At 36.2% G+C, this 72,089-nt stretch overlaps 3 protein-coding genes across 4 annotated transcripts in view; all 3 read right to left on the minus strand.

The window, feature by feature from the left end:
• Positions 1-1,005: 1,005 nt before the first annotated feature.
• On the minus strand, positions 1,006-2,380 carry LOC115422950 (comitin-like). The gene is made up of 3 exons (XM_030139596.1): positions 2,308-2,380; positions 1,648-1,741; positions 1,006-1,314 (listed from the first exon to the last, which is right to left on the minus strand). Exons 2-3 carry the CDS (start codon positions 1,735-1,737, stop codon positions 1,009-1,011), a joined length of 396 nt encoding a protein of 131 aa, XP_029995456.1. The 5' UTR covers positions 1,738-1,741; positions 2,308-2,380; the 3' UTR covers positions 1,006-1,008.
• Positions 2,381-17,462: 15,082 nt separating this feature from the next.
• Positions 17,463-58,069, minus strand: LOC115422199 (acetyl-coenzyme A synthetase, cytoplasmic). The gene is given in 29 exon segments (XM_075353485.1): positions 17,463-19,601; positions 21,732-21,806; positions 21,887-21,984; positions 21,986-22,061; positions 22,143-22,181; positions 22,184-22,210; positions 23,171-23,279; positions 23,352-23,389; positions 23,392-23,415; positions 23,418-23,430; positions 25,560-25,616; positions 28,332-28,421; positions 28,423-28,465; positions 29,103-29,148; positions 29,151-29,219; positions 29,222-29,234; positions 29,367-29,420; positions 29,423-29,490; positions 29,493-29,538; positions 29,690-29,797; positions 29,800-29,828; positions 33,892-33,946; positions 36,238-36,340; positions 37,106-37,181; positions 39,565-39,637; positions 42,321-42,424; positions 42,521-42,612; positions 51,929-52,124; positions 57,324-58,069. Coding segments are annotated over 29 exon segments (2,076 nt in total). The 5' UTR covers positions 57,451-58,069; the 3' UTR covers positions 17,463-19,473.
• Positions 58,070-62,122: 4,053 nt separating this feature from the next.
• The window catches only part of LOC115422198 (E3 ubiquitin-protein ligase TRIM39-like), an 18,182-nt gene continuing 8,215 nt past the window's right edge, over positions 62,123-72,089 (minus strand). Inside the window, exons 1-2 of one of the 2 annotated variants that reach the window (XM_030138335.1) lie at positions 67,005-67,040; positions 62,123-64,033 (exon numbers count right to left, since the gene is read on the minus strand). In XM_030138335.1, the coding sequence (XP_029994195.1) occupies positions 62,382-64,031 (1,650 nt within the window). In that variant the 5' untranslated portion in view covers positions 64,032-64,033; positions 67,005-67,040 and the 3' untranslated portion in view covers positions 62,123-62,381. Of the gene's footprint in view, positions 64,034-67,004; positions 67,041-72,089 lie in introns of those variants that run through there. The other variant, XM_030138334.1, reaches the window with a different exon arrangement.

A 72,089-nucleotide genomic window follows, 5' to 3' on the forward strand; every position in this document is an offset into this window, starting at 1 on the left:
GCACCACCGTGTCGCCCCTTCTCCAATTCAGTTAGTTTTAATTAGTTTTTAGAGCAGGTTTGCTAGTTTTTATTAGTTTTCTTTATTTTCTAAATGCTTAGTTTTAGTTTTTTTTAAAAATATCTTTTATCTTCTTTGCTGTCAAATTCAAATAAATCCCATACAGGACTCTGCTGCTTTCTCCCACCTTTGGTCTTCATGTTTCCAGGTAGAGTGTGGACCAGAAGACGACTGGAAACCACAAGTGACGAGAAGTGACGGACCGTTAAATATGTAGTGCCACCAGCTAAAACTGCTTGAGGGAAATAAATTGCTTTCATATCAATCCGACATTGACAAAGACAAAAACTAAGGGAATTTTATCCATAATTTTGATACGTTTTAGTTTTGTAAGCACACAATACAGTTTCAGTTAGTTATCGTTTTTTTCTTTTAATTACAGTTTTTATTTATGTCAGTTAACGAAAATGTTTTTACAATTCTAGTTTTTGTCATTTCGTTAGTTTTCGTTAACGGTAATAACCTTGGCCCACAGGTGTGAATGTCATATTGTTTGTCTGTGTGTGTTAGCCCTGCGATGAACTGGTCACATGTCCAGGGTGAACGCCGCCTTCACCCGTAAGTAGCTGGGATAGGCTCCGCCCCCGTGGCCCGAATGAGGATAAAACAGGTTCAGAAGATGAATGAATTAATTATTTTTGATGTATACTATATTTGTAAGTTATTGCATGTTGTATTTAATGCATCTGTGGGGAATTTATTACACTTTGTGCATTGTCCACTGTTTCTTAAATCCACTGTACAGACCAAAGACCCCAATGACTGTTGCTGAATCAACACACTTTGTATTCACAGGGTTAAAAGGAATGGGACACGAGTCAGACACAATAATACACACAAATGGACAGAGGTGGAGTTCAGATTCTTTATTTGAACGGCAGAGAAAAGTACATGGTTCTTACCACATCATGGATTTCTTTAAAGTACAGTTAACTTCAACTGTCAACTTTATTTAGTACGTGAAGTAGCTTTTGACTTTTCTTCAACTGGACCCACACCTGCGTCGAAAAGAGGAGACGACCAGATTTCCACTCCATCCCTGTCCAGAACCAGATGACCATCATCTGTCATGGTCAGACGCATCCTGTTTGACGTCTCGTTGGAGTAGGAACTTGAAGCCCAAACTGCCCTGTAGGCTTTGTTGTACATCACCAGGTTGTTGTCCTCCTGTAGAACAATGCGGAACCCGCCTTTATCGCAGGTTCCTGTGGACCACATTGGAGCCCAGGTGTAGATGACAAAGTTGCCATCCTCCTGTGGAAACAAAAAAACAAACAAAAACTTACACTACAGAAATAAAATCCTGTGAGGCACTAAAACCACCAACAAATGAGATTTTTTTTTTTTTTTTCTGGGAGAAATTTTCGACCTTAAATCAGATAATCTCTGAATTTGTTTCTTACAAATACGACTTTATCTCAGATTTTTTTTTTTTTTTTTTTAAATAACGCACCTTAATCTCAGACTATTTCATTTATTTCTAAATAAGTTCATGACAAACCTCTGTCAGATCACCTTCAGTCACTGCACACTTAACACAACACCAAACCAAACAGATCATACAGGAATTAGATGGATGTTTCTCACCTGGAACACAGCTTTGTAGTTCCCATTTGTGCTGAGGAGGTAATCTCCTTTACGCATCTCCTGGTTGGTGCTGATAGAGGTCTTACTCATGATTCTGGAAACAAATAGGTTGAAATTAAATATATATGAACATGTCAACCAACAACAACAGAAAAGAACAATCACTCACATACAAAAAGGGGATCATTAGGGTCCAACAAACTGACCTCTAGTTTAACTGAGGGCATTTTAAATATCAAATATGTCACAACAAATTATTTTAATCACTTCACGTTATTTTATCAATTAAAAAAAAACTGCTACTTGGTCATTCACATCTAATAAGAGTCCAGTGTAGCACAGTGAAAAATCACTGCAACTACTGACATAAAAATGAGCAAAATAGTTTAACCTTTCAATTTTCAACAGCAAAGTCAACTCAATATAAAACACTGAACTTTTTCCAACAGAAAATGGTTAAAATTTAGGCAGAAAACAATGCATTATTAATATTAGGTCAAAAGATTAGACGTTACAATAAAAGGACACAAAAAAGTGTATACATTTAGCAGTTCATTTCTTTGTTCATCATTAGTACTGAAGCTAACGTCCTGCAGTTGGATGGAATCTGTCTGTGCATTAGTTCAGCGTTCATATTAAACATATGGGATGTTTTCTCACCCAGTCGTGCAGGTCAGATTCAGAAGCTCTTCCACAAACAGATGCTCATGAAGCGGCTGCTGCTGAAGTCTAAAGGAGCCCAGGTTATAAAGCTGATGAGACGCTGAGGGGGCGGAGTCAATGCACAGAAGAGGTGTGATTTACATAAACACCAGGAACAAGGAAAGTATACAGCTTACGCAATGATACAACTAAAAAAAAAACCTGTTTGTCATGGTGAGATCAGATTTACACTTTGTTTCATATTACTTTTAGTTTTTATCCATTTTGAATGAGCCACAAGAGGTCAAATCCATCTCAAATTATTATTTATAAGATGTCGGAGAAATGGTCTCAAATGGATTTTTTTTTTTTTCATACCAACAGAAAATAATGCCATTAGGACAGTGGTTCCCAACCTTTTTTGGCTCATGACCCCATGTTAATGTCACAAATTTACAGTGACCCCAGACATTCGAAACAGAGACGTTTTTTTTTTTAAACTAAAATTAATGTTTTTGATCATGTAATAGTTTCCTTCACTATGTTGCAAATAAACGATAATTTCAGATGATATTCAATCTATATAATGTATATTATTGTGGACAGAGGCAGTAAATCCAGGTGTAGATTACTGCACAAAGGGAGAATTTGATTTTCCTTGGTCAGGATCTGTACAGTCAGTCCAGCTTGGATTTACAAGGCTGACAGTTAACACTGAACAAACAAGAACTCAAACTATGAACTCTGAAAGAGCTGCAGCATCTGAAACTGACCACAATGAACATTTGACAGATAAACAGAACCACAGTGCTGCAGTTTCAACTTCACAGTTTGTCATGTCTGTTATGGATTGTGATTGTCTCTCTAAACTCAACATATATTTTTTATTAGCAAGTTTTTTTTGTTTTTTTTTTTTTTTATCAGTTACTAGAAATTTCAGGCGACCCCATGTGGGGTCCTGACCCCAAGGTTGAAAAACACTGCATTAGGAATTATCCTAGAAATCAGTCCTGCCTTATATCTTCAGTTTTTGAGCTATCGACACCAATTTTACTGTAAAAATTAGTGGTCCAATCAAAACTTTTGATCTATTCATAAGAAATAAATGAGAGTCAGGATTTGTGGCAACTTCAAAAGTAATTTAACCTTTCCTGAGCAATTTATCTCCATTTCTTATAGTATCATCCACAACTGAAAATCAGTGGACTATGCTTTGAGTATACGTTCATAGAAAAGCGCTACATAAATCTAATCCATTATTATTATTATAGATGTTTTCCTTTATTTAATTGACATTTGCTGCTTGTGTTAAACTGACAAGTAGGCTAATGGCTTATTAAGAGTCTGGTTTAGACCAGTTCTAAATGTAAAGTGTCATGAGATAACTTTGGTTGTTATCTGGCGATACATAAATATAAATATAATTAGATTTCATTCATTCATTCATTCATTTTCTGAACTCACTGTATCCTCATGAGGGTCACGGGGGTCGCTTGGAGCTTATCGCAGCTACACAGGGGCGAAGGCGGGGTTCACCCTGGACATTTCGCCAGTTCATCACAGACTGAACATATAGAGACAAACAATCACTGTCACATTCACACCTATGGGTGATTTAGATTAACCCATTAACCTATCAGTGCATGTGTTTGGATGGTGGGAGGAGCTGGAGTACCCAGAGAGAACCCACGCAGACGCGGGGAGAACATGCAAACTCCACACAGGAAGGTCCCACCCCCCCGCCGACTGGTGTTGGAATCGAACCCAGGACCTTCTGTCTGTGAGGCACGAGTGCTAACCACTGCACCACCGTGTAATTAGATTTCATTTACTTTTAATTTGTTGATATTAGTGCTGCTGCAATTAGTCAACGTAATCAACCATGAAAATTAGTCGATGGCAGTTTTTTGAGTTGACGTGTCGTTTTACTCTTGAAGGCCTATTTATTTTTGGTCTGAAACGCAGTAGGAATCTCCCTACGACCGCTGCCAGAGACAAGCCATGGGTATGTCATGATGGCACGGGTATGCCACCCCCACCCCACCCCAATTCTAAATAAATAAATAAAAAAAAGCTTTATTTATATAGCACCTTAAAAATGAAGTTTACAAAGTGCTTTGACAGACAAAGCAGAAGGGAACAGCAGGATACAAGATGCAAGTAAAGACACTAAAACAGAAGCAACACAATAAGACAGATGTGTACAGAAAATGCAAAAACATGACACTTCGAATAAATTAAGTGAATCGGAGTAAAGAGGGCAGAGATAACGTAACATGATGCTGTCCAATCAATCTAAAAATGAAGGAATGAGATAAAACATCATGTATGAGAATATAAATTAATAACCAAACAGGATAAAATTCAAATTTAAAACATTAAAATTAAAAAGGGACAGACATCACATAAAGGCAAGTCTATAAAAACGTGTTTTAAGAAGTGATTTAAAAGACGTCACTGATTCTGCAAGCCTTATGTCCTCCTAAATAACAAACACTTGATTTTCTATTTTTTAAATTAGTCGTTTAGATTAGTCGACTAATCGAACAATTAGTCAAAAGATTAGTCGTTAGAAAATTAATCATTAGTGGCAGCACTAGTGGACTTTCCTTTTTTTTTTTTTGAAGTTAAGAATCAGTCCTTGTGCTTTAACCACTGTGTGTTTTAAACAAGAAGTGGCACAGGTTCAGCTTTTTGCTCCTGTAGAAAATGTTGAATATTTTCTTTGACTTTTTGAAAAAGAAAAACAAAAAAAGGAGTGTAAGATGTGTAAGATGACAGAGCATCTTTAGTCATCACCTTGAGTTTGACAGAAAGGGCTGATGAAGACATGTGTCAGGGCTGTCATACAAAAATATGTACAGTATGTGTTTTTCATTAGTATGAGTTTCCGTGTTCACGGAACGAGGAAAGACCACGAAAATACCTCTCAGTTTGTTTTGCACATAAACATCCAGGAAGCCTACAAACCAAACTCCAAAAAGGCTAGAATGCTGCGTAACATGAGTAAAACAAGTGAAAAAGTAATCACAGTTCATGAATACCCCCGCCCAGTTTCACAACACTTTGCCCCTCCTGCTCACTGATGCCAAAATTAAAGATAATTGTAAATTAAACTAAATTACTGTCCAGTTCTGCCCAAGTCTTAACTTTCAATCATTTCGAAAACTTTTCAAAAATTTGTAGAAAAATTCCACACTTGAAATGGGCTCTGTGCACAGCCCCACTACTTCCTGAACTTAAAGTAGTTTCTTTATTTCCTGTCTTTCATTATTGGACACTCATTAACAGGGCTGGGTGTCATGGATGATTTCCTTAATGGATTTGATATCAATTCATAAGGTTCTAAATCAATTAATCACGATTCGATTCAGTATTAACTGAGTCAGAATCATTTAATGATACTATCAAACATTAATGTAGATGAAACGCACAACAATGCCATCGAACCTGCTCAACTGAAGTCCTTTTTAATCTAACCTTCTTGTATCTGAAAGAATTCCGGATAACTGATGTCGCTTTTCGTTTTTGCACCAAGTCTTGCTGAACTGCATTCCTTTCTAATTCTAATCATGTGTTCATTAAAATAATAATCAGGGTATTTTTCAGTGTTTATTCACTAAAGGCTCATTTATGGGCTTTAGAAAATACACTTTTATTGTTTGAAAAGTAAGTTAAGACACATTATCTGACAGAAGGACAGTCGAGCTGCAGCACAAATACTAACTATTCTGTGCAGGATATCTGTCTGATATCGTTCACTGAGTATTCATTTTCCTAACTTCCTTGTTTTACTTCCTACATTTTGACAAATGTTAAATACTTTCTACTCTGGACATTTATGTACAGGTTTTAGTTTTAATGCACAAAAAGAAGTGTTGCACAGACTCACCTATTTACTGCTGAAATGTCATATTTATTTCCTTTCTAATAGAGCCGCACAATATATTGTTTGAGCATCGTCATCACAATGTACATGTGTGCAATAGTCACATCGCAGGTCCTGCAGTGTAAGAGGCAAATGAACTCAATGTGTTCTCACCAAGGTTATAATAGTTTTGGATTTTTCATTATAGTTTAGTTTTATTTAGTTGTGACTGTTTTTTTTCCCCTAATTCAGTTAGTTTAAATTAGGTTTTTAGAGCAGGATTGCTAGTTTTAATTACTTTTCATTTTTTTCTAAACGTTTAGTTTTAGTTTAGTTCTAGTGTTAGTTTTAGTTTTTTTATAACTTTACTCTTCCTCACCGTCGTATTCAAATAAATCCCAGACAGGACTCTGCTGCTTTCTCCCAACTTCAGTCTCCATGTTTCCAGGTAGAGTGGGGACCAGAAGACGACTGGAAACCACAAGTGACGGACCATGACAAATCGTGTGGTGCCACCAGCTAAAATTGCTCAAGTGAAATAAATCGATTTCATATCAATCCGACATTGACAAAGACAAAAACGAAGGGAATTTTATCTATAATTGTTACATATTTTACTTAGTTTAATAAGCACACAATGCAGTTTCAGTTAGTTATTGTTTTTTTCTTTTAACTGTAGTTTTTATTTATTTCAGTTAACGAAAATGTTTTTTCAATTCTAGTTTTCGTTAACGATAATAACCTTGGTTCTCATCTAATTTCAAGGGTATGTGACACACCTTGCATGCAGCGATCCACCAATCACAATCGTTCTAAATCGGTTTGGAGTGAGTCGCTGGTTATAATAGTTATAACAGTTTTGGATTTTTCATTCTAGTATGGTTTTATTTAGTTTTGACTTTTTTTTTTCTCTAGTTCAGTTAGTTTTAATAGGTTTTTAGAGCAGGTTTGCTACTTTTTATTAGTTTTTGTTTTTTTTCTAAATGCTTAGTTTTAGTTTAGTTTTTTCATATCTTTTCTCTTCTCCACCGTCTTATTCACATAAATCCCGTACAGGACTCTGCCGCTTTAGTCTCCATGTTTCCAGGTACAGTGGGGACCAGAAGACGACTGTAAACCAAGTGACGGACCGTAAAGTGTCGTACGGTGCCAACAGCTAAAATTGCTGGAGTGAAATAAATCGATTTCATATCAATCTGACATTGACAAAAACAAAAACGAAGGGAATTTTATCCATGATTTTTATACGTTTTGTTTAGTTTTGTAAGGACACAATACAGTTTCAGTTAGTTACCGTTTTTTTCTTTTAATTATAGTTTTTATTTATTTCAGTTAACAAAAATGTTTTTTCAATTCTAGTTTTTGTCATTTCGTTAGTTTTCATTAACGATAATAACCTTGCTGGTAACAACATTGAAAAATGAGCAACAAACAAGAGAAAAAAAACCATAAATGAAAACTTGGTGCAAAAAAGAAAAGCAACGTCACTTATCTGGAATTCTTTCAGCTACAAGAAGGTTAGACTAGAAAGGAATTCAGGTGAGCAGGTTCGATGGCGTTGTTTTGCGTTTCATCTACATTAATGCTGGATGGAGCTGATGTTGATTTAAGAGGGTTATATGTCAAATGTTCAGTATGTTTGTCATGACAAGGGGTCTCCCCACTTCACAGAACAAGGAAACAAAGCATAATTAAAAAAAAAAAAAAAACAAGAAATAAAGAAACAAGGAAGAAGAATACATCAAAATACATCACATCCTTATATCTAACCTCCCCTGCTTTTGTTGTTGATACTGCTTTTGTTACCTCATACATCTTAACGTCTAGATCAGGGGTGTCAAACTCATTTTAGTTCAGTTCCACATACAGCCTAATATGATTTAAAGTGGGGGGAATCAATGTTTGCTGAGTTTCCGACTGTGTGTCCAGGACTGCAGAGTTATGGTCAAGTAGAAGAACCTGTAAAGGTCACAGGTAACAGGGTGCAGGTAGTGTTGTGTGGCCATCGCAGACCGTTACAGTGCATTTCCACAAACATTTAATGTGCATTTCGAATCTCGTATCATTGTTTATAAAGTTCTCCCGAGATCTGTTAGAAATGAACCCGCCCACCCACTGTGGAATCTGACAGAACACTTTTAAGTCTATATTTTGCGAAATTCCCTATCTTGTTTTGTCTCCGTCCCAGCATTTTAGACTGTGTTGAAAGCATCAGAGTCCAAATTTGTTCATTCTTTACTAGACAGAATCAAAATGACTCAAAGAAATTAGATCTTTTTCTTTGTTCACATAATTTTACTGTATTGGTGAAAAATGTGTAAATCTGAAACAAAGAAGCTGATGAAAAGGAAGTGAATCTGCAATGACTTTATAATGATCAACTGACTTCAAGTGTTCAAGTACTGAACCAAATATTTCACAGGTTTATTGTTTTGATTCCACACTTTTCTTTTAAATTTCTAATCACAAAAGTAGAATAAAACACCTTGGACAACAGATATTTTGGGGGTATTTTTGGATTTTAATGCAACACTTGTCAAAAAAGCCAATTCTACCTGAATAAATTATCTGTATCCTTGGACCCCACTCTGAAAAACTACAAATATTATTTAAACGAAATAAAAATCTATTGTGCAACATAAACTGTGTTGTTTCCTTGTTCCTGGTCTCGATGCAAATATGGAAATCATGCATCTTCACTAAAACGCCTGAGCACACTGGCTCCGCCTCCTCGGCATCTCAGCAGCTTTATATAACCTGGACTCCTTTAGACGTCAACAGCAGCCGCTTAACAAGCATCTGTTTCTGTGAAAGAAGAATCTGACCTGCACGACTGGGTGAGAAAACATCCGACCTTTTATACTAACACTGAATGATGCAGAACCAAACAGAATACACAGAACTGCAGATTCAGCGGTTCCTTTGATATTCTGTTTGATTGTTGGCTTGTTTTAATTTGCTGTAGATTCACAGGATGATACTGTATGTCAGTATTTTTCAACCTTGGGGTCGGGACCCCACGTGGGGTCACCTGGAATTCAAATGGGGTCGCCTGAAATTTCTCGTAATTGATTAAATAAATAAATAAATAAATAAAACTTACTAATAAAAATATTATGTGAATTGAGAGAGAGAGAGACAATCACAATACATAAAAGACATGACAAACTCTGAAACTGCAGCACTGTGGTTCTGTTTATCTGTCAAATGTTCATTGTGGTCGGTTTCAGATGCTGCAGCTCTTTCATAATTTATAGCTTGAGTTCTTGTTTGTTCAGTATTAATTGTCAGCCTTGTAAATCACAGCTGGACTGACTGTACATATCCTGACCAATGAAAATAAAAATCTAACTTTGTGCAGTAATCTCAACCTGGCTTTTCTTCCTCTGTCCATAATGATATACATTATATAGCCTAAAATTAATGTTTATTTGCAACTTGGTATAGCAAACTATTACATGATCAAAATCAAATAATTTTAGCCAAAAAAAAACAACTCTCCATTTTGAATGTCTGGGGTTGCCAGAAATTTGAGATGTTAAAATGGGGTCACGAACAAAAAAAGGTTGGGAACCACTGCTGTATGTGTTCTGTTGTCATCTGAGTGTTCTTGACTTTTTGATCCTATTTGTTTCCAGAATCATGAGTAAGACCTCCATCAGCACTAATGAGGAGCTGCGTAAAGGGGAATATCTCCTCAGTACAAACGGCAAATTCAAAGCTGAATTCACGGTGAGAAAAAGATTATTAAGAATTATCAGGTGATTCAGTATGATTACCTATTGTGTTAAAAATATAGTGGTTGAGGGAGATCTGAGTGAAATTCTGAGATTTTCCTTGGGTTTATAAGATACTGTTTGAGATTTAAGTGGTAAATTCACCAAAAATAATCTGATGTGTTGTGAGAAACTTATTTGTAGCTCAACTTATACAGGAAAAACCCATTTGTTGCTCTTGTTGCAAAACTGAACCGAGTAACTGAAGTAATGCATCCTCCCGCAGGGTGACGGCAACTTGGCCATCTTCACCTGGAATCCTATATGGTCGACAAACACAGCTGGTTCAAAAGCAGATCGCATCGTTCTGGAAAAGAACAGCAACCTGGCGATGTACACCTCAGACAACCAAATAATCTGGCTTTCAGACACCCACTCCAACACAACCTCTGACAGGATGCATCTGGCCATAACCAATGATGGCAAACTGGTTCTGGACAGGGATGGAGTCACGCTTTGGTCCAAACCAGAGCCATTTCCATTTCTTCCACCTCTGGGACCAGGTCCAGTGATTCCACAGAAAGATTCCAATGGTAAAAAAGATACCTAATTCTGGTTTCAAACAGAATCCATGATGTAGTAAGAACCATGTGCTGTTCTCTGCCATTCAAATAAAGAATCTCAAGTCAACCCATATTCATGAATGTGCATTATTGTCTCAAACTCATGTACAATGACTTCTCATCAATAAAATCTAAATGAAATACATCCAACAGCGGGTCAAAATAATCTACTCTTACAGTAACTTTTTTGATTCTGAAAGTAGATTACCCTAAATCTATTTAAAACACCAATGTTACAGACTAGTTATGTCGGTAAAGCAGAGGGAAAACATATTCAGGTCCTGGTGAAATCCAAAGTTTATCAGAATTATGACTAGTAAAGCAGTCAGGGTTATTGTATTTGTATTTAAGTTACACATATTACATCTTCATACATGTATTTAGAGCCAGATTTTGGCTTTTTTTGTTGTGTAGGAATTAGGATTGGGACTCTTAGTTGTAAGGCTGATATGATACGCATCTCGAAACAGCATCTCTGATCCGATATATTAAAGATACGTGAATGGCATCTCACGATGCGATGCGATATGATTCACACCCAATTCAAAATACAGAGCAATTAAGCGCATTCTGATTGAACACATTCATTCAGGTTAAAAAAAAAAAAAGTATAAAATATATATATCTATATATATATATGCAGTGCAATTCAATGAGCTTGATTATTTATTTATCAAATAAGAACATGACTTTTCACAAAGTGGCTTTAGTTCAGTTTCAGAATACGTGCTTCACATTCAGTCAGGTGAAAAAGTTAGGACTTAGTTTCCAAAGTCGTTTCTCTGTATGTTTCTAACTCAACTTCTTGCTCCCTCACCGATTCAATTTGTCATGTAATGTATTTGTAATGTACATAAAACAGAAAAAGGTTCTGTCACTTTAACAGACACCTGTGCAAGGTATTCTGGGATGCGCTGTTGGATATGTATGACACTGTTTAAGGAAGTATCTCCGGTATGTTTTTTTTTTTTTAATATCTCAGGTATGTTTGGCAGTATTCAGTACAGTTGATCTAGTAAGAAGTAGACGTTCATAAACCTCATGTGTTCACCTCCTTCTATGTCTGTCACATTCACATACACACATTACAGTATTCATTCGCAGCGCTTGTGCCACAGTCCATCCCTGGAGCTCAGACTGTTAGTGTACAGTGTACACATCCGCGAATCCACGGTGCACAGTAATGTGGGTCTGAAGGAAAGAAAACCTTTACCCAAATAAAGAGTAACACTTTTAAATGCAAGTAAATATGTATTCTATTGAACGGATTGAATTTTATTGATACAAACATTCAATAACCAATGCATCGCGATATCATTCCAAACTTGATCACCTTCGGTACCTCCGCCAAGGAGGTTATGTTTTCATCAGGGTTTGTCTGTTAGCAAGATAACTCACGAAGTTATAGATGGATTTTGATGAAATTTTCCAGAAATGTTGATACTGGGACAAGGAACAACTGCTAAAATTTTGGTGGTGATGGGGGTGGGTGGGTACACTGATCCGCCTTGGTGGAATTCTGCGCTCTCTGAGTGCTTTTCTAGTTTATTAATGTATTTGCTCTGCCACTAGTTCCTTGTACACAAAAGACGTTTGAATTTTTTTCTTCTGCTCAAAACAAATAAATGAATGAATGAAATTAAATGAACGACTTGCTCCTTGATTACAACAAATAAACACTGCACTATCCATGGGCTTACGTTTACCAGCACCACAGTGTTTTCAGTCATCAGGCTTGTAGATCACCAGACCTTGAACCCAGCCACAGCAGAACTGTCCATAGCTGTCAGGGGACTGGAGGCTTTTGACGTCTTCCACTGTGTAATAACTTATGCCGAAAACCACACAGTTAACTAACTGCATGTAGGTACAGGGTGGCAGAGTCCACATCCCTGCACCAGTCAGACACCTGTGAACACTGGTAGCTCAGATGGGTCTATACTCTTCATATCTCAGATGGGTCTACACTCTTCATATCTCAGATGGGTCTACACTCTTCATATCTCAGATGGGTCTACACTCTTCATATCTCAGATGGGTCTACACTCTTCATATCTCAGATGGGTCTATACTCTTCATATCTCAGATGGGTCTACACTCTTCATATCTCAGATGGGTCTATACTCTTCATATCTCAGATGGGTCTACACTCTTCATATCTCAGATGGGTCTACACTCTTCATATCTCAGATGGGTCTACACTCTTCATATCTCAGATGGGTCTATACTCTTCATATCTCAGATGGGTCTACACTCTTCATATCTCAGATGGGTCTATACTCTTCATATCTCAGATGGGTCTACACTCTTCATATCTCAGATGGGTCTATACTCTTCATATCTTAGATGGGTCTACACTCTTCATATCTCAGATGGGTCTATACTCTTCATATCTCAGATGGGTCTATACTCTTCATATCTCAGATGGGTCTATACTCTTCATATCTCAGATGGGTCTACACTCTTCATATCTCAGATGGGTCTACACTCTTCATATCTCAGATGGGTCTATACTCTTCATATCTCAGATGGGTCTACACTCTTCATTTCTCAGATGGGTCTACACTCTTCATATCTCAGATGGGTCTATACTCTTCATATCTCAGATGGGTCTACACTCTTCATATCTCAGATGGGTCTACACTCTTCATATCTCAGATGGGTCTACACTCTTCATATCTCAGATGGGTCTACACTCTTCATTTCTCAGATGGGTCTACACTCTTCATATCTCAGATGGGTCTATACTCTTCATTTCTCAGATGGGTCTACACTCTTCATATCTCAGATGGGTCTACACTCTTCATTTCTCAGATGGGTCTACACTCTTCATATCTCAGATGGGTCTATACTCTTCATATCTCAGATGGGTCTACACTCTTCATATCTCAGATGGGTCTACACTCTTCATATCTCAGATGGGTCTACACTCTTCATATCTCAGATGGGTCTACACTCTTCATATCTCAGATGGGTCTATATTCCTCATATCTCTGATCTTCTCCAAATACCTTTGCTCAGCTGTTGCGTTGAGCTTCTCTCCATACAGACCCATTGGTTTCACCGCTGCCTTATCCATTTTTTTTTTTTTTTTTCCTAAAATCTTGATTTATATGGTTTAGGGATGTAACGATATGAAAATTTCGAATCACGGTTATTGTGACCAAAATTATCACGGTTATGATTATTATCGTGATATTGTTGAAACTGTGCTCAAAATGTTCAAAAAGTACTTTTACACACACTGAAATAATTTAACCAAGTTGTATTTTGAAAAATACATAAATAAATAAAATTAAATAATAGCCACAATGTACTTTGTGTTGGCAGAAACATTAAAATATTAACATGTAAACTATCAAATATACAAATGTGCATTAAAGATGGCACCATTTTCCATATCAAGTTTGAGTTGTTTTAGTTTCTTTTTCATAGATAGATAGAGCCTAGAGTGCTGCTGCTTCTCCAGGAAATGAGCAGCACCATGAGTTTTCACAGTGCGGTAATCAAACAAGATTATCATGATAATTAGAATTTGAACGGTAATACTAACTGTCGGGAATTTTACCGCAGTTTATCGTTACACCGGTAATCGTTACATCCCTAACAGGGTTCTTTCCTGCATGTCTGTACTATGCTGTTGCCCATAGCAACCGATAGCTTGAAAGTTCAAAACTCCAGATATTCCTCCATATGTCAGGTGATCTCCTCATTCCTAATACTCACAGCTCACTGGGTTCCAGTGTTCTACCTGGGAGTGGGGGCTGGTGGGGGTCCGCAGTCCGACAGGAGCCTCTCCAAGTCACTATGCTTCCAGTTCCCGGGTCCGTCACACAGAGCTAAGCTAGTTAGCATTAGCTAGATAGGCTAGCTCGGCTAACGCAGAACACCGGCACCATAAACATAACCGTCTGCAACAAATACAGAAGTCCGCAGTGTCTTTGCTCGAATGTCGTACTGCGTTAAACTCACAAACACCGCAAACTCGCATTTAATTCCGTTTTTATCCTGTTTACTTTTCTGTTTGTCCTACACACACTGCAGTACCATTTAACTGTTCTAATCCCGAACCTTCCCTCCCACTTTTTTTTTTTATTTTTTTAACTCCCGCCCACCAGCCAATCACATTACAGGATAAATGACATGGCTTGATCACAGCCAATAGCATGCAACGTCAAAACATTAAGGTTGTATTGCAGGGCTGTCAAACTTGTTATAGATCAGTTCCACATTCAGTCCAGTATTACCTCCAGTGGGCCAGACCTGTAAAATAAGTGAAAAAAGTAAATGTATATTATGAAAATGTTTATATCTACAAAGTTACTTAAAAATCTGTATATCATGAACAACCTGAAATGTCTTTTAACAATATTATGGCTCAGTTGATCATTTACACACATACATTATAACTTGCATTATAATTACAAATACACAAAACATTTAATAACAGATAATATTAGTAGAATTGCACTTACTCTTCTTAAAAAATGTCATGTTGTTTATATTTGTTCAGGCTGTTCACATTTTTTTGTAAAAAGATAGCTTGTAAATGTAAACATTTTCATGTAATTTTACTTTTTTACACTAAAACATGAAGAAAATTTGCAGTTTTCATTATTTATAGGTTATTATGATAGTATTTTACTGGTCTGACCCACTTGAGACCTAATTAATCTGTCTGTCTGTGGAACCTGGATATAAATGATTTTGACTCCACTGATTATCAACATGTTCAGTGTAATTTTTGCATTTCACAGATTCATCCAGATTGGAGCCACTGGTGGGCCAGTTTTGGCCCATGGGCCACAAGTTTGACACTTGTGTTGTACCTCATCATTTACACCTCAGTTTTATATTAAAAATAGATTTAAGAAAGATATTGATATAAAGTGTAGCTTTTGTAATGAATGTCCTGAAACGGTTGTTCATTTATTTTGGCACTGCCCTACTGTTAAAACTTTTTGGCAAAAACTCTGTGATTTTATTCATAATAACTTTGAAAGATATTTTCTGTTGTTTTGGAGGAATGTATTGTTTGGCCTATTTGAAAGTAGCTCAAAAGTGACTCACTATACCTGATAAACCTTTTAATTTTAATGTCAAAATTTCACATTCATTGCTGTAAATACTCAGCAAAAAAGCCGTCCTTCACTGCAGGGGTGTCAAACTCATTTTAGGTCACGGGCCAGATTCAGCTAAATTTGATCTGCAGTGGGCCGAACCAGTAAAATAATAACATAATAATATATAAATAATGTCAACTCCAAACTTTTCTCAATGTTTTAGGGAGAAAAAAGTTCATTTATATTATGAAAAGGTTTACATCTGCAAACTATCCTTTCAAAAGATGTGAATAACATGAACAGACTGAAAAAATAATTATAATTTTAACAATATTCAGCCTCAGTTTATCATTTACACATGTACATTATAACTTTCAGATCACAGTGGATCTACAAACAAAACATTTAATAACAGGCAGAATCTTGATAGAATTGTACTTACTTCTCTTAAGACATTTCAGGTTGTTCACATTTTTTGCAAAATTATATTTTTAGTGTAAATACATGAAAATAGTTACATTTACAAAGAGAAACATTTGAAGTTGTCATTATTTCTACGTTACTATGATCGTATTTTACTGAATCCTGCCCACTTTAGATTGAATTGGTCTGAATGTGGAATCTGAACTAAAAGGATTGTTTTATATCTTCAGTGTAATTTTTGCATTTCACAAACTCATCCCAGGGCCGGACTGGACCCTTTGGCGGGCCGAATTTGGCCCCCGGGCCGCATGTTTGACACCTGTGCTTTACTGCATTCTATAATAATTTCAAATAATACCTTCTCTCAATTAAGTACTCTGAAAAGTGAAAGGCAATCCAAATTGTTGAAATCTGTATTTCCCTTAATATATTCATCTGAACTTCGACACCCCTAGTGTAAGTTGGCATACTTCTTTCTTTTACTTTTCTCCTTTCTTTCTATACATGATTATAATTAAGCATTTATATAATGTCTTCAATTGCAAATGTTTTTTTTTATATTTGATATAAAAAAAGCTATATTTGTATTGTAAACTGTGCTGTTCTAAATTAGAAAAAAAAAAAAAAATCATTTACACCTCAGTTTCAGGTGCAGAGCACGCAACCTATGCAGACCTGTACAATGTCTGGATAACAAACAAAACTTTATGGAGTGAAAACTGAACATATACGTGTATTAAAACAAATCTAAATGTAATGGTACCAATGTGAAAAGGTTATGCTAAAATATCGTACAGGCTACAGACATGAACGCCTCCAACTCCCAAAAGGCTGGGTAAGTAAGACAGGTTTTGAATGAAGTTTATTTTTACTCCTGTCTCATAATTCTTTTTATTTAGTATTTATTTTTATTGATTGTTTTAATGATAATTGTGTTTTTAACTGCTCTTTTCCATTTTTGTAAAGCACTGTGAATTGCCCTGTGTATGAATTGTGCTATACAAAGAAATCTGCCCTATTTTTTAAATTTATAAAGTCATTTAAAATTGATTGTGTCACAACTAATATCACAAAAGCAGTGATATTGGTCAAAAGAGAGGTAAAAACATACCTGCAAAACAATGTTTGGAATTAATGTTTTGCGCATAAAGTTTATTCTGTGAGTGGATCACATGATCAGGCGTGGTAATACTCTGGGACACTGTTCATGTGTATTTTTTCTGTGAAGTACTTTGAGCTACACTGATGTGAAACATTACATTAATAACATGAAACTTAAGGATTTTTTCTACCAGGGTTTTCTGATTTTTATTTGATAATGTACATTGTTATAATTCCTGTTCTGAGAAGAAAAAAAAAAAACATAATTAGCCCATAAAACTGTCAAAAAACTGAGATTTCACAATTTTCATGCCACCCAACCCTACTTAAAAAATGACTTTTTCTAACAAATATGAATGAAATATGGACTGTAGACACATCACTGCTTCATCTGTTTAATCAGCATGTTTCTGTCCTTTTTCTGCAGCTTAATAGCGTTTTTTTTTTTTTTTTTTTTTATCCCAGACTGTTGTGTCTGAGCTACATGAAGCTGAACATTTTCCCAGTTTCCACTCAATAATGACAAAATAAAAGAAAGGCGACAAACATACATGCAACAAACAAATCCTACATAAAAAATACCAACGAAAACATGATATTAATCTACTTATTTACTAAAAAAAAAAAAAAAAAAAAATTACAATAGAAATTAAAACTAATCCAAAGTTTTGGGATGAGCTAACGTTCAGTGTACGCGTCAGTACTATGGCATCGAGGAGGGCGTTTATTAACTACAGGTCACACATTGCATTTATTCCAGCCTATTCATGAACCGCACTAGAACTGTACATCTGCATTTATCAGTGAATTACAGGTGGAAAATAAAGGCTAAAACACTGGAATAAAATCTAATGAAGTGTTCTCCTGTTTCCCCACTGGAAGGCGACGTTCACCACAAACAACCGCAGTCGAAAACCTCGCATTTAAAGGAGTCATTCGTAATAAATCTGCTTTAAAATGATCAAAAAGTGTCTGCAAGTGTGAAAACGTTGATTCATTCCCTGTTTTATCATTGAAATATGAGATAGTAAAGGCTTTTACCTTCTGCAGGTCGTTCTAATGTCTAGAGTTGGTGTTGAATTAGTGAGAAAACTGAAATAATCGAGATGCATCAATGTGTTCGAACCCATAACAATGATTCCAGTCACATGAAACAGTATCTGGTTCCATTTGTTGCATATTATTATTATTATTATTATTATTAATATTATTATATAGATCAACTATGTGTCAGAGTCGTCTTTACATATATTTAAGTTGCGTCTGTACATGTTTCTGATTTTAAGAACGGTTGTTTTTGTTTTCACTTCTACAGAATTTTATCTTTGGTCTGTGTTTGAATATCGTCACCTTCCTAAAATAACTGCCGTTCTGTAATTTTTTCAGATTTGTCAGGAAACACAAAAAAATTAACCAGAAATTGACAATTTGATGATTTAGGCAAAAAAGTCATTTTTGTCAAAAAAAAAAAAAAAAAAGAAAGAAAAAAAGACAAACAAGAAAAAACAACAACTTCGGCCATTATTTTAGGAGTGATGACATGAAATGTTGTGCTGTAGTTGTTTGTAATGTGGGAACATGTGACTGTGTAATTTTGTAAAATATTTCTATATCGTTAGCCTCATAGCATAAGTTGCTCTAGTCATTTTTGGCCAAACTGTAATATCTGTGTAACTTTGTGTGTAACACTTCTGATTCATTTTAAATATCACAATTTGGCTAAAATACGACTTGGACATCGGATGCTCTACTATGACTTAAGCTACAAAGCTAACGATATGCAGTCTTACTCTTCTGTTTTGTGGATTTTCTGTTCAAAAACAGACTGCGATCCTTAAAGTCAGTCTGGGTTCAGTAAAAATGAGCAAAACAAGCACTAAGACACTGGTGAGTTTTAATCTTGTTGCAGCTTTTATGTAGTTTTTCATCCTTATATGAATAATTTAACCGTCTGGTTTCTTCAGATCAGAAAAAAAACCTTTAATGTGGAAAACTTTAATGATGTTTGATGTTTAATTGTGATACCGACCAGTATTAACATCCTAACTGTTACCATATTTTCAGTCATATCTGTTACTCCATCACTGTCCTGCAGGTAAAATGCCGCCACAACTGTTGAATAAGAGTTAATTTTTTCAGAATAATTGGGTCTATTAGTGTGAAAACAGCTGCCGTTTGTGGTTGAATCGTCGTCTAAACAAACGTTCAGATGCTGGTGAATCTGTTCAGTGGGTTGAAACTCTTTAAATACATGTGTATCTGCATAGAGACCGTCCTCATCAGGAGATAAAGGTTGTTTCAGGAATAAACCCAGTCCCTGGCTCCTCCCCCCTCCTCTCTGACTCCTCCTCCCTGCTTGGTTGTTGGCGGCGTCGGTCCGAGCCTCGTCGTCACACGGCGGTGCAGCATCTGTTCTGGAAAAGCTGCTCGACCACCGACGAGTCAGCGAGCGTGGAGATGTCGCCGAGGTCGTGCTCGTCGCAGGCGATTTTACGAAGAACCCGGCGCATGATTTTACCTGGAAGAGGACGAGAGAGTCACGTTAAAATCAGAGGAGAATCAGAGGAACTGTAGGACACGTGGAAGAAACTGTTGGGATGTTTAATCGCAAAAGAAAAAAAGCCTTTTCCACCAAAAAAAAAGGAGGGGGCGGGGCTTATGAGTCATGCTGCAGCTGGCCACCAGGGGGCGACAGAGGTGTTTTAGGTGTTCACACAGCAGGTTGAATTTTTTTTGGTGAAATTGGATTTTTTGTGTGCTCATTCATATTTCACATTAAATGCAACTTCTATCAGTTTTGAGTCTGAATGCGACCCTGAAGTGACCCACATGCACTACAGAGGTCCAGATGGAATACATGACCACGCAGACACACACTGTGTTCACAGAAGGAAATGTGTTTTTCCTCCACTCCTCCTCCTAGGACACAGAACTGCAATGTTTGTCGCATTTCAGTGACGTCAAGGTCGGATAAATGCGACCTGGCTGTTCAGACTGAAGTTGCATTAGAAAACATCAGATATGTACTGGATTTAGGACCACATATGAAAGTGGTCTGGGTCAGATTTGAAAAAAAAAAAAAAAAAAAAAATCAGATTTGTGCTGTTCAAACTGTCTTTAACAGATTGGATACAGGTCACATATGGGGGGGGGGGGTGAATTTTGGCCACATTTGTCTCCAGTTAAATAACTACTACTACTAATAATAATAATGGTATAAAGAGGTATATTATATTTTTATCTTCCTTTGTTCAGCTTTAATGTTAATTTTTTTAATTAGAAATTCTTCTTAATTCTTTAAATCAGTGCATTTTATATTATTTTGGCTTCATAAACTCAGTCTCCTATTTTATATAATATTTTTATACCAGCTAAAATTTCCTTAGGGGGTCAAATGAGTGGCCATTTTTGTCAAAAAAAAAAGTTGTAAGAAATGTATAGAACTGTGTGTAAATAATACTAATCCATTTGTGCACAGACTACTGATATTATTTGACAGTGGAAGCTATATTTTCAGAAATATTGGATTTGGAATAGCACGTGTATGTGAAACTTTTGCTGGTGGACGGACGTGACATTACCCATGATGCTCTGGTCAGTACCAGTACTTTATTAGTAATAAACTTATAGACTTACTATTGCTAATTCTCTCTTCTTCACAAATGTTAGTATTGTGGATCTAAAACAATAACAGCTGACACAAAAACACTAAATGTGTCAGTGGACGGATGTGACATGGTTGTTCCAGATCCCATCATACTGATGCTTCTGCAGCCATGTCAGCGTTTACACTAATGATCCCAGTGCAAAAACTAGGATCACTATATTTATTGGATAGTTTTATCATCAGACTAAAGAGTAACTAACAATATAGAATTGTTATTTCTTTATAAACATGCTTATTATTAGAAAAACTGTGATTTAAAAAGTGCCGTGTGACATTCTTCATGTATGTTTTGGCGTAACATAAGCAGGATGGATCAGCACCATACTCCAGACTGAACCTGTAAAATAAAATGTGATATGTAGGAGAGAATCTGGTTAAGAAAAACTGGGGAATCTAAAGAATAGAAGATTTGTTTTTCAGGTAAATTCAGTTCAAATATAACTTGGCCATTTGTGACATGAAAATATAGCATTAATTGTGATGAAATTGGACATTTTTGAGCTGAAAACATAGTTCATATGAGCATCAACATGTTGAACAGAAACTGAAATCCTGTACATTTTGCAGAACATGCATTTACCAACACAAAGTTCCTTTGGGGATTCACTTAGATTGATTTCTTATGCACAAAGACAGAAATAAAACCTCTAAGCAAATTTTAGCCAATACAAAAAACCACATGTTTTTTGTCAATATTTTCCATATTATTTGACAATAAAAAGATAATTAGTCTTCCCTTTGCTCATAATTAAACAGAGCCTGATCTTTTAATTCCTGTAAATTAATAATAAAGAACAGAAGAAACTAAAACATCCTCTGACACTTAAAGGATAAAAATAATAAAGAGGTAAATAGTAAAAACTACACTGAAAATCATCTAAATATTTTGAAATACTGAGCTCTAATTGGATGAAGGCTGAACCGGAGGTGGGGTCTGCTGTGTGTGATTGACAGGCAGGGGGGCGGGGCTGGTCTCAGTACCGGATCGGGTCTTGGGGAGTCCCGGAGCATTCTGGATGTAGTCCGGCGTGGCGATGGCGCCGATCTTCTCTCTCACTGTTGGACATGAAAACATGGGGTTAGTGTTCAGACCAATGAACGGAAACTCAGAACTGTGTCACTTCCTGTGTCCTGACCTTGTTTCCTAAGCTCCGCCTCCAACGTGCGGTTGTAGGCCACACCCTCGTTCAGGGTGACGAAGCAGTACAGACTCTCTCCTTTGACGGGATGGGCCGTCCACCACCGCCGCCTCCGCCACGGCTTCGTGTTCGACCAGCGCCGACTCCACCTCCGCCGTGCTCAACAGATGGCCTGATGGGAAACAGGAAGTAGAACCTACAGTCAACGCCATCTGACGCTTCAACAATTAGCAATAAGTGAATGACGCGTTACCGGAGACGTTCAGCATGTCGTCTATCCTCCCTGTATACAATAGTATCCGTCCTTGTCTCTACGGCAACCTGAGGGATTCAAACGCAAACAGGACGTATTGTCAATGACATGTCCTGACCACCAGGGGGCGCAGAGGAGGAGGTCAACAATAAACAACACGTAAAAGGAGGGGAAAAAATCACATTTAACAACCAACAAAAAACACATCAATCTGTAATTTAAGACACAATGCATGAAAAAGTTTTACATCAAGAAAAAAAAAAACAACCTGGAGGAAAGAAAATGAACTGAAATCTGTCGAATGTTTCATCAACCTGTTAATTAGGGATTTGGATTTTAACAAATACCAGAAAATGGTGAAAAAAAGATGATCAAGATTACAAATTGTTGACTAAGAAGCACAATTAATGATGAAAATAACGACTGAATCTAAGAATGAACAAAAATTAACAAGAGGCCATCACACCAAAAAAAAAAAATTGTCAATTAAACAAAATTAGCAAATTATTAAAATGAAAATTAAGAAAATTAAATGACAAAAAACTAATAAATAAAAACTGTAAAAAAAAATTAATAAAAAAATGAACAAAATGAAGAAAATAAATTAAAGAAAAAAGAAACAAAATTAAAATAATGACAAAAAGAGCAAAATATTAAAAGAAACTAATCAGTTAAAGGGAAAAAATTAAATACACAAAAACTGAACAAAACATAAACTAAATTTTAAAAATTTAAAAAAGAAATGAACAAAACTGACAAAAAAAAACTGAACAAAATAAAAATGAGCACAAAAAAAAAAGAGCAAAATATTAAAAGGAAATGAACCAGACAATGGGAAAAAAAACATAAAACAACAAAAATTAACTAAATACATCAGCAAGAAAATTAACAATACTGACAAAAACCTGAACAAAATTTAAATAATCAACAAAAGAATAAAAATGAAAGAAAAACTGGAGAGAAAATGATGAAGAACTAGAGTGATGAAGACGAGCAGATGAACGGTCCGCTGTGACCTTTGACCTCACCGTCTCCGGTGACGTAGTACCGCGGGAACTTCCTGAAGTAGGTGGTCTCGAACCTCTGGTGGTTCCTGTAAACGTCCGTCATGACGCCGGGCCACGGCTGCTTGAACACCTGCGCCAGGGAAACAACAAATCAGAGCACGCAACACGGATGGGATGAAGAGGTGGCGGAGTCAACACTGACCAGGTATCCTTCGCTCGGACCCTCCAGCTCCTCCCCGACTCGTTCAAGATGGCGGGAACCACGCGAAGAACGGGAACGTCTGAAGAAGAGACAACGACAGAGACGTTACGATTAAAAACCATGACAGCGGTCGACGACGAAGAATTAACAATAAAACATAAACGGTTTAAAAGGCGGGGCCACGTTCAAGAATTCAGACAAAACAAGAAAACAAATTCAGGCTATTTCTTCATTTGTCACTCAAAAAAAAAACAAACAGGATTTTATTTTTAAATTTTTATTTATTTGATTTAACTTAAAAAATGATGTATAAATTTTTATCGCACTAACTCTAACCCTTCATTTGTCACTTTGTCAAACTTTTTAATCCTTCTGTTTTTGTTTTCGTCTTATATTCATTTTGTTGAATCTTATTTGTAATTTTTTCACTTCTTTTTTGTCATTTTGTTTTGTCATATCTTTTTCTCATTTTTCACTTTGCCACGTCTTTTTGTCATTTTTTAAAAAATTTCAGCCTCGTTTTGCCTTTTTTGCCTTTTTTTTTTTTTTTACATATTTTTCACTGCAATCTTTTTTCTCATTTGTCACATATTTTGTTCTTGCCATGTTATTTTTGTCTTTTTTATAAGTTTCTTCTTGGCACATCTTTTCATTTTCATGTCTTTTTCTTTCATTTTTCACTTTCACATCTTTTACATCATTTTTTTTTGCATCTTTTTAGCATCATTTTGCAGCATGTTTTTTTTTGTCAATTTTTCGCCATTTTATTTTATTTTTTTACATATTTTTCGTTGCATCTTTTTCTTATTTACGCAGTATTTTGTTCTTGCATGCTATTTTTGTCTTTTCTATAAGTTTCTTCTTGTTGCATCTTTTTCATTTTCACTTCTTTTTCTTCATTTTCACTTTTTTTGCATCTTTTTCACCCGTTTTGCTGCAGCATCTTTTTTGTCATTCTTCACATCCTTTTTTTTTTTTTTTTTTTTTTTACATATTTTTCATTTTTTTTTCTTCATTTGCCACTTTTAGTCTTTTTTTTTCTGTTGACTTTGTCTGCGTCTTCCGTATCTTTGTCACAATCTTTTTTTTCGTCTTGTCGCATTATTTTGTTCTTGCACTGTTATTTTTGTAATTTTTTGTCTTTTTATAATTTTCTTCCTGTTGCATCTTTTCATTTTCCACTCTTTTTTCTTCTTTTTTTGTCGTTTTTCAGATCCTTTCTTTTTTCCAATATTTTTCGTTGCACCTTTTTCTTCATTTGTTGCTTTGAGCCATTTTTTTCTGTTTTCTTTTTTGTAACATCTTTTTTCATTGTTGCATTATTTTGTTCTCACCCATGTTATTTTGTAATTTTGTCTTTTTCATAAGTATTTCTTCTTATCAAATGTTTTTCATTTTCACATCTTTTTCTTCATTTTTCACTGTCATGTTACTTCTGTCATTTTTGTCATTTTTTTTTTAGATCATTTTTGGTTCTCACCTGTTTTTCTTGTTGCATCTTCATCATTTGTCACGTCTTCCACATGATTATTCTTCCTTGTTTTGTCGTTTTCTCTTTGGTGTCTTTTATTTTTTGCCTTTTTCGACATTTTTATCTCGTCACATCTTTCACCTTATTTTCCTTGTTGCATCTTATGTTGTTTTTCTTAATGTGTCTTTTTTGCATTTTCTTCTTGTGTCTTTTTATTCATTTTTTGAACAATTTAAAACTAAAAATAACCTCGACTCTGGACCAAAACTCATTATTTTCCATTTATCATCATAATTATCGATATTATCTGATGTTAACATTTGACATGAAATCTGTGGTTTGAAATTATTCATAAAAGTCAAATTAGACAAAAACAATAATCAATAACATAAAAATGAATTAAAATAAGAAAAAAAAAATCATGTAAAAGCAGCAACATGATGAAAATGACAGAAAAGAGGACGATCACAAGCAAAATCCACTATAAAAGGAATGAAATATTCAAGTATTTTTTGTGTTTTAATGAAAATAAAATAAAGTTTAAATAGAAAAGACAGAAATAGATCTCAATAATGATATTTATATTTATCTAGTGAATAAGCAGAACATGTCCATGTCACTGATGCTAAAATATTAAACTCACAGCTGTTAAACAGAATAATAAATCATGTGGATGAAATGAACTGAAGACTTGAGTGAAAAACAGATTCAATGTGTGGCTTTGATTCTTTACTCACAGCTGATCCTGGTTTCATCGGCGTCGCCGCAGGAAGTGGCGTCAATACGTGTCCGCCCTGAAACAACCGAAACGCATTAAACCGACTCACAAACAAAGAAAACACATTCACCACTTATTCAACCACTGTTCAACTCCACAGCCTCATTCTGGGCTCTGATTGGTCAATCGTTGCGGCGTCCACAACCTGATAAAATCGTCTGAAAAAAATGCACCTTTTAAGGAAATGTGAAATAACTGAAAAATTGTTTTCTTGCAGATGTTTGTAAAAAATAGAATCCAAAAATAATATGAAAATAGTCCAATAAACACTGGATTATTTATTGGATTATTAATTGTCTTATTTATTGGACTATTAAATATATTTTTTATTAGATTATTTATTGGACTATTAATTGTATTATTGATTGTATATTGGGTTATTTATTGGACAACTAAATATATTTTTTTATTAGATAATTTATTGGATTATTAATTGTTTTATCATTGGATTATTTATTGGACTTTTAATCATTCTATGCATTGGATTATTTATTGGATTATTATTTTGCTGTTTATTGGATTTTTTAATCATTTTTTGTATTGGATTATTAATTGGATTAATAATTTCGTATTTATTGGGTTATTATTGAATTATTTATTTTCCTACTTATGGACTTTTAATTGTTTTATGTATTGGGTTATTATGGATTTTCAATCATTTAATGTATTGGATTATTTTCTTATTTATTGGATTATTTATTAGGTTATTTATTGGATTATTAATTGGACTTTTAATTGTTTTATATATTGGAATATTTTTCTTATTTATTGTATTATTTATTGGATTATTAATTTTCTTATTTATTGGGTTATTTATTGGATTCTTTATTGGACTTTTAATCATTTTATGTAATGGATTATTTATTTTCTTATGTATTGGATTATTTATTGGACTATTAATGGTCTTATTTATTGATATATTTTACGTTTTCTACACAAAAAACATTTTTCAAAAACAAGGTTTTGTTTTTTGAGATTCACTTTGTCCATCCATCCATCCATTCTCTTCCGCTTATCCGGGGCCGGGTCGCGGGGGTAACAGTCTAAGCAGGGATGGCCCAGACTTCCCTCTCCCCAGACACCTCCTCCAGCTCTTCCGGGGGGATCCCGAGGCGTTCCCAGGCCAGCCGAGAGACATAGTCTCTCCACGTGTCCTGGGTCTTCCCCGAGTCTCCTCCCGGTGGGACATGCCCGGAACACCTCCCCAGGGAGGCGTCCAGGAGGCATCCGAAACAGATGCCCGAGCCACCTCAGCTGGCCCCCTCTCGACGCGGAGGAGCAGCGGCTCTACTTCCGAGCTCCTCCCTGGTGACTGAGCTCCTCACCCTATCCCTAAGGGTGCGCCCAGCCACCCGACGGAGGAAACTCATTTCGACCGCTTGTATCCGGGATCTTGTCCTTTCGGTCATGACCCAAAGCTCATGACCATAGGTGAGGGTAGGAACGTAGATTGACCGGTAAATCGAGAGCTTGCCTCTCGGCTCAGCTCCTTCTTTACCACAAACCGACCGGTACAGCGACTGCATCACTGCAGACGCTGCACCAATCCGTCTGTCAATCTCACGCTCCATCCTTCCCTCACTCGTGAACAAGACCCCGAGATACTTAAACTCCTCCACTTGGGGCAAAGACTCCCCACCGACCCGGAGAGGGCAAACCACCTTTTTCCGGTCGAGAACCATGGCCTCGGATTGGAGGTGCTGATCCTCATCCCGCTCGCTTCACACTCGGCTGCAAACCGCCCCAGTGCACGCTGAAGGTCCAGGTTCGATGAGGCCACAGGACAACATCATCTGCAAAAAGCAGAGATGAAATCCTGTGGTCCCCAAACCGGACCCCCTCCGGCCCTTGGCTGCGCCTAGAAATTCTGTCCATAAAAATTATGAACAGAACCGGTGACAAAGGGCAGCCCTGCCGGAGTCCAACATGCACCTGGAACATTCACTTTGTGTTTCAGCAAATGAGTCGTTTGTTGTAAAACTACGACAGTCAAATACTTGACGGCAAAAGTAGTCGACATGTCGTTAGTGACATCATGCACTTTTATTTAAGGAAAAATGTTTATTTTATTGCCGATTCCATCTCTTATATATTTTGTTGTTGGATAAACTTTGTTAGACACTAGAATAATTTTGGCCAAAATTAACTTTTGTTTAAGGGGGAAAAAATATTTTATTGCTGCTGCAATATTCATTGAATATTAAACTGAATATTTGTTTAATAAACTTCATTGTTCATTCTTATTGTGAACATAATGTTCTCTTGAAAGGAAGAAAATATATTTTATTGGTGAAATAAATATAAATAAGAGCCTATTTTGCATAATCTAGCTGACTATTCATGACAGTAATTGATGAATGAATGTCTGTTTTTGACGTTTATTCCACATCATTAGTTTATTTGTTCTTTTGGGCAGACGAATGTATGGTGAGTTCAAGGAAATTAAATACAAATTTGACAATTAACAAACAAAACATTTAGAGAGATAAAGTTAATTAGTACTGATGGTCCTTATGGGAATGAGGTAGACGGTGTGTTCAGGTGTCGTTGGACTAAATCAAACTGGGTCTCAGTTACAGACTGCATTAAGAGGAACGCTGTAAAAAACCATGTTACATTGAACACATCATCCAGGCTCTACAGCGTTCTGTGGACATTACAGGGTTAATGACCGTCAAATGGGCCGTTCTGTCCAAGTCCCGGAGTCGTGTCCTCCTGAAGCTGAACTCACCGTCTCCGTCTGCAGAACGTGTCCACGATGGGGACACCTCTTCTGTCCAACCACGGTGTAGTACCACTGCCAGGCCTCAGGGTTGATGGGTTTCACCGACCGTCCCCAAAACCTTCAGAGACTCACGCTTATACCTGAAGACGAGGGGACCAAACAGAGGACAGACCATAGAGGACAAACCATCAAAGACCAGAGGACGGACTTGTGAAAAATAAATGATACAACAAAATCAAAAAAAAGTTGTGACTTAAAAGAAAACGAGACAAAGCAAAATAATAATAATAATAATAATAATAATAATAAATGATGAACAAGATGCAAAAACAATGAAAAACATGACTAAAACAAAGAAAAAATACAACCTGAAGAAAAAGATGCACAATGCAGAAACAGCGAAAAAAAACACAAAAAAGACAAAAATAACGAAAACACCAAATGTAAAATCTGAGGCAGACTGAAGCTGAACCACAGTTGGGTTAAAGGTTTATGTTGAAAAATTAAAACAAGAAAAGCACTCAGGAGAGCGCAGTCCTCCGCCAAGACAGATCCCCACCCCACCCCCCCACCCCATTTCTTCCTTGTGCCAGTATCAACATTCTCTGAAAATTTCATGAAAATCCATCCAATACTTTTTGGAGTTATCTTGCTAAATAAACAAACTCACACCACGCACACAAACCACACAAAGCAAAGTGATCACAATACCTCCTGGCGAAGTGTAAAAAAGGTCAAGACCATCTTTTTCAGAACCAACTACACAAACAGACTCACTTCTGGCCCGGGTCAGTGCCGTACTTCCTCAACAGCCTGATGGCGGCGGCGCCGTGTAAAACTTGGTCACATGGTATTTGTCCACGATCCTCCACATCCGGCTGACGTCGGGGTACGTGGCAGACCCTCAAACTGAAAAAAAACCCCCAAAAAAACAAAACAGAAAAGACTAAAACATCACATCAAGTCTCCTGTACACGTTTCTCCTCGCACGAGATGTTTAAAGGAAATAAGTTAAAACAGCGTTGGGTGGGCGGGGCTTACCAGGACGCTGGTGGCGCCGTTGGCCAATGGGCCGTAGGTGATGTAGGAGTTGTCCGGGTGATCCAACCAATGTCCGCCGTGCACCAGTGACACATCTCAGGCTGGTGGTCGAACACCAGCTTAAGGTGGTGGCGGTATAGAGCATGTACCCGCTGACTGTGTGGGAGACGCCCTGTTACCATGACTACGGGGCGAGGAGAGGAAGAAGAGGTTATGTTCCTTTGTATTATGTATGTGTTGTGTTCATTTTCCTTTGTATTTGTTTTATCATGTGTCTGTTGTGTGTTGCGTGTCCGTTGCGTGTCGTTGCGTGTCCGTCCTACCTTGGGCTTCCCGGTGGATCCACTCGTGTACAGGATGAACAGCGGGTCTTCGGACTCGCACCACTCGGGTTCGCAGTCGTCCGATGCCCCTCGCATCAGGACGTGGCCTAACAGCGGTCCACGTCCGGGTTCCACGGACCTGATGGAGAACGGGACATGAGGACGGAGACGGAACAGGGAGAACACCACCCAACACGTCAGTACACTCATCAGACCCCCATCCATCGACCCCTATCCTGCCCCATCTACCACCACCACCCCATCCCATCCACCTACCCCCGACATCCCCCATCCCACCTGCATCTACCCCCATCCATCTACCCACATCTACCACCATCCCAAACCCACATCTAACCCCATTCCCATCCATCTACCACCAACCACCCCCGCCCACCTGCATCTACCCCCATCCCATCCATGTACCCCATCTACCCATCCCATTCATCTACCCCAACAAACCTCTATCCATCTGCATCTACCACGATCTACCCAATCTACCCCATCCCATCCACGTGTACCCACTATCTACCCCCATCCCAACCCACATCTACCCCATTCCTATCCATCTACCACCATCCACCCCACCTACCTGCATCTACCCCCATCCCATCCACCCCCATCCCATCTATACCATCCACCCCCATCCCATCCCATCTACCACTATCTACCCCCACCACCCACATCTACCCCCCAGGTCATAGAGGACTACCCACTGCAGTGAAAGGAGGTTAGTGACACTAAGTAGAAGAACAGGATGAAAACGACGCATTAGAGAAAAAATACAACATTCACTTTCTGTTAATAAGAGCTGAAAACATCATCATCATCATCAGATGGATTTCATCTAATCTTTTTGTTTTAAATCATGATCTGCATCTATTTTCTCATTCATTTCAGTTTTTCCAAAACACACAGAAAAAGTCTGTTTTAATAAAAATCGGATTCAAATGAAAACCAGCGTCTCAATTTTAACGTCATATGTCACTGTTTCATGTTTTTTTTTTATCATTTTAGCTTTTGCTTTGTCACTTTACCTAATTTCGTCTTCTACATTATTTTCTTCTTTTTCATCTTCTTTTTTCATGTTGTTTTCATGTTGTTTTGTCTTAAAACCACTTTCATGGACTTACACCATAAAAGAAATAATAATCAGACATTTATCCTGATATTTATCAAAACTAACAGATGAGAAAATATTTATGACATTTTCACCTCCAATTACACTAATTTTAATCTAATTTTAATAATTTTAAGAAGGGAAAATGCTGAACCTGGGCTTCAATTTTTGCAAAGTCAGAGACAAAACCAGCCGTAAAATAAATCACAGCTTCATTAAACTAATTCAATTACATTAAGTGGCTTTTTGGATGCGTCTCATTCGCTTCCACTTGACCAAATTAAATCAATAAATCTGAAAAAACGACACTGAATCAACCTTGGTCTGATCTCCCAGAATGCATTTCACTGTCCCAGAATGAAAACACGTTCGATGTTAATGTACATTTAACAGATATCTGCTCTGTTTTAGATCAGTAAGAAACTCCAGTAAAAACATCTTTTTTGTTCATTTTATTGGTCATTTCATTAGATTTTTGTTAATTTTCTTTATTACTTTATTCATTTTTGACCACTTTCTTGATGATTTGATTTGTTTTTCTTCTCTTCTTTATTCATTTTTGTTTAGTTTTGATCATTTTGTTCATTTTCTTGTTCATTTCATTAATTTTTGTTCATTTCCTTGATCACTTAATTCATTTTCTTAATTTCTTTATTCATTTTTCTTCGTTTTCTTCACCACTTTATTAATTTTTGTTCATTATTTTATTCATTTTCCTTCAGCAATTAGTTTTTGTTCATTGATTTATTCATTTTTGTCCACTTTCTTAATGACTTGATTCAGTTTTCTTTTCTTTATTCATTTTTGTTCAGCTTTGATAATTTTATTCATTTTTTTCATTTTTTTGATCATTTCATTCATTTTTGTCCAATTTCCCTAATTACTTTATTCATTTTCTTAATTTCTTCATTAATTTATCTTCATTTTCTTCACTACTTTATTAATTTTTGTTCATTATTTTATTAATTTTCCTTCATTAATTTGTTTGTTTTGTCATTAATTTTTGTCCATTTTCTTCAAAAACCAGCTGCTATTTTAATCCATTATTGATCTTTTTTGTCAGTGTTTGATGCTGATGTGAAGATTTGATTCTTCAGGTTTAGTTTAACATCAGTTTTTACTGCATCCACTGTGAACAAAACAACCCATCGTCTAAACAGACACATTAATATATGAGTCAAGTACTGGTTTAGATGCAGCTACAGGACGTTATGTTAAAGGATCAGAACAGTGATTCTATAAACAAGTCCTAAAGAAAGACTAAGGTTCAGGAGTTTTAGTACAAAAATACAAAAACTGAGGATAATAAAGCAGGTTACCCTTTAACCTTTAACATTTTAAGTGACCCAGATACTACGGAAGAGGATTAGGACCATTGGGAAAAAAAAAAAATTAAGGTCCACTATATATATATATATATATATATATATATATATATATATATAGAGAGAGAGAGAGAGAGAGAGAGAGAGAGAGAGAGAGAGAGAGAGAGAGAGAGAGAGAGAGGAGAGAGAGAGAGAGGGAGAGAGAGAGATATATATATATAATTTTTTTTTTTTAATTATTATGAGAAAAAAGTCAGAGTTCTAAGAAAAAAATTCAGAATTCGGAGAAGTAAGAATTCAGAAAAAGCCAGAATTTTGAGATTAAAGTCACAATTCTGAGAAAAAAAAAGTCGTAATTCTAAGAAAAAGTCAGAATTTTGAGACTAAAGTCAGAATTCTGAGAAAAAAGTCAGAACTCTGAGTTTAAACTCAGAATTTTGAGATTAAAGCCAGAATTCTGAGGGAAAAAAATCTGAATTCTGAGGGGTAAAGAGTCAGAATTCTGAGTTTAAAGTCAGAATTCTGACCTTCTTCCACAGAATTCTGACTTTTCTGTCAGAATAACAATAAAAAATATATATTTGACTTTTTTTAAATTTTCCCAGTGGCCCTAATCCTCTCCCGTAAGATACAGATACACAGATAAAACTGTTGTTGTTGGATTTAATACCTTCAGGTTATAAAACCAGTGTAATGATCCTTTAAGCAAACGAAGAATCAAAACCTCAAACAGAAAAGGACCCTGGATCCGTCCTGATGATCAGGGTTAAAGAAAGGAGAGAAGTGTCGTTGCATTAGTCAGAAAAACACAGTGAAACGTCAGCATCATTTTGAGCCGTTCACGAAAACACAAACACAACAAAACAGTTCACGAAAAGAGAAACTGTTAAAACGACAAAACACAGAATTTACACTTTATTCTGGTGATTCCAGACAGAGCGACAGGATCATAACGATGAATCTAAACCACTCATGTTAGTCCAGGTTCCACAGTCAGCCATATTTGATCTAAAGCGGATCAGACCAGTAAAATAATAACATAACAAGAAAAGCACTTAGAGAGCGCAGACCTCCGCCAAGACAGATCCGACAGAAAAATAAGTGCAATTTTAACAATATTATGCCCGAACTTATCATTTAAACATGTGCATTACATACAAGGTTATGTAAACAGGTAGAATATGGTTAAAATGTTGGAATTTGGAACTAAAATAAGAACAATTTCTTCAATATTACATCTCAGCTTATTATTAACACAACTTACAGATCACAGTGGATCCACAAATACACAAAACATTTATTAACAGATAAAATATTGTTAAAATTCCACTTAATTTTCAAGATTTTTTTCACATTAAACCAAGTTGTCATTATTTATAGGTTATTATGTTATTTTCCTTTAGATCATATTGGTCTGAATGTGGAACCTGAACTAAAACCAGTTCAACACCATTAACTGTTAATATCTTCATATAGTCTTTTTATTTGTGAAGTTACATCTGATTTTAGTGTCAAAATGTAAAGAAAACAGAACAGATTTGCCTGCTTCGACTGTCACAATCACAGGAATAAAGCTGCTGTTTCCGGTAAAAAGAACAACTTTACTACGTGTTAAAAGTGAATCAAACTGAACTACTTCTGTTGATTCTTTTTAACCTTCAGCAGCGTTGTGTAAATTCTGGTGGTGGGTGGAAAATGCCGGTTAAAAAGCCAAAAAAACAGAGCTGAGGTGGGGGTTGAACGGGGGAGGGGGGAAGGGCATGAAAATACCTGAGGAACAGGACGAGTTTTCTTTACCCTCAATGTCTGATTCTCCTGTTGGACGATGACGAAGAAGGAGGAGGAGGAAGGACACGTTAATGAGGGACAGCGTTACTTCAACAAAAAAAAAACAAACTGAAGAACATAAAGTCTGAACCGAGGGAACACAACGTCATCGGACTGAATGACATGAGGAGGATTTTAGGACTGATTATGTAACACACGCTTCAGGGTCAGTTTCACCAAAAAAACGACCCAGAAAAACCGAAAAAAAAAACCACTGTTATTTTAACGTTAAAGGCTGGTGTTTTTATACGAGTTTAATCCACTGAAAAACAAACCAAAACCAGTGACGCTGATGGACATTTAGACGTAAAACTCAACTGTTTAAACGGAGGAGAAAAAAAACAAAATTTAGTCAAGTTTAGGTTTGAAAAAGGTTCAGTAAAAAAGATGAAAAGGACGTAAAGAGCGAAAAAATGTGAAGAAAAAATGCATCAAGGAGGAAAAAGACGCAACGAGATGAAAATGTCACTAACAAGACAAAAACGACATAAGAGACAACAAAACTACAAAGCGACAAGAAAAACAAAAAAAAAAAGTAAAAAAGATGCCACAAAAATAAAGAGGCAGCAAAACAAAAAGACGCAACAAGACAAAAACATCGTAAACTAGAAAAGCACTCAGAGAGCGCAGACCTCCGCCAAGGCTGATCAGTGGCCCCCCCATGGGCCCCCCCACGCCAAGGAGGTTATGTTTTTGCCAGGGTTTGTTTGTTTGTCTGTCTGTTTGTCTGTCCGTTAGTGTGCAACATAACTCAAAAAGTTATGGACAGATTTTGATGAAATTTTCAGGGTTTGTTGGAAATGGGCCCCCCCGTGGGCCCCCCCACCCCCGATCACCACCAAAATTTAATCATTTCTTCCTTATCCCATTTCCAACAAACCCTGAAAATTTCATCAAAATCTGTCCATAACTTTTTGAGTTATGTTGCACACTAACAGACAGACAAACAGACAAACAAACAAACAAACCCTGGCAAAAACATAACCTCCTTGGCGGAGGTAAATATGGCCCAAGTCGTAAATATCATAAACAACAATGGGAAAGAAAGACGCAACAAGACAAAAACAACACAAGACGTGACAAAATGAAAACAGAGTAAAAAAAACACGACGAAACATAAAAAAAGACGCAACAAGGCAAAATAGGCATGAGGCATGACAAAATGAAAACAGCGTAAGAAAAGATGCAACAAAACAAAAAAGACACAACAAGGCAAAACATGAGACACGACAAAATGAAAATAGCATAAAAAAATATGCAACAAAACAAAACAAGACGCGACAGGACAAAAACAACATGAAATGCGACAAAACGAAAAATGCGCAAAAAATACACGGCAAAACAAAAAAATGACGCAACTAGACAAAAACGACATGAGATATGTCAAAATGAAAACAGTGTAAAAAAGACCTGATAAAACAAAAAGACACAAAGACAAAAATGTTGTGACGCGACAAAATGAAAATCACGTAAAAAAAATATGCAACAAGACACAAACAACAAAACAAAAACAGTGTAAAAAAGACAAGACAAAAATGACATGAGACCTGACAAAAAAACAGCGTAAGAAAAGACGCAACAAAACAAAAAAGACGCAACAGGACAAAAACGACAAAATGCAACAAAATAAAATCAGTGTAAAAAAGACGCAACATGACAAAAACAACATGACACGACAAGATGAAAATGCCATAAACAAGACGCCAAAAGACAAAAAGAACATAAACACAAGATGAAAAAGTCAGACTCAAAAAAGACACGACAAAATAAAGACAAAAAAGATGTGAAAGGATGAAAACAAAGGCATAAAGACGGAAAAATCGTTAAAAAAAAATTTGAAAAAATATAAAGACATGAAAATATTGGAAAAGACAAAAAAAAAACTGCTGTTTTGTTTTTTTCTGTGTAATTTAAAACCAAAAGAAATCATCTGTTTTTTTTTCAACTTTGACTCAAAAACAAAACTGCGAATAAATAACGATTCTTTGTTAATCTGATAATTGTCAATGTTTCTGACTATCGTTTTTTCATTAAACTTCAGATGATACTTGTACTGGTTCTGGTTTGTTTTATTGGACTTAAGGACATTGTGTTGCCATGGAAACATCACCAGCTGTTTGTGATCCATCATCATCATCATGAAACTGACCCTTTGTTTGTTTGTTTTTTTAATACGATGGAACGAAGCGAAGCCATGACATGAAAATGAACATAAATAAAAGGTCAAAGTGTGAGTTTCAGGGCGCAGTGCATCCATGTGGACAGTAGGGGGCGTTTACCTGCAGGTCAGGACAGGATCTTTTAGCGGGCGGAGACTGAGACCCCTCCTCTTCCTCTTTGGACAGGTGTTTGAGCATGATGCACCTGTGGACGGGGTGTCCCCTAGTGGACGGAGGAGGACATGAACCAGCTGTAAGCCATTCAATCTGTGTGTGTGTGTGTGTGTGTGTGTGTGTGTGTGTGTGTGTCTGTGTGTGTGTGTGTCTGTGTGCATGTAAGTGGGTGTGTGTGTGTGTCTGTATGTGTATCTGTGTGCATGTGAGTGGGTGTGTGTGTGTGTGTGTCTATGTACGTGTGTGTGTGCATGTGTGTGTCTGTGTGTGTGTGTGTGTGTGTGCGCATGTGTGTGTCTGTGTGTGTGAGTGTCTGTGTACATGTGTGTGTGTCTATGTACGTGTGTGTGTGTCTGAGTGTGTGTGTGTGCGTGTGTCTATGTACGTGTGTGTGTTTGTGTGCATGTGTGTCTGAGTGTGTGTGTGTCTGTGTGCATGTGTGTGTCTGAGTGTGTGTGTGTCTGTGTGCATGTGTGTGTCTGAGTGTGTGCGTGTGTGTATGTGTGTGTGTGAACGTGTGTATATGTGTGTGTGCATGTGTGTATGCATGTGTATGTGTGTGTGCATGTGTGTGCGCATCTGTGTGTGTGTGTGTCTGTGTGCATGTGTGTGTCTGTGTGTGTGTCTGTGTGCTTGTGTGTGTGTCTGTCTGTGTGCGTGTGTGTATGTGTGTGTGTGTGCGTGTGTGTCTGTCTGTGTGCGTGTGTGTGTGTGTGTGTGTGCGTGTGTGTCTGTCTGTGTGCGTGTGTGTATGTGTGTGTGTCTGTGTGTGTGTGTTTTCAGTGTAAATACATGGGTGTGAATGGACTCATACTTGTCTTTGCATTTCTGCAGAGCGTCGTCGGCCAAAAGCTTCAGGTTGATGAGTTTATCTCCTCGGTAGAACCCGTCTGAAGGACACAACAGAACGGAACAGAAGAACCGTAAATAAACAGTGTCCTTGTCTGACGCCACAAACTAATGTTCTACCAGAATATTCACCTACATCTGCGGAGCATCGCTATAAGAAATAATACAAAATAATTATTTACTTATTTTGTCATGATTTATTTTTTCCCTCATTGTTTCTTTTTTTCTAATTTTTTTGGTGTGTTTTCCTTTCATTCCCTCTTTTCATCACATTCTATATTTTCCTCTTAGTTGCGTTTTGGCTTTTTTTTTCCCTCCTTATTTTCACTGCATTCTCATTCTCAGTTGTTTCCCTCTTTCATTGCCTTCTTGTCATTTATTTTTATCTGTGCTGTAGGTTTTTTTTTTTTTTTTTTTAACCTTTTTTCACTCCGTTCTTGTTTTAATCATTATTTTTGTTGCAGTCTCATTTTTTCCTTCTCATTGTGTTCATTTTTTTAAAACTTTTTCCTGATTTTTTTTTTTTTTTGGCTTTTTTAAAATCATACTCTTGTTTTCTGGGGGTTTTTCCCCCATTTTGAGATGCGTTTTTTTATTGTTTTTTTTTTTTTCTTTTCCTGCATTTTTATATTTTTTCTTAAGTTCTTTCCCATATATTGGTATCTTTTCCGTTTATTCCTTATTATCATCACATTCTGTATTGTCCTTCTTTAGTTGCGTTTGTCTTTTTTGCCTTATTTCATCATATTTGAGTTGTTTCCTTTTATTGTGTGTCGTTTATTTTTATCTAGGTTGTATTTTTTGCCTTTTCTCACTGTGTTTTTGTTTTGAATCATTATTTCGTTGCATTCTTATTTTTCGTCATTTCATTCATTCATCATCTGAAGCCGCTTTATCCTCACTAGGGTCATGGGGGTCGCTTGGAGCCTATCCCAGCTACATAGGGGCGAAGGCGGGGTACACCCTGGACAAGTCGCCAGTTCATCGCAGGGCCTCATTTCTTCACATTGTAATTTTTTTCCTTCTTTCACGTTTTATTTTCTCTACATGTAAATTTTTTCTATTATTTGTCTCATGTTTTCATTTTTTTCCTTTTCATCCCCTATTATTATGATTTTTGTCCTTTTCCTATAGAATTAAAGAACAGTAAAAAAGAACTGAATTTATACTGGAACCAAATGCTTCAAACATACAAACATTCACTTTATTTCTGTTTTTTTAGATATATTTGATTGTAAATACACATTCCTTTTCTCCGTACGGTGACTAAATAAATAAATAAGTGTTTGTGTTTACAGTTTTAGATTTGAGCCCAGTGTTTGTTTCCGTTTCAGTTTCAGTGTCGTGGCCTTATTAGCTTCATTACAACATAATAAAACTCCTCCTGTCAGTCAGGATGAGACACTGCTCACCGTCCAATCAGATTACAGCATTCAATGAGTGGGTATGACGATAAACGGCGGATTAACGGGTTTATATCCACAGACTCTAATCCAGTTAATGGCTCCGATGAACGACCAACGAACTGACGGTTAATGATTAAAACTGTCAGAAACATTAAAACCTGAATTTATGTCGGAATAAATGGAATAAATCTGAAACTTTAAAAGATAAAAAATAAAAATAAACTCTGTGCTCCTGCTTATTCATGATGATAAAACTCATCCTTTAAACTACATCCTGATATTATAAGAACTGTGTCATAACATAAAGACCTTATTTATCCTGTTTTAATTCTAATCATTATATCATTATTGTGATGCTTTTTTTTGTCTTTATGGTTTAGTTCATTTACGCTGTTACACTGTTTCTTCAGTTTTCATCTTATTGAATAAAATCACAGACTGAGCTCATTTTCAGGTTACATGACATGTCTCCAGAAATAACTGTAAAATAAATGTGACCAATATTCTGCCTGTTACTAAATGTTTTGTGTATTTGTATTTGATCCACTGTGATCTGTAAGTTATAATGTACATGTGTAAATGATAATAAAAATAATGAAAAAAAAAAGAACAAAACCAAACAAAGATTAAGCAAAATATTGAAAAAAAATTGAGAAAACCCAAAAAAAATTCAGCAAAATAATAAAAGAAAAGAACAAAAACGAACAAAAATCGAGTAAAATAATGACATGAATGAACAAAACCGATATGTGCAAATGTCGTAAGGAGTTATAAAATGTAACTAATTCAGAAGGAACTCAAACAGGTTGTAGAAATCCACTGGAGTTTTGTCCAAATGAATATAAAGAGTTTTTCAGCAGCTGGAGGGTTCAAATTCAAACTGTCTGAACTATTAGGGTCCAGACACACAAATAAATGAACCACAGACTGATAAAAGTGGGTTTAGACAAATATGAGCCTTTAAATCTTCTGGTGTTTCAGCGCTGTGGTCGTGTCTGCTGTGACTGAATGTTTTCACCTGCTGTGATGAGCAGCGAACACTGGGAGTCCATGATCCGTTCACACAGAGACTCAGCAGAAAAACCTGCAAACTGACCACAGATCACATCCACGGTTACAGGAAGCCACAGAAAATCCACACATCTGCATAACACTTCCTCACATTTACTGAACTACAGCTGAACACAGGTGATAATTACAGCATCTCTGCTCTAAAAAAACAAAACCCACATTCCTATTTTTTTTTTTACCTTTTTTTTTTTAACCTGAAAAAATGACTCCTTGAGATTAAAATGGTCTTTTCCAGAGTGTCCTGGCCATGACAGAATTAGACATAGGGCGCTCCACACTGCATACTCGAGTCTGTACCGTACTTGGACACTGTCACATCTTTCCCGCAGATGTTGCGTTCACAAGCACGTACAGAGATGAAACAGTAGGTGGCGGTGTGGAAGGAATTCTGTCGCAATCCTACAAACGCAGTAGTCAAAAGAAGACAAACCTTTACCTATCTGTTCGCCTGTTTGAGGAAAAGAGAAGCAGAGCGACCTTCGTTGTTGCTCGTATATCACCCAGTGGTTCGGTTGATAAGATGAGCCCATGCCACGCAAGGTTATTATCATTACTGAAAACTAACAAAATGACAAAAACTAGAATTGAAAAAAACATTTTCGTTAACTGAAATAAACAAAAACTATAATTCAAAGAAAAAACGATAACTAACTCAAACTGTATTGTGTGCTTACGAAACTAACTAAAATATATAAATATTATGGATAAAATTTCCTTCGTTTTCGTCTTTGTCAATGTCGGATTGATATGAAATCAATTTATTTCGCTCGGGCAATTTTAGCTAGCAGCACTTCACTCGTCTTCTGGTCCCCACTCTACCTGGAAACATGGAGACTAAAGTTGGGAGAAAGCAGCAGAGTCCTGTCTGGGATTTATTTGAATATGACAGCGAGAAGATAAAAGACATGAAAAAACTAAAACTAAACTAAAACTAAGCATTTAGAAAAAAACAAAAACCAATAAAAATTAGCAAACCTGCTCTAAAAACTCATTAAAACTAACTGAATTAGAGAAAAAAAAAGTCAAAACTAAATAAAACTAAACTATAATGAAAAATCCAAAACTATTATAACGTTGGTGCCGTGTGGATCCAAGGTTTTTTTCAGGAGACAACAGGAGCGCCATCTGTGGTCTCATGGTGATTAGGTCACTTCCGGACTCGGGCACGGATCGCATTCACACGGCATTGTACCAGACTGGAGTCCAGGCAGTCCGGACCCAGAACTACCTTCTCAACTGGACTCGGGTACGGTACTCGAGCACCGAACGGCTGCATTCACATGGATAAAATTAAGTGGACTCTGATATGGACTCGAGTACACTGTGTGAAAACGCCTGACTTTAACTTTTAATTACTTTTAATTAACTGACTTTAATACATTAGTTTTTGTGTAGAATCAGATTTCATATTTACGTCCCACTTCCACAAACTACTGCATAATTACTGAACACTTATCAGGAATTTAACCCTTTAAATGTCAGGATATTAACATTTTTTTAAAGACAATAACACACACACACAAAAAAAAAAATTATTTTTCATATACCAAATATTAGGTGGTTTAAACATGTTACAGATTAACCAAAATATAGAGTTTGGTGCTTCATTAGTTTTGTTTAATGTCAGATTTAACATTTCCTTCCCTCTTGAGTCATTCAGGATATGACATAAAACTATATTCTGACATTAGTCATTATTGTTTAGTATCCCAGACCCTTGTTAGAAAACAAACACCTGGATTCAACGTGTCCACAGACTTTTGTCCACATACTTAAGATCCAACATGGTTCATTAACTCCTTGAATGGTTTTTTCTTTTTGTTCAGACTGAGACTTTCATCTGCTGTTGATAATTAACTCTGTAAACGCAGACAGATTACAGTCGACCGGAGCCATAAATATGAGTCTGGAAGAACCTGTTCCACCATCGGTGTCTTCCTGCAGGAAAAACCGGTCGGATCAGAGTGTTACTGCACCGTCACATTCTTTGAACAGAGTCTAAATTTCACCAGGAAATAATCTGAGCCCATCTCCCACCACTGATACAGATTTCCTCGAAGAGACCATAAATGATGTCGGCACACCAATAAATATCAACCATTATCACATCATTATTTATTCAATATAACGGCTGATTTTTGTTTTTTAGACAAAACTGAAGGAACAAGAGGCTTATCTGTGATTTTCAAATAAATGTAAAAGGAATTTTTTAGACAAAAAAAGGAAATACAGATGAAATTCTTGTTTTTGTAATTTAGTCCATAATTTGTTCATTTCTTCATGTTGTTAAAGCATGTGTATGATGTTAATTACATACATTATATATAAACACTATTAACACACATGTAGCACAAGCAACGTGTACAAATATTATCCACAATAAAGAATATCTGTGTATTATGATAAAGAAATAGAAAGTTAAATAAATTAACTGGATATATTTTTTACCAAAAATAAATAACACTAGTTTACTTTATTTTACTGATTATTATTTATGTTTTATTGATTACGTTTTAATTGTAATTGTGTTTTTAACTTGTCTCTTTTGCATTTTTGTAAAGCACTGTGAATTGCCCTGTGTACAAACTGTTCTATACAAATACATTTGACGTGCCCAGTTTAGTAACAGTTCATCCATGAAAGGGTTAATCTGTGAAGTTTTTATGTCAGTTTTTTTGGACATTTTTGGACCGTCTAACTCACCACTATGGAGTGAACGGCGCCGATGCGAACGCACGCTAACATGGCGACGACCAGCTCGACCACCATGGGCATGTAGATGGACACCCGGTCGCCCTTCTTCACTCCTGTGGACACAAACAGATGGAGCTGGACGTTAGTCTGACGGTGGAACCTGGTGACTGTTTCCTTCTGGGTTTAGTTTTCGGTCGGACGTGTCGTACCCTGAGACTTGAGGACGTTGGCGAACTGACAGACCCTCTGCAGCAGCTCCCGGTAGGTGACGGTCGACTCATCACCGGGCTCGTTTCCCTCCCTGAAACCGACAGGCGCAAAAAAAAAATAAGAATGAAGACACGGCGTCCAATCACAGAACTGAACGGAACCTGTGTAAATGTACAAGAACAGACAGAAGAAAGTCAAAAACACCGCCATGTTTACAGACATTTTAGATTCAAGTTCAGCAAAACTGACGGAATCAGCTCAGTTTAATCACATTTTAAAACACGACGGTCGGTTTTAAATCAGACAAGCTTGGTTCAATGTTAGATATGAATAAATGAAACAGGCTGATGGAGACGTTCTGATTGGTCAGTTTCATCGGAGGCGTCGCCAGATGCTCCGTCTCCAACATCATTTTCATCAGAGCATTGTGTTCAAAGACTACAGGTGAGTTCATGAGGCAGAAACCACAGTTTGTGTTACGTTTTCTGGGTAAAACCATCATCTAGACCTCATATTATCACAGAATTCACCAAAATAAAGCAGAATATTTATGATCAAATCACATTTTAGTGACAGTCTGAGGCTCGACTCTGAACAGCAGATAAAAGACGTCATTCTTTATCACATCGCAAACCTGGAGATCTGTCTTTAACCTGGGTTTAACCTGGGTTTAATCCAGTTTTATTCATAAAAACTACTGGATCTGGAGTCTTCAGTGTAGCAGAAATGGAGGGTTGTTCTTTCCTTTGTGGTTTGGATGTTTGATCAGTTAAAAACAGACTCAAACTGGTAGAATTTCAGCGGGTTGTGAAATTCATCTCAGTCCTTTCCCCATTTTCACAACAGTCTCGTCGTTTGAGGAACCTGAAGGTCACGTTTATGTTCAAGTTCTGCAGATGAATGTATGAACAGGCATGAAAAGACAGAGGGGAAAAAAAACACAAAATGAAAAAAGAAAAAAAAAAAACACAAAATGAAAAAAACATCCCAGAAAAACACGTCCAACAAAGTCAGTGTTTAAGGGAAGACAGGATGTTAAGATGTAGAATGAAGTACTTTTACTCATATTGCAGTACTTTTCCATGACATGCATGAGTGCTTTTTCTCACTGTGCAGTATTTCCATAACATGTATTAGTACTTCTATTAGAACTTTTATAGTTTTATTTCACCAGTGCATGTATTAGTACTTCTACCTGTAGTGCAATATTTCCAGTGCACATATTAATACTTTTACTCATATTGCAGTTACTTCCACAGTGATTATATGTACTTTTAGTTGCAATAAAGTATTTCCAGTATAAATTAATACTTTTAATCATAGAGCAGCACTTCCACAGTGTTTATGAGTACTGTTACTGATAATACAGTACTCTCACAGTGATGAGTACTTTTAGTAGTGCAGTATTTTCAGTGTGTATTAGTACTTTTCTGCTTATTGCAGCCAGTGTTTGAATACTTCTAATAGTAGTAGTTGTAATGCAGTATGTCCATGGTGTTTATGAGTACTTTTAGTAGTAGTAATAGTGGTAGCAGTAGTAGTGCAGTATTTTCAGAGTGTATTACTACTTTTCCACATACTGCAACCAGTGTTTGAGTATTTTATTAGTTGTAATGCAGTATATCCACGGTGCTTATGAGTACCTTTAGTAGTAGTAATAGTAGTAGTAGTGTTAGTAGTAGTGCAGTATTTTCAGTGTGTATTAGTACTTTTCTGCTTATTGCAGACAGTGATTGAGTACTTTTATTAGTTGTAGTTATAATGCAGTATATCCATGGTGTTTATTAGTACTTTTAGTAGTAGTAGTAGTAACAGTAGTGCAGTATTTTCAGTGTGTATAAGTAGTTTTAGTAGTAGTCATAGTAGTAGTGCAGTATTTTCAGTGTGTATTAGTACTTTTAGTAGTAGTAGCAGTAGTAATAGTGGTGCAGTATTTTCAGTATGTATTAGTACTTTTCTGCTTATTGCAGCCAGTGTTTGAGTACTTTTATCAGTTGTAGTTGTAATGCAGTATGTCCATGGTGTTTATGAGTACTTTTAGTAGTCGTAGTATTTCCTCTGCTGGTCGTAGTACTGTTACTGCAGGTTGTGAATTCTTTATAAACAGCTGAATAAACTGTTTGAATCCATAGTTCAATATAATCCATCAGATCCTGGTTCAGTCCTCTGGTGGATTGTCACATTGTGTGTATTTCTGGTTACGTTTTGTAGTACATGTGTGTATTTGTACATGTTTTTTTTTTCCTTTATTGCTCAACCTTTTGGCTCCACTCATCGTTCTGCAAACACACGTTAGCTCCTCCTTCTACAACCCAAATTAAAAAACGAATGAAACTGCAGTAAAAACAGGGATTACACAACGTCAGAGCAGATCGGTGTTGAATCACAGTCATTTGTCAACGGTGTGTGTTGTCAGTGTGGGTTTTCCAGTACAGTGTGTGTCTGTGTGCGCTGTGGGCGGAGCTGCATATCTGGAAGGTCTCTGTGACCCGTTTGGAAACTGGGGGCTGATGGGAGTTACATTCACTGAATAACTGACGGCTGATAATGGTTTAAACACGGAGACATGAGCTGAACCAAGTCAGTTCACGACATTAGTGACACAAAAACACCACCAACACGACAAACACCACAAAACCACCACCAACACGACACAAATACCACAAAACCACCACCAACACGACACAAACACCACAAAACCACCACCAACACGACACAAATACCACAAAACCACCACCAACACGACACAAATACCACAAAACCACCACCAACACGACACAAACACCACAAAACCACCACCAACACGACACAAATACCACAAAACCACCACCAACACGACACAAACATCACAAAACACCACCAACACGACACAAACATCACAAAAACACCACCAACGCGACACAAACATCACAAAACCACCACCAACACGACACAAACATCACAAAAACACCACCAACGCGACACAAACATCACAAAACCACCACCAACACGACACAAATACCACAAAACCACCACCAACGCGACACAAACACCACAAAACCACCACCAACACGACACAAATACCACAAAACCACCACCAACACGACACAAACACCACAAAACCACCACCAACACGACACAAATACCACAAAACCACCACCAACGCGACACAAACACCACAAAACCACCACCAACACGACACAAACACCACAAAACCACCACCAACACGACACAAACATCACAAAACCACCACCAACACGACACAAACGTCCTTCACTACCTCGTATATGTCCTTTACTACCTCATGTATATCATTTACTACCTCGTATATATAATTTACTACTTCGTATATATCCTTTACTACCTCGTATATATAATTTACTACTTCGTATATATCCTTCACTACCTCATATATATCCTTCACTACCTCATATATATCCTTCACTACCTCGTATATATATCCTTCACTACCTCATGTATATCATTTACTACCTCATATATATAATTTACTACTTTGTATATATCCTTTACTACCTCATATATATCCTTCACTACCTCGTATATATCCTTCACTACCTCGTATATATCCTTTACTACCTCACGTATATCCTTTACTACCTTGCGTATATCCTTCAGTACCTCGTGTATATCCTTTACTGCCTCATATATATCCTTTACTACCTCGCATATATCCTTTACTACATCACTACCTCGTATATATCATTTACTACCTCGTATATATCATTTACTACCTCGTATATATCATTTACTACTTCGTGTATGTCCTTTACTACCTTGTATATATTATTTACTACCTCATATATATCCTGTACTACCTCGTCTATATCTTATTACCTCGTATACATCCTGTTGCATATATATTCTTCTATCTGTGGTACAGAGTTGATCTTTTGTATATTCTCGTATTTCTTTGTACTTTTGTATATTGTCAATAGTTTCCAGTATAATTTTTGTGTAATAGTTTTATATACAGTCTTTTTGCACATTAAGAATCTGCAGTTGAACTAAAAAAAAAAAAAAAAACACTACTCCAATACCGACAAGTCATTTTTCTGCTGCCGCTGCTTTTCCTTTTTATTTCGTGGTGATAATCGCGTCAATAATGATGTCAAATTATATCTTTAACTGAAAAGCAGAATATTTATTTGCGGTAGGATGATCACAAATGTAAAATCATCTATAAACGCTGGAAAATAGAGCCTTCATTATGTATAGACGCATTTATCAGACACGTGTATGAAAATGAAAACCATGAGTGAACTGAGTGATCAGTGACTTGTCCTCAGTCTAACATCAGCCGATAATGCCGACATTAAGGTGGCGCAACAGCGTCGTTTCCCGTTTGCTGATCTGATGATTAAATAGGTTTGTGTCCACACCCAAAGTCTACAGAGTCTGTTGATAATGTGACTTTGGACTGACACGAGTACAGGTAAATATGAGGCTTAAAAATGAATCCACAGACAGAAACAGACTGTAAATAAACCACAGAACTGGTACAAATCTATAATGTAAACCTCACATGTTCAGTATGGACCATAAGGTGGAGGTTTGATTAGAATCCAACACATTAAAGGTCTCAGGTTTGGGATATTTTGCAGAATAAGATCAAACCTGACAGAAACAAATGCATTTTCTCCTAATGTAATATTTTAATCCACAAATAAGATGCTGTGTGTCAGTTCTGAGACGTCGACTCTGTAGAAAAACAGCTGGTGTTGGAGATATTCTTATAAAAGTTTAAAAAACATGATTTGAGCCCTTTTCTCACATATTGTAGACCAAACTAATTTATCAATAATGAAAATAGTCAGATAAATTGAGGATTAAAGCCTCTAAAAATCCAAAAGTTGCACATTTTTAACTCTCAAACACCCAAACATCCACCATCGACTTCAACCATCTACTGATGCAAACAGTTTAATACTCGTTGATCCACTAATCCTATAAATACATGTAAATAATTGGAGTTAAATACAGTTAAATTCATCTTTTCTTGGTCATCAGATGTGACCCATTTGGACATTCAGAGGACACAACATGATCTTCCAGGGCTTTATAAACATACAGATGATCGGGAAATTAAAAATAGGAAAAATACATGATTTAGACTGAAAAATGCTAAACACAGATGATAATATTGTAATAAATAGTGATAAATTATGCATAAAGTAGTGTATTATCTGCATGTTACAACATTTGACGAGTATAACACGTCCAAATTAAATATTAAAAGGACCTACAGTTGACCCCTGGGGAACTCCATTTAAATTATATTAGAGTAATAAATGACATTTTATTCAGTAATGACCATTTGTAGATTTCTAGTTTTTTTTCATTCCTGCCTCAGGTGGTTCATCTCCTTGGTTCACACTGAAAAATGCAATTGGAAAATATAATAAATGGTGATAAGTCACTTAGAGAACATTAAAAGTGGAGAAAAAAGTAATTTGGAAGTTGCCACTAGGGTTAATGTACGGAAGAGGATTAGGGCCACTGGGGGAAAAAGAAGGGAAAAAAAAAATTAAGGTCCAATATTTTGATAATTATTATTATTCTAAAAAAAAAGTCAGAATTCTCAGATTAAAGTCAGAATTCTGACTTTTTTTCTCAAAATTCTGACTTTTTTTTCCTCAGAATTCTGATTTTAATCTCAGAATTCTGACTTTGTTTTCTGAGAATAATAATTTAAAAATATATAATGGACCTTTTTCATTTTTTTTTCCAATGGCCCTAATCTTCCTCCGAAATTAATGTGAGTTAGACCACATTTACATTTTATACAATGCTCTTTATTAAATACTAGATTTACACCGAGTTCAAGAAAGGTAAAAATTATTGGAGTAGGAAAGTTTGTAAGAAGAGCTGAATAAACAGTTAATGTTAAACATTTATATTTGACTGATATTCTGATAACTCATGAAATAGTTTATTTTCTGTTCTGTTGTGAAATTACAAAATATAAAACGAGTTATTTTTTATCTGCTTTAAAGAAACTTTCCCTTTTTGTTGCATTTCCTCAGTGTCAGAACAAGTTTCTTTCAGGCATCGCTGTCGAAGCCGTTCAGTCGTTCCCAAACATTCCTTAACGAACATCCCCGGCCCCGCCCCCCTCACCGCCTCATCCCCAGATAACCTTGGTTTAACGGCGCTGTCGGGCGGCGTTCAACTCATCTCCGTTCATCTCCGACTTTCACATCCAAACACATCAACAACCGGAGGCGAGCGGCATAGTACGAGACGAGACGAAGCGAAAGAGGCAGAAAAGCCACCGAGAGACGAAATAAAAGGGTGAAAGGGAGTCAAATGCCTCCGAGGACCAACAGGGACGAGCGGAAAGTGAAAGAGGACAATAGAAGAAGACGAGAAGCAGCAGTAAAAGTCCAGGAGACAAAGGAGAGAGGACGAGTGAAGCTCCATTCATCCATTCATTCATTCATCCATTCAAACAGAAACACAAAGAACTCTTCCATGAATCTACTCCAAATGAAAAACTGAATAAAAACAACCACATGGAAACAACTAATGACTCAGAATCATTAGTTATCGTCCATGAAAACAAGATACTGAAAACAAGACATAGAAAAAAACCATCTAGATTCAATTAGAGCTCAGTGACAAGGCAAAAAGTAACATTTTTATTTATTTTTTCCCCTCAAAGTTATGATTATTTTCTGGCATCATGAACTGAAAAGAAATCGTGACTTGAAAATATTCTCTTTACATCAAATATATTCCACATACGACTGGGGGTGTAAGAAAATATCGGTTCCGCAATATATTGTGATATTTCATTTCATGATACTGAATCGATATTAAAAAGTACAATATCGATATTTTTAGGTATTTATTTAAATGGGTATTTTGCTCTCTTTGTATACCAAAATGGTAGTATTGTGATATTGCAGGTCATGCATGCAGTTATTTTTTTTTTTTTTTTTTAATGGATAACACTATTTTGTTAAATAATGTTTATTTCAATCATCCTAAAAGCACATTTTACTGTCTGAAAGAGACAGATGTTAGTTCCTTTGTTGGGAATCACACAGAAATAATGCTATGATGTTGGATGATTCAGTGACTGAACACTATACATTCATTTCACAACTAATAAAAGATAAACATTTGAGCAGGATCTTAAACTGTAATGTCTATGAACATCATTTTATGTATGTATTTATTTATTATTATCATTTATCGCAAAATTTCATTTTTACAGAAGAAAGTTTTGTGATATAGTATTAAATCCTGTTCTGATCAAATAAAAGTGTGTTTAGTATTTGTGCATATTTCTGGTATTATTAAATTTTTCCAGGAAATAATATCATAGAAGAAGAAACAAAACAAACAAAAAACATTGCCTTGTTAGCAGTGTTGTGATAAATCGCGACATATCGTATCGTGGTCCTAATATTGTGATTTGTATTGCATCGCCAGATTCTTGCCAATACACACCCCTACATACGACTGGAGAAACACCTTTACAATTAATATATTATAAGAAATAAACAGGTTGCATTTTTGATTTTTGTTGAGCATGAAAAGTCTCCGAGGAATAATCTAGATTTGGTAATTTTTCCTGATTTTTAGAAGATAAAACCTTGATTCATCAAATCAATTAAATGTGTCAACAGGTTCAATATTCAACCCTACATAGAACTAAGAGCTCATAAAGAAATAAATACAGCAACTAAAACTAAACAGCGCATGTACAAGCTAGGACTAAAATTATACTCTTGTCTTCCATTATCCTCTGTATTTTGCATTTTTCAGAGTAAATCGTGTATTTTCCTATATTTAATTCATGTAGATGTTTATTAAAGATCAGAGTAAATTCACTGTTATTATATTAGAAACAGAAAAAAATGAAGAGGAAAAAAGAAGAAAAACAGACTTTTTCAGCAAAGATATCAATACCTGAACATAAAAACAACTGTGTCCATCCACTGTCTTTGATTAAAACTCCATGGGTTTTCCTGGTGAATCAATGTTGTAGAAGATGACTGTGTTTCCATGGTAACTACGGAGCCTCTGAACGTCCAAATTATTGACATGGATTGATTGGATTAGTGCAGAGGAGTCAAACTCATTTTAGTTCAGGGTCCATATTTGGGCACAATTTGATCTCAAGTGGGTTGGACCAGTAAAATAATAGTCTAATAACCTATAAATAATGACAACTCCATGTTTTTCTCTTTGTTTTAGTACAATAAAAAACATTAAATTATGAAAATATTTATATTTACAAACTATCCTTTCACAAAAAAGATGTGAATAACCAGAAAAAAATGAAATTACTTAAGAAAAAGTGCAATTTGAACAATATTACGCCTCAACTTATTTATACATATATATTACACAAACATTTGATAACAGGCAGAATATTGTTGAAATTTTGGAACTGGAACTAAAATAAGAATCATTTCTACAATAATATGTATCTGCTTATTATTAACAACTTAAAGATCAGATCTACACATTTTTTTAAAGGGTTATTATGTTATTATTTTACTTTAGATTATATTGGTCTGTATGTGGAATAGGGGTGCGCATTGGCAAGAATTTGGCAGTGCGATACAGATCACAATACTAGGATCACGATACCATATATCATGATACTGTTAAAGAGGCAATTTTTTGTTTGTTTCTTTTTTTTTTTTTTTTATTATTTCCTTGAAGAATTGAATTACACCAGAAATATGCACAAATACTAAACACATTTTTATTTGATCAGAACAGGATCTAATGCTATAGCACAAAGTATTCCTCTATTAAAACTTAAATTATATTTTATAGACATTACAATTTAAGATCCAGTTCAAATGTTCAGATTCTATTCGTTCAGAACTAAGATCAGAACATTATTTCTGTGCAATCCAACAAAGGAACTACCATCTGCCTCTCAGACAGTAAAAAGTACTTTTAGGATGCTTCAAATAACTATTACTTAATAAAAGAGTGTTAAATAATAATAAATAAGATATAAACAATAAAGAAAAACAAAAATCAACCTCCGCTATATCTGAATTTGAATAAATAACTTAGAATATTGATACTGTACTTTTTAATATCAATACAGTATTTTGAAATGAAATATCGTGATATATTGCAGAACCCATATTTTCTAACACCCCTAATGTGGAACCTGAACTAAAACCAGTTCAACACCTTTGAATGTTAATAGCTTCAGTGTAATTTCTGCATTTGGTAAAATCATGCTGCAGGCTGAACTGGAACTTTTGGAAGGCCGGTTTTGGCCCACGGGCCGCATGTTGGGCACCTGTGGGTTAGTGGTTCAACAGCTGTTACACAGTTACATCAGTAGGTGGTGCTGGCTGGTGGCGGATGTTCGGGTCTTTAAGGGTTAATCTGAAAACTCCCATCAGCCTCGTCCGCCACAGACTCACCAGTAAAAGGCCACCTTGTTGCCCAGTTTCCTCTCGTGGACGTTGCGGTCGAGGAGGTTGTAGCAGATGTTGGTCGACGCTCCGTCCATACATTTGATGAAGATTTCTCCTTTCGTGACGTCGAAGTTGTAGCTGAGGAACTCGCCCGTGTGTTTGGTTTTCCAGTAGAAGTCTTTAGCGACGTCGGCCCAGAACTCTGAGGAATTAATCACACAGCAGGTGGGTTTACTGGTACCATTTAACAAACGATTAAACCAACAGGACGGAGGTCTGCTGCACATACAGACATGGGATAAGAATCATTTTTAGGTTTTTCTATAAAAACGATAAAAATACCCACTTCCAAAAACTAGTATAGATAATAATAGTAATAACAATAGTATAGATTAGGGCTGAACGATACGGATAAAATTTCATATCTTGATATTCATGCCAGATATCTCGATATTGATACGATACAATATGACTACGGGTTCAGTGAAAACCTAGCATTTTTCAGAAAAATACAAACATCATAACACAAAAGAATGTGGAAAGTGCAGTTTTATTTATAAGAACTCACTGCCAGTCATCAACATTAACATAAAGTACAAATAAAAAAATTAAAAATCAAACATTTCAGCACTTCCAGAGCTGTACATGCAGGGCGAGCGCAGGAGAAATCTATATCGTTTATATCGTTGCTTTTTCGATATTAATATCTTGAATGTTCATATCTAGATATAGATACGATGATAATATATCTTTCAGCCCTAGTATAGATAAAGACTTTCTCTGCTTTTCTGGGTCAGATATTTTTGATCAACTTCAGTCATGACCAAACCTGTGAAATACTGAATAATTATCAGGTTTTTAACCCTTTAAAAGTCAGTTTGATTACATGATATTAACATTTTTCTATGAAAAAACAAACAATGACTTATTTTCCATTTAACAAATGTTGGGTGCCTTTAACAAAAATATTGACTTTGGTGCTTTATTAATTTTAATTTAATGTCAGGTTTAACATTTACTTCCCTCTTGAGTCATTCAGGATATGATATAAAACTATATTCTGACATTAGTCATTGTTTTATATCCCAGACCCCTGTTAGAAAACAAACACCTGGATTCAACGTGTCCACATACTTTTGCCCACATATTCAGGATCCAACATGGTTCATTAACTCCTTGAATGGTTTTCCTTTTTGTTCAGACTAAGACTTTCATCTGCTGTTGATAATTAACTCAGTAAACGCAGATAGATTACAGTCGACCGGAGCCATAAATATGAGTCTGGAAGAACCTGTTCCACCATCGGTGTCTTCCTGCAGGAAAAACCGGTCGGCTCAGAGTGTTACTGCACCATCACATTCTTTGAACAGAGTCTAAACTTCACCAGGAAATAATCTGAGCCCATCTCCTACCACTGATACAGGATTTCCTCGAAGAGACCATAAATGATGTCGGCACACCAATAAATATCAACCATTATCACATCATTATTTATTCAGTTTACCGGCTGATTTTGGTTTTTAGACAAAACTGGAGGAGCAAGGCGCTTATTTGTGGTTTTCAATGGTTTTAAATATAAAAGAAATTTTAAGCCAAAAAAAGTTAATACAGATTTAGATTTAATTTATTGGTCCCCGTGGGGAAATTCGTCTTCATTGACTGAAAACATTACAGGAAAAAAAAAAAAAATAATAACGATGTAATTCTTGATTTTACGATGGTGTATTAGGGCCTCAAAAGAAAATAAAAACATATGTCACTACGAGAATAAAGTCGTAAAATACTGAGAAAAAACCCGTAATTTTATGAGACTAAAGTCGAATACAAAAAGAGTCATAATTTTACTAGAATAAAGTCAGAATATTATGAGAATAAAGTTGTAGTTTAAAAAAAAAATCAAAATTTAACAAAAATAATGTCGTACTTTTATCAGATTTAAGTCATAATGTGTTGGAAATAAATTCGCAATAGTGCGATAAAAAGTCTGAATTTCTAACTTGAAAACCTTAAGCCTTGTTGATGACAGTTTCCAGTTACAGCAAACGCAACAAGCAAAGCAGCAACTTTCACTTCTGTTGGAACGGACGACTAATGCTAATGTGTTGATGGTGGGTGGGGCTAATAGGCTCAGTATTTGGCCTTTGTGCGTAAACCCCAAATGAAAGTAGAACTTCACAAAATGTTCCAAGTTCTACATTACGCGACAAGTGGGTACGACTTTATTCTCGTAATTATGATATTTTTCCTGCGTGTTTTTAAATTATGTTATCCTTGTAATATTATCTCTGTATTCTCAAAATATGACGACTTTAATCTCATTAAAGTAAGACATTATTGTCATTAAATTATGAGCTTTTTTAAAACTATGACTTTATTCTCAAAATATTGTGGGTTTTACTGGTGAATCTACAGTATGTTGTAGAAGATGACGGTGTTTCCATGGTAACTACGGAGCCTCTGAACGTCCAAATGGGTCATATCTGATGACCATGAAAAGATGAAGAACTGTATTTTACATTAATTATTGACATGTATTGATAGAATTAATGGATCAACAGATATTAAACCATTTACACTCATAGATGGTTTTGATAGGTGATGGATGTTTGGGTCTTTAAGGGTTAAGGTACACGATCAGTAAAATAAATAATGGGAAATACCTGATTTTCACTGAAAAAAATGGAGAAGATAATATCATAAATGGTGATAAATCACTGAAGAAAGGTTAAATATAGAGAAAAAAATAATTTGGGAACTGACACAAAAGTATTTTTATGGGTTAATGATAGAAAAATACAAAACATGAACTTTAGTTTATGAGTAAAAGCAGCAGATTATTGAATGAACACAGGACAGATCTGTCTGTAAAAACTGATCCTGTTCTGGATCCGGTCTGAGTTCTGCTGTAAATCCACCTCAGAGTAAAAACTAGACAACACTAAACACAATAAAACACAACCTCAGATCCACTCTCATATCCTGGTTTTACCTCCGTTATAAAAACCTGTGAATGAACATCAACGGTCACAGTGTTTACGACACATTAAGTATTGTTCAGTGTTTTAGTGTTGATAAAGTGATTGCATTTAACCAGACAGAACTGTACAAACAGGTTTAAGATGCAGACGGAGATTCTTATCAACATTAGAAGTCAACATTACTTTCACTTCAGAAGAAAAGCTGTAACTGAACCTGTTATAAACATTATTCAACCAATGAGAAATGCCTTCATTTTCATCTTTTATGAATAATTTACGTATATTTTCTTTAACTTTAAATCAGCCTTTAAACCTTAAAACATAATACTTCATCGTTTAATATGTTCATATTAAACCTGCCACATGTGCCATAAAATTAAGTGGTTTTATTTGATAAGAAGTTGACCTCAAACACTAAAGCCAGCTTATGTTTGTTTTGTTTTATTAAACCTTTATTTAACCTGATGAAGTCCCGCTCAGATCGACGTCTCTTTTCTAAAGGAGACCTGGTTATTTATGAACGTGTGATTTACATTAAAAACATCTGAATAAAAGCCTGGATGTTAAATCTACAACATAAGGAAACAGGCAACTTATTCTATTTTTATCTCCTCTATTTTTATGTGTATTTGGGTCAAACACGCAACACCTCCATTTTCTGTCCGACCGCGTTTATCAGTTAAAAAACACGCCTCTTTTACAGTGTTTCTTGTGATAACATTTTGGCTGAATCGTCCAGCAGGAGTAGCAGGTGTTTTCTGTGCCAATGCATGTGTCATGACCTTTTACTGAATGAACACGATACTTTAACACAGTGTGCATCTGTAGTTTTACCTACGGAAAGCATCTCAACATGTCGTCCACAACAATGACGTCTTTATTTGTCGGTAAATGACAAAAATGTGGATCAGTTTCTTCTTAAATGTCATAAATATGTTCAGTTACAGTCAGAGAAGGAAAGAAACCGGAAAAGATTCACTTTTAACAGGCTGTAATTAGAGAATTGACATTTTCTTTTGCACAAAATGAGTCAAATTAAAGAATCGATGGTTAAAAATAGTGTTTGACTCCTCTATTTGCACTTAAATGTCACTTTTCACATTCCCGGTTGGAATAGTTCAGCCTGTTTTTCAACTTGTTTTGCACCGTACAGTTCTATTTCAACACATTACAGTTATGATCCAGATTGTACCTGATCTTTTTATACTTCTAATTTATAGTGTACAGTGTATAGAGCTTGCTTTTATGTTATATTTCTCTTTACTCATGTTTGCTGTAGTTTTATATTGTTACTGAATGTGTGTCATGCTGCTGCTACACTGTAATTTCCCAGTTTGGGTTAAATAAAGTCTATCTATCTATCTAGAGTTCACTAATAATCACTGAATTCTTGCAGATCTTTATGTTTCATGCATTAATGTTATGAGCAGTGGCAGAAGTTTACAGATGCTTTACTGCAATAAAATACTAATACACTGTGACAAGACTTACAACATGTACAAGTACGACAACATGCAGTGAAAATACACTCATTTTGTCAACTATAAAAACCAAACAACAACTACTTAGTCATTTGAAGAAACAAAAGTCGTAATTTCTAGTTTCTTTCTTCCTTAACCCTTTCATGCAGTGGTCACTACAGTGGAAAGCTGTTTAAAGGTGTTCTCTTGTATATTCATGGGTTTTGTCATTTTACTTGCATATCAACCAACACAGTGGACGCTTATGATCATCCCATACACTGCAATTTATACCATTACTGTAACTTTGCTGTTATTGATAAACCTGATCTGCAGTTACATGTTTGAGCGTAAAAAATTGCTAGTTGTTATTAGACTGTAATTAACAGGGCTTTTTTGTTGGTTTTTTTTAAACAAAAAGTTATCTTTTTTTGCATATTATCTCCATGAAGTGAGTAATACCTAGTATTACAGTATATTAAAATGTGAGAAAACATCACACTAGCAGCATTAAAAATGTTTTAATTTCTTAGTTTTCACACAGTATATCAGTAAATGCATGTTTCTTTGCTTCTAAAATTAAACACATAGTGTCCAGCTGAGTGGACAGTTTTGTAACTAAGGTTTATAAGGGTAAAGTTCATTTAAAAAAAATTAAATTACATTGGGGGTTTTTTATGCCTAAAGAGGAATAAAAACACTCAGGAAAAAAAAATCTTGATTAAGGTTCTCATAATTCATACATGAAAGGGTTAATATCAGTTTGTGACTATCTTTGCATCAGACAAGTAATTTCATCCACATTTTTCAGCATTTTCTAACATTTTCTAAACAAAAACAACCAGATTCACTGAAAACAGTATTAGTTTTCAGCTCCAGAGCAGCAGGTGTTCATTGTGCTGATGGACTATTAATCCTCTTTTCTTGTCTGAATAACTCTTTGACACTTTAACCAGCACTTACCATCGGGGTTTTCTATGGACTTCATGTAGAGCTCTTTGTATTTCTCGAAGCTGGGGATGTGAGCCTCTTTCCTCAGGTCTCCAGACCCGTGGTAAACGTCCTCTTTGGGCGCTTTGTCGGGGATCATGGCTTCAGTTAACGGGTCAAGCCCAGACTGGAGGCGTTAAGATGCAGATCGGAGTTTAAAGCGGGCGATGCTTCCTCAGATGATCGATAAAAGCTCTGCAGGAGGACGACAAGAAGCTGCACGAACTGAAACCAGCAGCAGCAGCAGCACAATGAATCAATGCAGCTACAACAGGGCTAAGCTAGCAGCACAGCACACTTCCTTGTTTTTCTAAGGTATCTTCTTGGTGCGTTTCTGTTGAAAATATCCGTGCAAACTCCGTGTTGGGGCTCGGATAGTGCAGCCGTGTGGCTCCGGAGCAGCTACAGTGGGTTTCCGTGTTGCTCTGATAAAATCCGTCCGCTCCGTGGCTCTGCTCCTGCAGGAGGCTAAGCTAACAGGCTAATGCTAGCTAAGTCCGACAAGGAGGAAACAGGAGGACGCACTGCCCCGTTTGAGCCGTTTTCGGCCTAAATTCGTGCGTTCGGTCCGATTAAAGTGTGTGTTCCAGTCAGCGGAGTCGTGTTCATGCTGGTCCGGACCTTTAAATGGCCTGTTTCGGACTCCTCGCTGCTTCTCCTTCGTCTTTTTCTTTTGACAAGGAGAGTGAAGAGCGTGTGGCGCTGAACTCTGTTTGGCCCTCCACCACAGCCAATCAGAGCACGGGAGGCGTTCAGTGGCTCCACCTTAGCTCGGATTTCACAGTATTACCAATGATAAATAAGCTTCGTGGTGAGTTTGAGACTCACGGCGTAATACAAGTTAACTCCTGCGAAATGTTAGGTCATGACCAAGTTTTTCCTGTTTCGTGTCAGTTGCGGGTCATCTCAGGTGATACAGAGGTGGAAAAAAACTTCACACAAATATAATCCAAGGGCAGTGGTGGAAAAACTTTTTGGACACACCATGAATTTGTAACAAATTGCATTATTTTGTATATGTTAGAGTTTTTTCCATTTATAAAGACATTTTCCACTATCACAAAATGAAAATAATGAATAATCACATCAAATACGTTAAAACTAAAGTTGTTTTGATAAAGTGTAGGAGTAGAAGGTACAGATCTATGTCTTCAAATGTAAGGAGGGAAAAGAAGAAGTTATGAGAAAAATAAATAAATGAATAAATAAATATATAAATAAATGATACAGTGGTGGACATAAGTTTTTGGACGCCCCATGCATTTGTAACATATTCCATTAAGAATCGCTCTTAAGTCCAAAGCCACATGCTTCTTCTGCACATGCTCAGTTCTGTCAAGGTCAAAACTGGATATTTTAGCAGATAATGAAACACATCCAAGACAAGACATGTTGAAAGTGTTAATGATTTAGTTTAGTTATATTTACAACAGACAAAAAAAAAAAAAAAAAAAATCCATTTGTTTGTGTCTGTCTGATGCAGCCACAGCTGTACAAATACAAAAAAGATTTTTTCCACAAATATTTCAGATTGTGTAAACTTTTTATGGCATCCAAAACCTTTTGTCCCCTACTGTATATTCTTATTTCAGTGGTAACCATATAATCTTTTCTGGAAACAGTTCTTTTAAGGTGGTTAAAACTAAAAAGGTGAAAAACTCTGTGAAAGGTCTCTTGACAAATTGAGAACCACAAATTGTCTCGTTTTATTCTTTGTTTTTTTATTTTCCTTTAATTTGTTCTTTTATTTTTCATTGCTGTGTTTTGTAGTTTTATATTTATAAAGTGTATTTGCTCAGTGCTATTCTGTATTGTAAAAATGACGTATTTGCTTTGTAAATATTGATCATTAATTTATTTTAGTGAGTAGTTAAAGCTCCAAGACCTAAACATAATAAACACCATCATCTTCTACGACATTGAGTCACCAATAAAACCCATGTATATGACAGTGGATGAAGACACTCAGTTAATGATATATTTAACTGAAAGAGTCACTTTTCATTCAGTTTTCTATGTATTGATATCAAAACCTTAGAATTTACTTTGAGGTTTTATGAACATCTATGTGATCAGTGAATTAAATATAAGAAAATACATGATTTACACTAAAAGATAATTTTAAAAAAATCAGAATATAATAAATTGTGATAAATCACTTAGAAAAGATTACATTTAGAGGAAAAATCATCATGTATTTATTCATATGTTTACATGACATATTTATAATTATATTTTTAAGTTTTATTTTGTTCAAATTCTCATTTTAAAACAATGGAAATGTTTCAAGATTTTGTCGTTTTACCTTGTTTTATTCTGTTTTAGTGTTAGAATAATGCATCATTTTTGTCTTGTATAATAAGATTATGGTCATTTTATTTCTTAGAACAAAAGAAATAAGAATATGCTGGTACTAACAATATTGAAATGTCATGTTTGTCATGAGTCATAAATATTAGGGATTAGCATTCATCATAAAATAAAATAAAATAAAATAAAATAAAATAAAATAAACCAAGGAGAGATTGAACCACACATATACATTTAATGTAAAATTATGTTTTGTTTTTTTTTTGTTTTTTTTTTACACTTTTTCAGTCTTGATTTAACAAATGCATCAACTGGAAAACCCCACCCCCATAAAAATTACTCACCTCTTTAAAAACATGTCATTTCAACTATTGATTATCAACTCAAAAATGAGCCTTTGAACTGGAAGAAAATAATGATCTGATATTAATTGCGATAAAACCATTTTGATCATAATAACATCAGTATAAAACGACTCAGTTTGTTAATTAATCATCGATACTTTGACCTAAATCTTCCAGATTAAATGTATACACCATTACAGTAATGATCTTGATAAATAAATGTATAAATGATCATTTTAGTCTCAGTCATGTGACCTGAGACTGTACATCATGTTTTATACAACACTGCCCCCATGTGGACACAACTATGTATTACAGCTCAGATTCAGTTGTGTTCATTTAATGATGAACAAACCAAACGACATGAAATAAAACTAGAGTTGTAGATTTAAGAGCCGTGCACCGATTGATCGACTGATCCACATGACTACACACTTCCACACGTCACAGGGATTTGGATCTTTGTCAAAATATTCACAGAAAGATCGATTTCCTATGAATAAGAAGTTTGAGAAACAAAATCAGATCCCAATTTATTTTGTACAAATGTCATTCAATATGACAAGTGAATTCACATATTAACTTTAAAGTTTTATAAATGGTGTTTAAACAAATAAATCACTTAAGAATAATTTAGGAGTTATTTTAACTTCAGTTTGTATTGAACTCTAAATGCTTGAACACCTAAAAATCCACCATCGACCAAAACCATCTACTGATCTGAACTGTTTAATACCTGCTGATCCACTGATCCTATCAATACATGTCAATAATTGGTGTAAAATACAGTTGGTCATCTTTTCTTTTATTAATCTTTATTTGTTAATACATAAAAGTGGAATTACAGTGCATACATTATACATTGGCTTTTATATTATTTCTTCTCCAAGGCCCTCCAAGAGACAAGAGGGGCAAAAGCAGGAAAAGAACATCAGAACAAAGTCTGTGCAGGAGGAAACCACACACAAAAAGTAACAAATATGTGATATACAAAAATAAGAACTGAGCCGACAGAAAATAGGAAAGAGAGAATAAATCAGTTTGTACATATACAGAAATATAATATATATTTTAAAAAATAAGTCGCCATAGCTTGTAGATACATGTGCCTACCTTAAAATATCAGACATTACATAACAGTGTCAAAAGTGAAAATAATAGGTAGACAGAATTAATTAAGACAAAAAACATCACCTAAACAAAAACAATAGAGTACAGAGTAGGGCGGTGGTGTGAGAGGTCAGTCTGAAGGCAGTGTTCGCAAAGATTAAAAGTAACCCAAAAAAGATCAGCATTTATTAAGACATTTAGTCAAGGAACCTCGCAGTGAAAGTCTAATCTGTTCTAATTTAAGAAAAGACATTACATTGCTAAACCAAAGTGAAATAAATGAGGGTTTAGGAGATTTCCATGACAATAAGATACAACGTCTTATAAGGCGGAACGGTAAAGCTAATATATCTGATTTTATTTGGTTGAAACAGAGAGATCAAATATTGCTACAAAAGGGCAAGTAGCGATATTTTTCACCAGAGTCTTAGTCATGATCATAAAGTAATCACCCCAAAATTGGAGGGGGGGGGGGGGTGATGTGCCTGGAGCCCCCCCAGCTGAGAACCACTGACAAAACGGAAACACACTCACCACATTTTTAAATAAGGCTAACATTAGAACACCATCATTATCATTGTATTAAATCATAGTGCGTCAGAATCTGCCAAACCAGGATCATTATCACCACAAATGTTATGCCACGTTTCCACTACGTGGAACCAGCTCGACTCGGCTCGACTCGGTATTCCTGGAGACTGTTTTCATTACAGGATACTACTGACTTTACAGTACCTGGTCGTCATAGTGATGCGGCGCGTTATTTCCGTGTTGTCTGTTCAGACAGTTGCTGAAAACTTGCTTGTTGAATGTTGTCTCGTCTGAATTTTTACGTCGGCCACCAAAGACTGAACCTCCTGGACCGACCATGGTGTAGTTTTGGGCTGTTATCATGTGGATTAATGTACCGACATATTTACTGTCCACTTCCGCATCTGTTTCTTGTAAAACGGCGGGTCACAGAGAAAACTGTCTGACCAATCAGTGGTCTGCAGTGTTATATGTCACGGTTTAGTATCGCTTAGAACCTCGGCGGAGGTGATACCAAAAACTAGTACCAGGTACCAGGTACCAGATTCCAGGTCCTTTTTCATAATGGAAACACAAAAAGGCCGAGCCGGGTCAAGACAGTACCGCGCAGTAGAAACGTGGCATTAGTGTTGAAGTTCATTTGAATACAGATGAATACACGTTCAAACAGCTGACATTGTCACTAAGTATACTGACGGTACTGAAGCAACGAAAATCTGTCCATTTGATGAAGTTCTTACTCAGTGTCAACAGGAGTGATGATCAGAGGAGCAGAGTTTCCTGTAAAATTCAGACCTGGATCGAAGAGTGGGAGGAGTTTATCATTGAAGCGGCAGCCAGTGAAGGAGTAGATGAGACCTGAAGAATCTACGTCATAAAAGGAGACCAGACCCTCCTCATAATCCACAAACACCCCCACCTTCTGAGGACCACACTTCACAGACAGACGGACAAAAGGGTCAGATAAAACGCTGTAGTTGTTTCCATGACTCCAACTGATGGTCCAGCATCCGTCCTGAGGTTTATAGATGATCCATCCTTTCCTGCAGATGGACTCTCTGGCCACTCCTAAAGTCCATTCAGTCTTTCCTTTGACCTGAACCTCGAAGTAAAACCTGCCTGAAGAGAAACTCTGCTTCGCTAAGGTGCAATGACAATGAGAGAATCTCTGTGGTTTGTCTGGAAGGTTCTTCTTCACATCACAATGATGAACCTGTTTTCCATCATCAGACAGGATGAGGTCAGGATGTGCTGTATCTGGATCCAGAGTCAGATCCACCTCATACTGTTGGACTCTCTTCAGCTCAGCTTCAGCCATCTTCTTCCTCTGTTTCTTCTTCTCTTCTCTGAGTTGGTCCTCCAGCTCAGACACAGCTCTCTCCACACTCCCCTCATATGATGGTGGACAGATGTTGACCTTGGTCCAGGTCTTCATGGCTGGAGCAGCTTTGACACATGTGAACCTCTGGACAAACTGGAGGTGGTCTTCAGAGCCTGACAGCTGCTCCACCTCAGTGCTTCTCTTCTCCAGCTCACAGATTTCCTGTTCTAGCTCTTTGATGAAGTCTTCAGCCTGTTTCTCGGTGCTCTTCTGCTTTTCTTGGATCTTCTCTTTGAACTGGTCCAGACCTCTCTGAACAGACTCCATCAGACCAGTCAAGACCTGCACACCTTCTGCTGTCTCTGTGTCTGCAGCGTTCTTACTGAGCTCCACTGACCGTTGGATCTCCTGGATCTTCAGTCGTCTCTCCTGGATCATCTGCTGAAGTTCAGCCTCTGTCTTCTTCAGCTCTGCCTTCTGTTCTTCATATTCGTCTTTCAGAGGAGTAACGTCATGACCTTTGTGGTCTGAGTAGGTGCAGTGTTGACAGATACATGTGTGGTCGGTTTTACAGAACAGCTCCAGAGGTTTCTCATGTTTCCTACACATCCTGTCCTCCAGGTTCTCCACAGGGTGGATCAGCTGATGTCGTTTCAGTCCTGGAACAGTCAGATGAGGTTCCAAATGAGTCTGACAGTAGGAGATCAGACACACCAGGCAGGACTTCAGGGCCTTCAGTTTGGGTCCAGTGCAGACGTCACAGGGAACTTCTCCTGGTTTAACAGTTTGTTGGTCTGAGCTGCAGATGTTTGGTTCATGTTGAGCTTCATGTCTGAACTGAGCCACCATCTCTGAGATGAACGTATTGATGTACAGCTCAGGTTTTGGGTCAAAAGCTTTTTGACACAAGGGACATTGGTAGTTTTCTTTATTATCCCAGTGTTCAGAGACGCAGGGTTTGCAGAAGTTGTGTCCACATGGTATTGTGACTGGATCAGTGAAGACATTCAGACAGATGGAACACAGGAACTGATCTGCAGATCGGACATGACCGGCATCAGCCATATCTATGGACCACAAGAACAAACATGTCACTGAAATATTAGTAATCGTATCATCAGTGTTTATGATACTGTGGTCATTTATAATGAGGAGACTCATAAAAGTCGTGGATGGTCTTCAGAGTCATGTGACTGCTCAGTCACATGACTCTACAGCAGTGATAAAAACAGAGGTGACGTTCGCAGCAGAGTCAAGTCTGTTGAAAGGCTCTTTTAAATGAACAATGAGAACCGATTCGCTGTTGTTCTTATGTTCAAATGTCCACGCTGCCTTCACATGGACGACTAATGACATGTCAGGTTTGAGTTGTCCGCAGCACACCCCGTTCACTTGAACGCAGCTCCGTGTGCAGTGAACTGAGGGGAGGAGTTATCAGAGAGCGCCGCCCGAGTCCGAGTGACTGGACTGGAGTCACATTTACCGCTGTAACAGGGAGGAGGAGACATGAACCACTGAAACAGATGGAGATGGGGGGTTATCTGGAGTCATGGTTAGTCATGGTTAACGCAGCGTCGGACTTTGATCCCAGATGTTTGTTCACGTGTCCAACTCCAGTCAGATCCTAGTTCTCTCTAATCCATTAGTCTGTCCGTTCTTCTGCACCTGAATCACTTCCTTCACAGTGAACACCTTCGTAGATGACTCCATCATAAACACAGTCCGATTGTTTACAGAACAAACCCAAACGTCACTGCGGCCTTTTTGGAAATTTTATCACGAGGTGCATTGTGGGAATGGGAGTTCCCTGCAGCATCAGTTTGTCGGTTGTTGAAGCTGAACCCAAATGTGTCCTTTACCTCCATCCACTGACTAGACTCATTCGGAAAACAACCTGGTGGACTGGAGGAGTTTACAGGGGAGACATCTGGATTGATTTCTACCCAAATCTGTGAGAAACCGCTTTCGCTTGGTCACCATTCCCATAATGCAGTTTGCGACAAATTTCCAAAATGCCAGAGTGATGTTTTTGGTTTGCTATGTAAACAAGCGGACTGTGTTTATGATGGAGTCATCTTCGATTTTTATTCTAGTTGTATTTTGCGTGTGTATAGATAGATAGATAGATAGATAGATAGATAGATAGATAGACAGATAGATAGATAGATAGATAGATAGATAGATAGATAGATAGATAGATAGATAGATAGATAGATAGATAGATAGATAGATAGATAGATAGATAGATAGATAGATAGATAGATAGATATGTGGACAGTTTGTTATACTTCCTGGGCCACTCTTTCCTTCAGAATAATTCTCTATGTGTAAGTTTGAATTACTCTGATCCAGATCTTACAACTGCTACCAGTGACTGTTTCAATGATAAAAATGACTTACCTCTGGTTGACTTCTAAAAAACGAATAAATATAACAAGGAGTCAGTTTTTGAACAGCTGTTTGAAAGGAACGGCTCCTCCAGACCCGGCTCCCTTCAAAGTCCTGACCCTTCTCAGTGATCCGGTCCATTTGACTCAGTTCACCTAGAAGAGCCGACTCTTTTGGCTCTCAAACGACTCTTCATTTGACCACTTTTCCTCTTTGTAATTTATTAAAATTTTGCGCTGTTTTGACTTGTGATATGTTTGCACTAGGGATGTACACAATTAATTGACTGTTGATTAATTGTTGATAAGAATCTGCCCGATTTAAATTACATTACATTAATTAATCTGGCTCCATCGTGTCAGAAAAAAGTCAGAAATGCTCATTTCTTCTAAACTGTCCCTCTTCAGATCCATTTATTTTATTGAATTTCTCTGTTGAATTTCTTTAGTTCTACTCCATAAATGTCATTGTCTGTTCTGTATCCAATGGATCAATAAATCAGTCATTAAGGAATATGACATGATGTTGTCATGAAGTAAAGAAATAATATTTAGCTTTTATTCTTATAGACCCGATTGAAACAGAAAATCAGGTTCTCAGGAAAATCGCCGCTTATCAATTAATTGTTAATCAATCGATAAGGTCAACCAACTAATGATTAATGGATTAATGGATAATTTGCATCCCTAGTTTACACAGATATAACTTAAACTGTTTGATAGATTTGTTGAACTGAAGTAAAATTACATGTTCCAGTATTCAGTTGCTGTAGCCAATAGTCTGACTGCGTTTACATACTTGATGCTCTGACTCCACCCACTTACTCCTTAAACTTGTCTGTCACACAAAGCAAACAGACATTTAAGAACAGCTTTTGACATTTTCTATGAATTATTATTATTTTAGTGCAGTTTTTAATACTTTACCGTATTTATGGGTTGGTTTTAGTTGGTGTTTTTAAAAAAAATTTCTGTGTTTTATTTCATGCTGTACATTTTGCAATTTCATTCTGTAACAGCATCTGGGATGTTTTTACTGAATGTCAATAAATCTGAATCTGAATTCTTAAATGCATCCACATGCTGCTTCTTTTCATTCTTTCCTTCTTGTGTCGTCCTCTTGTCTTTCTGCTCTTCTGGAGGGGTTTGCATACACAGCTTTGACGGAAGGATGCATTATTTATTTATTTTTAGATATTTCAGTTGATTGTTAGTAGTAAAAGAGACTCGTAACAAAGCTGAGACTTATTAAGAGAAAATGTTTTAAGTAATTTCAGGAAGTGCTTTTATTTTGAAATCTGTCAAAACAGGAAGTACCTTTAGATTGTGTCTGCATACGTGACGAAGCCAGATCTCCAAAAATATTGGTCCTATCAAACAGATATTTAATGAGGAGATGGAACTATTCCACAACTGTAGGAAAGACACACACACACACACACACACACACACACACACACACACACACACACACACACACACACACAGCCTGAGTCCTTCCAGATAAATATAATCTATAAATCCTGTTGGTTTCTCCCTGTAGTTCAGTGATAGGAACCACTTCAGTAGAGCTGGTGTGAAATAAACAGTGTGTGTGTGTGTGTGTGTGTGTGTGTGTGTGTGTGTGTGTGCAGTTGAATTGTGGACTCACCGCTGTTGGTCACAGACTCCGTACAGGCTGTAAACAGATCTGTGTGTTTGTGTTGTTCCACTCCCTCCTCTGCACTTCTGTCCACTCACACTGGAAACACTTTCACTTTCATTTCAGTCACGTGGTGAGTGTTGTGTGGAATGTGGCTCCGCCTCTGTTTCCTGGTTGTTTTTGGTAAAATCCAAGTGTGTTGTTTTCTGACAGAGCACAGACATGTAGGAGGTTCTGGTTCTGTCAAATACATGTGGTAGAAGTTTAGAAAGAGCAGGAAGAGCCTGATCTGAACAGTCAGCTGTTGAAGCTTGGCAGTTTCAGATCTGAAACCGGAACATTTACCTGTGGACGGTCACATGAACAACACTGGTACTGAACTGTTTTCCACTACTGTCTACCATCACTACTGTTTATACATATATTATATATATATATATATATATATATATATATATAGTATATGTATAAACAGTAGTGATGGTAGACAGTCGTGGAAAACATTTCAGTACAGTTGTTTGTTCATGTGAACCGTCCACATGTAAATGTTCCGGTTTCAGATATATATATATATATATATATATATATAGTATATTATATTATATATTATATATATATATATATCTATATATATATATATACACACACCCCCTTTGCAGGGATGTCACAGTTATCATGTGACTAGGGGTTCAGTTCCATGGTGGACGGCAAAAGCAAACAAATAAATGAGTGATAGATTCTGTCTAGCACTAACATGTTTCCTCATCATGCCATCCAAACTCAAACAGACTGGAACCAAAAGCAGCTGTAATGAACCAACTCTGTGTAATAATGTGAGTGTGTGTCCTCAGTATGAGCTCTGCTGTTGTAGTGTCTGCTGTTCTACTGTCTACACACAGTCATATGTCCAGTTCCACCACTAGAACACATGGAACAGCATCAGGACAAGAACATAGAACATAGAACATAGTGGAGCTGGTCCAAAGGCAGACACTAGAACAGAGCTAATACTGAAGGCACTGATGACACACACTGGAACACAGGGGATCACAGGAGGTAACCCAGTCTACCACCTAGCTAACATTAGGTGGAGCTAATGCTAATGCTAATGCTATGGACACAAACAGAACCTGTTCTGTCTGTAATATCAGCTCCATCAGACCCAGGCTCTGTCTGGAACCAGATGAAAGCATGGATGGAACTGTTGTGTGTGAACACTGGACGTGGAAAGCAGGTTAGAAAACCAGAACATTCAGATCAAATTCTATATCTGCTGGTTTGTGGTCCAGTGTGCAGTCTGGCACTTCTGCCGTCTGTCATGGTGGGAACAGAGGGTGACGTACATGTGAAGGGATATATATATATATATATATATATATATATATATATATATATATATATATATATATATATATATATATATATAAGTTATTTATACTTTATCTAAATGATATCTTTATGGCATCTAGTAAGTTAAAATTTACAATATTTACAGATGATACTAATTTGCTTTATTCGGGAGTAAATATGAAACAAATATTAGAAACTGTGGAAAAGGAATTGAGCAAGTTAAAAAAATGGTTTGATGTAAATAAGTTATCACTTAATGAAGATAAAACAAAATTTATGGTTTTTGGTGGTGCTAGGGGAAGTGATGATATAAAACTGAAAATTAATGAAATTGAAATTGAAAGGGTGTATGAAACAAAATTTTTGGGAGTGATTATTGACCATAAACTCTGTTGGAAACCACAAATAGAATATATCAAACGCAAAATGTCCAAAGCTGTTGCGATTCTTTATAAAAACTCGGAGACTTGTTAAGCAAAAAATGTTTGCATATGTTGTATTGTTCACTTGTAATGCCATATATGTCATATTGTGTGGAAATATGGGGCAATGTGTATAAAACTAATTTAGACCCAATAATTAAACTCCAAAAAAAAGCTATTAGAGTCATAAACAAAGCTGGTTATCTCCAATCAAGTAATCCACTTTTTGTAGAATCTGGTTTGCTAAAATTTCTTGACATTGTATATTTAAAAACAATGGAATTTATGTTTCACGTTAAAAGTAAAAACCTTCCTTTTTGTATTCAGAAAATCTTTAAGTTAAGAGAAGGACATTATAATTTAAGAGGGATGTTTGTGTTTGAAAAGTGTAAAGTAAGAACAAACGTTAAATATCAGTGTTTCAGTTATTGGTGTCAAGCTATGGAACGAATTGAAGGATGAAGTGAAATTGTGTAGCTCACTGTTGAGTTTCAAAAAGAATTTAATTGGTCAAATTATGAAGGGCTATGAAAGTAATATGTTTACAAAATAACTTATTACACTGAATGTAGTATAATTTAAGTTTAAGTATTTATCTGTTGCAACTTAAGGTGTGGACATGGACTAAGGGTGTAAATAGGAGAAGCAGAAATAAGCCTCCGGCTTCAGCTTCTTCCTTTTCAGTTACAAAATGTGTTAATTTTATGCTTGTTTGTTTCTTTTTTAATATGTAGGTGTTTTGTTTTGTTGTCTTTTTTATATGTGTGTGTTTTGTATCTTGTATTTAACTGAAATAAACATTCATTCATTCATTCATTCATTCATTCATATATATATATATATATATATATATATATATATATATATATATATATATATATATATATATATATATGTGTGTGTGTGTGTGTGTGTGTGTATATTTATATATATATGTGTGTGTGTGTGTGTGTGTGTGTGTATACTGTTGCGGAAATGTTCACACACTTTATTTATTTTTCAAAATATAATATATAAAACAGTTCTGTTTCACTAGTAAATACACCACATTAAAAAAACACAAGACAAACAGGTACAAAGAGAAATGAGTAAAAAAAAAAAAAAAAAAAAAAAAAAAAATCAATTAATTAAAATATAATTAAAAAAAATACACATACATATACATACTTACATACCTACACATCCATACACATTCATTCATACACATACCAATGGAGGAAAGAATGAAAAAACACAGTAGAACATGTTTCTACAGAAGTAAAAATCAGTTCCAGATCTGATAATTACACCATGTGCCACATATGTGCCTCTGACAGTGCAGTAAAAGGAACACCAGTCATTATTAGTGCTGAATCACAGGAGTCGGTTCTGTGTGGGGTCATGGACCTCAGGTTCCTCTCAGGTTCAGGTTCCTCTCAGGTTCAGGTTCCTTTGTGTCTTGCTCCCTCTAGTGGTGGTCTGCTGGTGTCAGTCTGCAGAATGCTGTCAGGTTTCAATCACATACCTGGGGGGTGGGGTGGGGTGGGGGGGGTCAGGGGCTCCTGAGGCTCTGACAGACGGTCCAGTTCAGGGGTGTCCAGTCCTGGTCCTCCAGATCCACTATCCTACAGGTTTTAGATGTTTTCCTTCTTCCAACACACCTGATTCTAATGGTAAACCACTCATCCAGCTCTGCAGAAGTGTGATAAAGACCGTCAGGTGGACTGGAAGAGGGAAACATCTGAACCGTGCAGGATACCGGCCCTCCAGGACCAGGACTGGACACCCCTGCTCCAGGGGATTCAGCAGAAGTGTCTCAGACATGGTGGCTCCTCTGACTAGTCCTGCTGGCCCTCTTAGAAAATGGATCTGGTCTCCACTCGCCAAGATCTGTTTGATGGCGCAAAAGCATTATTTGCTTTGTAAATATTGATCACTTATTTAAAATAATGATGAATAAATTCTTATTTTAGTGAGTAGTTAAAGCTCCAAGACCTAAACATAATAAACACCATTATCTTCTACGACACTGAGTCACCAATAAAACCATGTATATGACAGTGGATGAAGACACTCAGTTAATGATATATTTAACTGAAAGAGTCACTTTCATTCAGTTTTCTTGTATTGATATCAAAACCTTAGAATTTACTTTGAGTTTTTATGAACATCTATGTGATCAGTGAATTAAATACAAGAAAATACATGATTTACACTAAAAGATCATTTTTAAAAAATCATATTATAATAAATTGTGATAAATCACTTAGAAAATACTAAATTTAGAGTAAAAATCATAATTACTACACACTTCCACACGTCACAGGGATTTGGATCTTTGTCAAATATTCACAGAAAAATAGATTTCTTATGAAAAAGAAGTTTGAGAAACAAAATCAGATCCCAATTTATTTTGTACAAATGACATTTAATATGACAAGTGAATTCACATATTAACTTTAAAGTTTTATAAATGGTGTTTAAACAAATAAATCACTTAAGAATAATTTAGGAGTTATTTTAACTTCAGTTTGTATTGAACTATAAATGCTTGAACACCTAAAAATCCACCGTCGACCAAAACCATCTACTGATCTGAACTGTTTAATACCTGCTGATCCACTGATCCTATCAATACATGTCAATAATTGGTGTAAAATACAGTTGATCATCTTTTCTTTTATTAATCTTTATTTGTTAATACATAAAAGTGGAATTACAGTGCATACATTATACATTGGCTTTTATATTATTTCTTCTCCAAGGCCCTCCAAGAGACAAGAGGGGCAAAAGCAGGAAAAGAACATCAGAACAAAGTCTGTGCAGGAGGAAACCACACACAAAAACTAACACATATGTGATATACAAAAATAAGAACTGAGCCGACAGAAAATAGGAAAGAGAGATTGATTGATGTATTTATTACAAATATGAATGAAAAAACAAACAAACAAAAAAACAGAAGAATAAATAAATAATAAACAAACAAAACACTTAAACATAAGACCTATAATACATATTCGAAAAAGGAGTGAGAAGAAGTACAACTTATAAACTCCCACCCCTTCTCCTTATATAATTAATAATAATAATAATAATAATAATAATAATAATAATAATAATAATAATAATAATAATAATAATAACCTTCCTAGTCTAAGCAGATCTATACTATATCCCATAATATGACTGATACTTACTATTAAATAATTTGGTTTCTGGCTTTGTATTATCATGAACAAATAGAATATGATTTACATAAACACATAATACGATAACACATATATGTAAATACATATTCATACACAGATCTATACACACACTTACACATATACACCTACAT

Source organism: Sphaeramia orbicularis, chromosome 7, assembly GCF_902148855.1.
Source record: "Sphaeramia orbicularis chromosome 7, fSphaOr1.1, whole genome shotgun sequence".
Lineage (NCBI taxonomy): Eukaryota > Metazoa > Chordata > Actinopteri > Kurtiformes > Apogonidae > Sphaeramia > Sphaeramia orbicularis.

Excerpts from the sequence above, each read along its gene's own strand:
- LOC115422950 (XM_030139596.1), bottom strand. The coding sequence starts at position 1,737 with ATGAGTAAGACCTCTATCAGCACCAACCAGGAGATGCGTAAAGGAGAT. Across the intron at positions 1,315-1,647 it reads ACTACAAAGCTGTGTTCCAG|GAGGATGGCAACTTTGTCAT; the intron begins GTGAGAAACATC and ends TTGTTTCCACAG.